Genomic DNA, 72,089 nt, shown 5'->3' with positions numbered 1-72,089 from the left:
TAACTGGCAACATGGAGTCGATAATCGGCCCACGTGCTGTCTTAATGTTTCTTTGCCTTGGGGCCTCGAGGGTTGGAGCTCACTTCCTGAAATCTTCTTGGAGGCAGCAAAGTGCTGGATCATTTCATCGATCTCCAAGCTGTAAATTGCAGGCTCTAACAGTTTCAGAAGCATATTTAAGATGAAAAACAGACGTAAAAGAAGTAAAATAAATAGTTTCGTGGTCTATCCAGAAGATGTCAGCCAGGGGAGTGCTGTACGCAGGCACCATCTCGACCACAAGAAAGCATCCTAATTAATTTTACAGCTAAAAATTAATTTCCTGTAATTTTTATTTAATTAGATTTGTAATCCTCCTTCTGTGAGGGATTGGGATTACTTGCAACCATGGAGTGCCAGAACACTTTTCCCCTGGATGCTCTCCCTCTTCAGGTTTCCTACGTTCCCTCCTGTTTTCCACAACTGTCCCTCTGCCTTCATCTACCATATGTATGCTGTCTCCCATCTCTCTGGCAGTCTGTGGCTAACACAGAGAGATCCCAATACGAGTGCTGACCCACGGTTAGCAACCATTTCTCTAAACTACGAGCTAGGCTTCAATGCCGCCTAAAGGGGAACGAAGTGCAATAACGATTTCTTAAAGTAAGGATGTCCGTATTTTGCTGTGACTTCTGACTTGGTACTAACACCGCGTCAAAGATGGCTAAAGTAACATTTCTGGGCAACTTTGCTTTAAAGCCTTTGTGAAAACATTACAGAAATTAATTGAAAGCATCCAGAAAAGCTGTTGCATTTGTAGTGTTCAAAATCCAACACTGCAAGTGCATTCACACGAGGAATTCTGCAGATGCTGGAAATTCAAGCAACACACATCAAAGTTGCTGGTGAACGCAGCAGGCCAGGCAGCATCTCTAGGAAGAGGTACAGTCGACGTCTCGGGCCGAGATCCTTCGTCAGGACTAACTGAAGGAAGAGCTAGTAAGAGATTTGAAAGTGGGAGGGGGAGGGGGAGATCCAAAATGATAGGAGAAGACAGGAGGGGGAGGGATGGAGCCAAGAGCTGGACAGGTGATTGGCAAAAGGGATATGAGAGGATCATGAGACAGGAGGCCCAGGGAGAAGGAAAGGGGGGAGGGGGGGGAAAACTGCAAATGCATTTTTCATATTGTTAATAGTGAAAAGTTTAAAATCAATACAGCTCTTAAATATTTTGGAGACACAGACAGTTCCCATCAAAGTTACTAAATTTCAGTAGATGTGCTTCGTGGAGCAGAATAGATCTCCAGGACATTTATAAAGTGTTCTGTCTGAGAGCAAAGAATTAATCAGGCTAACCAGTGGAGATGCTTGTATCTCACGTTCAGTGAAGGATTTAGAACTGACATGTGCTCCAATATTTGAAGTAGCCTTGCATATCTTAGAACTCTGGATTGAGTAAAATAAAATGCATACAGAGGAAATTACTGGGATTTCTAAGCCGATTCTTTAGCCCCACGTTGTTGTTGGAGTGAGAGGGAAAGCGGCACAGAATTTGCAAATCAAATCATTCTACATATGCAGTACCCTCAGTGGCCATTTTATTAGGTACATGCGAACACTTGCTCATTAATGCAAATATTTAATTAGCTAATCATGTGACAACAGCTCAATGCATAAAAGCAAGGGTCTCTGTGGCTATTCAGACCAAACATCAGAATGGGGAAGAAATGTGATCTAACTGGTTTTGACTGTGGAATGATTGTTGGTGCAAGACGGGGTGCTAGGCATATCTCAGAAACTGCTGACGTCCTGGGATTTTCACACACAGCAGTCTCTAGATTTTACAGAGAACGGTGCGAAAGCACAAACGAACAAAAAGAATCCAGCGAGTGGCAGATCTGTGGGCAAAAATGTCTGGTTCGTGAGGGTGGTCAGAGGAGAATGGCCAGTCTGGATCGAGATGGCGGGAAGGCGACAGTAACTCAAATCACTACGTGTTACAACAGTGGTGTGCAGAAGATGGGCTACTGCAGCAGGAGAGCATGAACATACAGAAGTACAGCGAGTGGCCACTTTATTCAAAATCTCCTGTACCTAATAAAGTGGCCACAGAGTGCATATTTCTGGCCTTTTGCAAAAAAGAAAACATCCGAAGGCAGGAAAAGTATGTTTATTAATTTTGCAAACACGAGGAATTCTGCAGATGCTGGAAATTCAAGCAACACACATCAAAGTTGCTGGTGAACGCAGCAGGCCAGGAAGCATCTCTAGGAAGAGGTACAGTCAACGTTTTGGGCCGAAACCCTTCGTCAGGATTAACTGAAGGAAGAGTTAGTAAGAGATTTGAAAGTGGGAGGGGGAGGGGGGAGATCTGAAATGATAGGAGAAGACAGGAGGGGGAGGGATGGAGCCAAGAGCTGTCGAAAAGTTGAAGAGCCAAAGAAATTACAGGTGGGGAGCAGTGGGCCTCCTGTCCCATCATCCTCTCATATCCCTTTTGCCAATCACCTGTCCAGTTCTTGGCTCCATCCCTCCCCCTCCTGTCTTCTCCTATCATTTCAGATCTCCCCCTCCCCCTCCCACTTTCAAATCTCTTACTAACTCTTCCTTCAGTTAGTCCTGACGAACGGTCTCGGCCCAAAACGTCGACTGTACCTCTTCCTAGAGATGCTGCCTGGCTTGCTGAGTTCACCAGCAACTTTGATGTGTGTTGTTTATTAATTTGTTGGCATAGTTTAAAGATACTAATATTGTACAATGTAATATTTTCAAATTAACACCTACTTATACTTTCTACATCATTTCAGCTATGAAGAGTATTAACATAATTATCATAGCCCATTTCAGCCATACTTTACTTCTTTTATTAAAATCTTGTCTCAATAAGCATCCACGATTGTGGCTTGAAACAAAAGTCAGAAAACAACATGATATTAATCAAGCGTCAGTCCCACTTTGCTCCCACATTATGCTCACAAGTTATGGTGTGTGAGGTTGTCTTAAAGCTCTAAAACTGTTGTTTGAACTATCGGAATCAGATTCTTCAGGCCAGAAAAAGCTGTTCAAAGTGATGGAAACTCAGCACCGACCTTGACAGAAGACTGAGGGATTAAAATTGGTTGCCTCTTGCCAAAAATAGGCTATGTTACAATGCAAAATAAATATTGTATGTCAAAACCTGGGAGTTACATCTAAAGAGCTAACACTGAGACTGAGGGATTATTAAGATCACTGTCAAACTCAGGAGAATTCTCAAATATTTGACAAGTTATCTGTGAAGATGACATACAAATTTCCCCACTGACTGTGGGCAGTCGCATCCACTAAGAAAGCTTTCTTTGTCTGTGCAGGGAACCCACAGTACTTGCTCTGTTCTGCCTAGGTTAAATATTGTTGTTTTCATATGCTTGACGACAGCTTTAAATCTTTCAGCTTGTAAGTGTGAAACTTTGGCTGAAATGATGGATATTCCTTTTATTTTGTGACATAGATGGCTAAAATGGAATACTAATGATTAGGGTTTATGCTCAATTATTAACTCTCAGCAGAACATAAATGAATACAAATTCATGAACTTGCATGGAAGGAAATATAATATATATAAACACATATGGCTGAGTCAAGAAATCGGTGTTGGATAGGAAAAAGAAGCATAAGAAATTGAAGCAGGAGTAGACCATTTAAACACTAATGCCTTTCAGTACTTAAAAAAGTACTCTGCAAATCTGTTTTCCCTCTGCAAAAATATGTGGCCGCAAATATTTCCACAATATATTCCACCTGCCTTGTTCTTAGCTATTCCCTAATACTGTCTACGTATTCCCTGAAGACTCTGTATTCTCCTCAAGGGCTTTGTATCATCAGAAAATTTTGACATGTTACACCTGATCACCTCATTCCAATCATTGATGTAAGCAGTGAACATATGGGGTGTCCACAACACACAAATGGTCACAGACTGCTAATTTAAGATGACATATTGATTACAGTTTTCTGTCATTAACTAATCTTCAACCCCCATTGGTGTTTCAAGTTCAAATGTTAATTTTGTTTAATAATCCCTTGGGTAGTACATTATTTGATTATGAGGACACACAGTCCTGTTTTATTGTCATTTAGTAATGCATGCATTGAGAAATGATACAATTTGTTCCTCCAGAATGATATCACAGAAACACAAGACAAACCAAGACTAAAAAAACTGACAAAAACCACATTATTATAACATAGTTACAACAGTGCAAGCAATACCGTAATTTGATGAAGAACAGACCATGGGCATGGTAAAAAAGGTCTCAAGGTCTCTTGAAAGTCCCATCATCTCACGCAGACGGTTGAAAGGAGGAACTCTCCCTGCCGTGAGCTTCCAGCGCCGCAAACTTGCCAATGCAGCATCCTGGAAGCACCCCGACCATAGTCCGACTCCGAGTCCGTCTGAGAACTTCGAGCCTTCGACCAGCCCTCCGAGCACCGAGCACCGAGCACCATCTCTGCCAAGCGCTTCAACCCCGCCCCGGCAACAGGCAATAGGCAAAGCTGAGGATTTGGGGCCTTCCCCTCCAGAGATTCTTGATCACACAGTAGCAGCGGCAGCAAAGCGGGCATTTCAGAAGTTTCTCCAGATGTTCCTCCGTGCTTCTTACGGCTGTCTCCATCAAATCAGGATTGTACACGGCATCCTAGTTCACAAATACGATATCATTCGGAGCAGCCACACGTGCTGCGTCGCGCCGCCATCTTCTCCTCCTGGATATTCAAATACACCATATTGACTGGCTCACCCTTATTTATACTGCAAATTACAACTTCAAAAGAATATGTCAAACAGTTAAACATGACCTCCCTTCCATAAATCTATGTTGAGCCTGTCCAATCCTATTAAATTAGCATAATGCTATTTCAGCGCCAGAAACCTGGGTTCAATTAGTTATACTCTCTGTAAAGAGGCCATACATTGCACCTGTGACCGCGTATGTTTCCTCCAGATGTTTTGATTTCCTCCCATATTCCAAGGATGTATGGGTTAAAGCGAATAAGTCATGGGCACACTATGTTGGCACTGGAAATATGGTGCCTGCTCCCAGCATTCCTCGAAATGTGTTGGTTGATGATGCAAAATGATGCATTTCATTGTACATTTTCATGTTTCGATGTATGTGTGACAAATAAAGCTAATGTTTATTTCATTAAATTAGAAATTAATTAGACCCAAACATATTTAGTTCCTCCAAAACCCCAAGGAGTAGTCTTCCGAATTTACCATGTTTTGGTCTAATTAATTTCTCCAATACTAATATTTTATTTATGTTAATTTCTTGTTTCCTGTGTACTCTAGGCCTGCAGCTCTTCATTATTTCTTAGGGGGTTTCTGTATCTTCTTCCATGAGACAAACACAAAATATTTGTTCATTTTTACTTCTATTACCCAAAATAATTTCTCTTGGCTCAGTCTGTGAAGGGGGAGGGGGTGGTTAATTTTAGTTAGTCCTTTCCATTTTACATATCTATAGAAACTTTGGTCTTTATGAACAAGAGAAAATCTACAGATGGTGGAAATCCAAGCAGCACACAACAAAATGCTGGAGGAAGGCGGCATCTATGGAAAAGAGTATGACGTTTCAGCCCGAAGTGTTGACTGTACTCTTTTCTACAGATGCTGCCTGACCTGCTGAGTTCCTGAGTATTGTGTGTGGTGCTTTGTCTTTATGATCCCTGCTAGGCTCTGGCATTCTATTTATTTTCTTATTAGTATCTTGCTCTTCCTTTGCTGAATCGTAAAATTCCCCAGTTCTCAGGCCTTCAGCTTTGTTTATTGCTGCATTGAATCTTTGTTTTTGATCTAATGTCGCCATCAACTTTTGTTAAACATGTCTGGACCACTTACCATTGATTTTTTTTTGGCCTTAAGAACATACATATTTTTTATAAATTATGTATTACTTCTCTAATAGTTAGCCATTGCTTGTTCGCTATCATTCCCTTTAATGTCACTTCGCAATCTAAAATAGGCAACTCACGCCTCAACCAAAAAGAGTAAAAGCTGGAAAAGTCAGACAACATCTGAGGAATCAGAAACAAAATTTTGTGCCTGCAACCCTGCATCAGAATTCGGATCTGAGGATAGGTCACAGGCAGAATATGAGAATAATACAGCATGGAAAAAGGCCCTTCAGCCCAACTAGTCCATGCTTCCCGCAGCATCCTCCCTGCTAGTTCCAGTTGCCTGCATTCGGCCATAATCTTCCAAGCTTTTCCCCTTCATTTACATATCGAAACACCTCTTAAATATTTCAATTGTGCCTGCTCCTTTGAAACATTGACTGTTTCGCTTTCCACAAATGCAGTGTGACCTGCTGAGTTTTCCAGCATTTTCCTTTTTTTGTTTCAGATTTCCATAATCTACTGTACAGTTCACACCTCAAACCTTCGTAGTCTACTTTTTCAGATTTGAAAAATTGTCCCTGTATTTAATGAAGTCACTTTCTATTTATACAAAAAATCCCATCATATTATGATTCCCTTTCTCTAAAAGCTCATTCACTGCTGGATCACCAATTTACATTTTCTCATTTTACAAACCTGTATGTAGACTACCTGTTCTCTTGCTGGCTCTTCAAGATGAGGTTCTATAAATCTATTTCTTGTATCCTTTGATGTATTATATGTCCACTTTATTCCTGGCAATTTGATTTGTCCAATCTATCTGAAGATTAAAGTTCCCCATAAAGATTGTGCATAATATTGGAGCTAGCACAGGATTAACTCAACTATGTAACCATCTGCCACTCCATCAACTGCCTCTTATAATGTTTTCCCTCCATTAACATACTTTTTATATAAAGGTTTTGTTAAATCTTTATAAAGAATCTCTGCATGAACGCAGAAAAGTGAGAGAACGTTATGAGATACAAGTGCATGTCTTTTTCTCACTGTTACCATCAGGTAGGAGGTACAGAAGTCTGAAGGCACACATTCAGTGATTCAGGAACAGCTTTTTCCCCTCTGCCGTCTGGTACCTAAATGGACATTGACCCCCGTGGACACCACCTCACTTTTTAATACATATGTCTTGCCTTCTTTATAGCTGTATCAATTGTTAGGTCCTGAGAGATATTGACACCCAAGAACTTGACAATGCTCACTCTCTTCACTTCTGATCCTTCCATGAGGATTGGTTTGTGTTCCTTGTCTTACCCTTCCTGGTCCACAATCAGCTTTTTGGTCTCGCTGACAATTAGCACAAGGTTGTTGCTGTGACACCACTCAACTAACTGGCATATCTCACTCCTGTACGCCCTTCTGTTACCATCTGAAATTCTGCCAACAATGGTATACCTATATTGAATAGATTAGAAATCATGTGAAAAACAGAAATAATAGATATACTATTTATTTTTTTCTTTCTTCTTCTATATTATGTATTGCATTGAACTGCTGCTGCTAAGTTAACAAATTTCACGACACATGCCGGTGATAATAAACCTAATTCTGATTCTGAGAAATCAGGGTCCTCATTTTCCAGATTGAATCAGCCCCCAAATAACTCAGCAATAGCTTCCTTCATAGACATTAGGTATTAAATTATATTATGAATGAGTTTTCAGAGTTGAAAAGACTCTGGAAGTTTAAGTCCGAATAATTATGGCCAGCACTGCATATTACCAAATTCAAAAGTAGAGCAATTACAATTATCACCAATGAGATATCCCACATATTTATTCAGATTCTTTGTGAATGCACATATCACATAAGTATTGTTGAACAATTGTATCCATATTCGAACAAGGTTTACGTGCAAGCAGGGCCAATGATGTGGAAACCAGGGTCAGACTTGTTTAAATTGGTTTGCTAAAGCCAGCATTTGATGATTTCAGAATTGAGCTGCAGATCCCTTTTGTAAGCAAGTTCAGCAGAAGTTCACAGCTTGAAGGATGGAGCTTAGAAAGAAAACAGAATGTTATAAATCACGTCGCAGCAAACTTTAGCACTTCGACGAGGAGGGTTGATGCTTTTTAAATTGCACTGTTTTTCTTGCATTCATTGTGATGATCTCACACCGAAAAATCTAACAAGCTCTGATGGAATGTTGTCCATTTGTGTGAGGCCTCTAATCACAAAACTGGGTTCTGGAATAGAATTCAAATAGGACATAAAGGGTTTTTTTTTACAAATTTGGCAACTTTTAAATTAGTTGCACCCAAATGTTTGAAACTAAAATTATCCAATTGATGTGACTGACAATATCACTCATTACTCTATGAGTGGAATTGATTCAGAGGTAGGGGTAACCCATATTTCTATGGTTCCACTCAGCACAATGCACTAAGTTCAGAATCAGAATCAGATTTAACATCACTGGCATATGTTGGGAAATTTGTTAACTTTTACTTTAGCAGTATAATGAAATACATGATAAATAAACATAGAGGAAAAAACTGAGTTACATTAAGTATATATATGCCTATTAAATAGTTAAGTTAAAATAAGTCGTGCGAAAAATAGAAATAAAAAAGTAGTGAGGAAGTGTTCATGGGCTCTATAAGGCACTGGTGAGACCTCACTTGGAGTATGTGGGCAGTTTTGGTCTCCTTATTTAAGAAAGAATGTGCTGACATTGGAGAGAGTACAGAGAAGATTCACTAGAATGATTCCGGGAATGAGAGGGTTAACATATGAGGAACGTTTGTCCGCTCTTGGATTGTATTCCTTGGAGTTTAGAAGAATGAGGGGGGACCTCATAGGAACATTTCGAATGTTGAAAGGCATGGACAGAGTGGATGTGGCAAAGTTGTTTCCCATGGTGAGGGAGTCTAGTACGAAAGGGCACGACTTAAGGATTGAAGGGCGACCATTCAGAACAGAGATGAGAGGAAATCTTTTTGGCCAGAGGGTGGCAAATCTATGGAATTTGTTGCCACGGGCGGCAGTGGAGGCCAAGTCATTGGGTGTATTTAAGGCAGAGATTGATAGGTATCTGAGTAGCCAGGGCATCAAAGGTTATGGTGAGAAGATGGGGGAGTGGAACTAAATGGGAGAATGGATCAGCTCATGATAAAATGGTGGAGCAGACTCGATGGGCCAAATGGCCGATCTGCTCCTTTGTCTTATGGTATTATGGTTCAATGTCCATTTAGAAATTGGATGCCTAAGGGGAAGAAGCTGTTCCTGAATCACTGAGCATCTGCCCTCAGACTCCTGTACCTCCTTCCTGATGGTAACGGTGTGGAGAGGACATGCACTGGATGGTGAGGATCCATAATGATGGACGTCACCTTCCTTTCTTTTGGCGTGTGCCTGTGTGCATGTGAGGCTATGCGTCTGCATTTGTGTGTATGTGTGCATCTGCGTGTTCATGCGTGCGTCCGTGATGATGGATTTTTCATGGCTTTTTCCAAGGTGCAGAGTGAGAGAGAGAGAGAGAGAGAGAGAGAGAGAGAGAGAGACTGTATGGAGCGCCACTCCCCACCACAGATATTTTCGCAGCATTTTCCCTTTGTTTCACAAGGTCGAGTTGTGGTCTTGACACTCAACCTGGCACGGATGGAAAGCGTACTCGGGAGCGGACCTGACTAGTTTCGAACCAGGGAATCTCTGCTCCCGGGTCCGGCGCCAATGTTGTTGCGCCACCAGCCGGCCAGGACATCACCTTCCTAAGGCACCAATCCTTGAAGATGTTCTGGATACTACAGAAGCTAGTACCCATGACAGATCTGACTAATTTTATAAGTTTCTGCAACTTATTTCGATCTTGTGCAAAAACCCTCCCACCCCACCATACCAGATGGTGACGCAGCCAGTCAGAATGCTCCCTAAAGTACACTTGTAGAAGTTTTGGAGTGTTTTAGTTGACAAACCAAATCTCCTCAAACTCCAAATGAAATATACCCCTTGTCTTGCCTTCTTTATAGCTGTATCAATTGTTAGGTCCTGAGAGATATTGACACCCAAGAACTTGACAATGCTCACTCTCTTCACTTCTGATCCTTCCATGAGGATTGGTTTGTGTTCCTTGTCTTACTCTTCCTGGTCCACAATCAGCTTTTTGGTCTCGCTGACAATTAGCAAAAGGTTGTTGCTGTGGCACCACTCAACTAACTGGCATATCTCACTCCTGTACGCCCTTCTGTTACCATCTGAAATTCTGCCAACAATGGTTTATCCTCAGCAAATTTATAGATGGTAGTTGAGCCGTACCTAGCCACAATGTCATGGGTGTAGATAGAGTAGAGTAGTGGGCTAAGCACACATCCCTGTGGTGTCTGAGTGTTGATTGTTATTTCCAAATCCAGACAGATTGTGGTCTTCCAGTTAGGAAGTCCAGGATCCAGTTGCAGAGGGAGGTACAGAGGCCCAGGTTCTTTAGCTTTTCGATCAGTTTTTGCTAAAGCATTACCTGTTATGAATGCGTTCTATTGCCTCTGCAATAGCAGTACAAGGATTCCTACTAAGTGACTCAGTCTGAGATCTTCCTTCCAATATATGCAGCCCATTCTGAATGAGATCCATTAAAAATTTTTATATTGAGTTATATCATCCATAACTGAATTCTGTTGCCAAAGGCATTCATCTGCTTTCACTTTTGTTGGTTCAGGGACATACCAGAGCCAGGCAATTGGCTTAAGTTTGGCTGGGTCTCATCCAGCTTTCTTGATGTGAGGCAAAATTAAATCATCTTTATCAAGCAGACAGAATTAGGGAACCTCTTCCTGGACAGATAAACAAAGTCCGCAGCTGCAACTGATTAAGTTTGTGAAATTAATAAAGACCCGTCTTTAAATATAATTTTTAATAACAGTTTCACACCTTCAGAACAAACCAAAAGATCTTACTGCTAAATATGTTATTTTGACATACATAGTTGATATTGTGACGTCAGGATCACAGCGGCATTTCATACATAATAATAGCCTTCAGTCTTTTTTTTTTGAGACAATGACTGAGCATTTTCTTTTCATGGTTATCAGTTAGGGGATGCTGAGGATCCAAGCAGATGCTGTAGAAAAACTAGACATGTTGTAAATCTGAAACATAAAACTGAAAACAACAGGAACATGGAGCAAGTTGGTCAGCGTCTGTAGAGAGAGAAAGAAAGCAAATGTTTCAGTTCACAAACCCTTCGTCAATGCTGGGAAACTCGTGGGTAATCAAATTTTGCAGAGAGGGGAAGAGTGGACAGAACAAAAAGAATGTCTGTGAAAGGTTGGAGACCATATCTGAAAGGGTAACAGGATTCTTTTCGGTGTTTTAAAGTTAATAAATAAAAGAAGGCAATCAGAGAAAGAAAAACAAAAATAAAATGTTGAAACAGTGAGATGAAGAACACTTACAGTTACACGAAACCTAAAGAAATTCTGGAAATACTCAGCAGATCAGGAAAGGCACAAGATCCGCACTATGCCCAAGTGACAGATAAGATGCTGCATCTCAAACTCACTTGGGCATTATTGGCGTCCAGGAGGTCAAATGCAGAGATAGTGCGATTACTGATATCCTCTTTGAAATAATTTTTATTTGTTTCCTTATTTAAAAATACAGTGCTGAACAGGCCCTTCCAGCCCAATGAGGTACACCACCCGGCTACCAGCCTATTTAACCCTAACCTAATCACAGGACAATTTACAATGACCAATTAACCAACTAACCAGTACTTTTTTGGAATGAGGGAGGAAAGTGGAGTGCCTGAAGGAAATCCAGGGGAGGAATGTACAAACTCCTTACAAGTGGCATCTGAATTGAACTCCAAACTATTGATCCCTTTGGAATTAGATTAGATTAGATTCAACTTTATTGTCATTGTACTGAGTGCAGATACAAAGCCAATGAAATGCAGTTTGCATCTGACCAGAATTGCAAAGAATAGTGTTATTTACAAAATAACTGTGAATAAAAAGTAAGTGCTACAGCACACAAATATAAAAGTACTGAGGCAGTACAATATGGGTGCAATACTGCTTAGCGCTGTGATGTGAGGTTCAGCAGGGTCACAGCCTCAGGGAAGAAGCTCTTCCTGTGCCTGCTGGTGCAGGAGCAGAGGCTCCTGTAGTGCCTACCGGATGGGGGGAGAGTAAAAAGTCCATGGTTAGGGTGAGATGCATCCTCGTTAATGCTTTTTGCTCTGCCCAGGCAGTGTTTATGGTAGATGTTCTCAATTGCAGATAGGGCCTTAGTTTATAATTTCATTGTACCACGGTAAACCATTGTGATAGTGCATCAGCTCTTCAGAACTACAATAGAGTAATGGTGCAAGATTCGATGTTAAGATTGTTTTAAAGCATCATGTTCTAATGCTTGTTAGTCTGTATCACCATCAGTTTTATGGCATGTAGACTGAAGATATTTGCTTCAGCTTTCATACTATTCAAATGCTTCTAAAGTTAAAGCAAGAGTAGTTTGTTCAGTCAGAATTAGATTAGATTAGATTATGGGAATACTCAGTCCTCTTTTATTGTCATTTAGAAATGCATACATGCATTAACAAATGATACAGTGTTTCTCCGGAGTGATATCACAGAAAACAGGACAAACCAAAGACTAACACTGACAGAACCACATAATTATAACATATAGTTACAACAGTGCAAAGCAGTGCATAATTTGATGAAGAACAGACTATGGGCACAGTAAAAAAAGTCTCAAAGTCCTGAGTCGATCGACTCCCGAGCCCCCGATAGTAGGCGGCAAAAGGGAGAAACTCCCTGCCATAAACCTCCAGGCACCGTCAACTTGCCGATACCTTGGAAGCAGCCGACCACAGTCGACATTGAATCCATCCGTCCGAAAACTTCGAGCTTCCAACCAGCCTCTCCGGTACAGCCTCCTGAGTGCCATGCTCTGCCGAGCGCCTTCGACCTCTCCCCAGTCACTGAAACACGCAAAGTGGTCTTTAGCTCCGGAGATTCCGGTTACCACACAGTAGCAGCGGCAGCGAAGCGGACATTTCAGAAGTTTTCCAGATGTTCCTCCATGCTCTCACGTCTGTCTCCATCAAATCAGAATTGTGCACAGTCCACTACTTGACAGATAACAGGTATCATCACTGAAGTGGCCGCGCACACTGCCGTCGCGCTGCCATCTGCTCCCCCCTCCCAGGAGGTTTTTATATGATCTTTTTTGAAACAAATACTAAAATAGCTGAATCTTGGTATTGCTCTTCCTGCAAATGCAGAGGTGAGCTCCTTGTAGTGATTCATATCATATCAGCTGCCATGCCTTCAGACATGCTAAGCTCCATGTCTCTCCCACTTCTTTTCCTATACCTGTACAATGACAGCTCTACTTTCCCCTCAACACTCAAACTCACCTCTTTGAACAAGCTGATGGTCACCGCGTCTCATATCAAGAGCTCATTGTTTGACATTATTTGCACCATGAGATGTTTTTCCTACTTTAAAGGCTTTGTATAAATCTAAACTATTGTAAATATGATATTAAAGGCTGGTAATCTCCAGATATCACTCTGCAAGCATTTTCCGCTTCTTATTTTCATCAGGCATTTAATTTTGAATTTCTATTGATACAAAGAAGAAAGAAATCTTGCATGCCTTTCATGATCTCAGGCATTCTTTCCTCAAATAGTAAAAATGTATTTTTGAAGTCTGCTAAAGAAGAAACAAGGCCTTTTTTTAAAGCAGGGATCCTAAACTTTAGGCCAAATGTGTCTCCTTCCAGCTCTTGGTTGTCCTGTTGCACAGGATGTTCTGATATTCTACAGTTTATGAGCTGGAGGGAGGAATGGGCTTACCATGGTGACCTCCCACCATAGGAAAGAGTAGAAATTGCTGATTAAGTAGTCATCATAAGGTCATTCGAGTCGAGTATGTTGACTATTGGTGGGTCCTCAAGTGTCTGTAGAAGTCAATCTGGTATCCACATAACTTGGATATGTTAGGGTGGATTCCTTTGTTGGAGAAAGCCTGTGCGTGACTTTGTTTAACGTGGGGAGGCTGACGCACAGGCAGCCGTCCCACAGTCCTTGACAGGTCGGGCCCAGGGTCCAGTGATATGGCATGCAAAGTGACTGGGGACCCTTCACTGTTGCAGCCTTCCTCTGTCGTCACTGCCATCGAGACGTGTCATCATCTTTTCCCGGATCCACCACTGGGATCTTGGTTGGATCTCTCTTTGTCTGGAACCTTTCCGTTAACCTTATCACCATGATTGATTCAACTAGTGGCTAAACTCCAGCTGGCATCAATTTCTGGATCTCAGGAACTCACAAGCCTCTCTCCTTTGACAAGGTGGTGATTCTCAAAGAGATTAAGTGAGCTGGGGAGCAGATCTCACAGGTAAGGGAATGGGGGTCTGGGGGCTGAAGAAAGATATCATCTGGGGTCTAACAACGATCGGCAGGGTGGATTCCAAGGCAAGGACTGCAGAGGCAGGGTGATCTGGTAGGTAAGATCTGGTGTTTGGGTAGATGGTGTAGGTGGAACAGATATATGCTATGGGGTTGGCACGAAGTAGGGCGTGAGAATGGTCATGCAGATGATGGCATTGGGTTACTACCAACCTGGAAGGCTCAGGTGTGGAGGCCATCGAAAAAATAAAACATTAAAGAGGATAACTCTGGACCTTAGACTCTTGTGTAGTGGCTGAGATGGAACAGGGCTCTCAAAATAATGCTGAAGAAATTTGTGAGCTTCATGGGCTCAGCTGTATAGTAGAAATTTGTAAATGGTTCATTTAAGGCCTGTGAAACTTTTGACACCCCTGCACATACCTGGTGGTATCTATGTATTATTGTATTGTGAAACTGGAAGTAGCAGCAAGTTTTGCTTTTAGTATTTTCTTCTGATCCCAAAAATTTAGAAACAATGTGGTAAACCATATATATGTTGTAACTGGGTTAACTGTCTGGACACGCCCCTCTGCTGACTGCCCCATGGCTCCTTCCACAGATTCCTCTAAAAAGGTGTTTCGCCTTGCCCTCCCCCTCAGTCCGGGGGCAGGCACTCACCATGGAGGTCGTATTGTACAGCAAATAAAATTGAAGCACCTTCAATAACTCCAAAAGACTGAGGTTAGGTAAAATACTGAAAGGCTTTTATTTGCTGTACAATAGGACCTCCATGGTGAGTGTCTGCCCCCGGACTGAGAGGGAGGGGCAAGGCGAAACACCTTTATACAGGACAGTGTGGGAGGAGCCACAGGGGCAGTCAGCAGAGGGGCGTGTCCAGACAGTTAACCCAGTAACAACATATATATGGTTTACCACAAACATCTATTTTGAAACTCATCCTGAAAATAGTATTGTCAGTAATTCTTTAACAGTAAAAGTGCTGGAAGAACTCAGAAAGACAGGCAGCATTTGTGATGTGGAATAAGCTATTCACCTTTTGGGCCAAGACCCTCCATCAGATCTAAGCTTTAAATGTTGACAGTTTGTTCCCCCCCCCCCCCCATAGATGCTGCCTGACTTGCTGAACTCCTCCAGCACTTTGTGTATGTTGCATAAGAATTCGAACATCTGCTGAATCTCTTGTATTTTCATTGTGGTTGTGTATCCTAGCCTAAACCAAATTCTTCAGTTCTAGAGTGGTGTTTGAATGCACAGCCTTCTGACTGAAAGGTAAGAGCATTGTCCCTGAAACAAAGGTGATATTCCATTAACCTCAGAATGATGTCTAAATAAAATAGAATGTGACTATATTGACTGTAAAATGTTAGAAGCATAGAAACATAGAAAACCTACAGCATAATACAGGCCCTTCGGCCCACAATGCTGTGCCGAACATGTACTTACTTTCGAAATTACCTAGGGTTACCCATAGCCCTCTATTTTTCTAAGCTCCATGTTATCTGTGCTTGTATAATTTTTTTTGTAGAAATATTTTCTGGAATGTAAACTATTTTTATTTTCAGAAGTTCTGATGAACATTACTTTGTTCTGATTTATGACTTCAACCATGTTTCTGGAAAGAAAGTTTCATCATTGGCTATTAGGCTTAAAGAAATATTTCAAGTGAACTTAGATAGCTTTTTTAAGAAGTTTAAGCATGCTGTGCTCACTTTTGTGAGAAACTGTAAGGAAATATGCTGAAATTGGAAGTAAATACAGAGGAACTAATAAACGTGGCAGCCGCCGGGTCTGTAATTATATCTCAAAATATATGTCTCATACTTTACTGTGTGTGCTCATTGGCACCAGTTTTAATTAGTGGATCATTGCCCACACTCATAACCTAACATTTCCAGATCGAAAAGACATCCCATCCAAGACAAGATGATTACAGTACAAAGTCTTTGATAGATCAAAAATTATTAAAATCCCCACAGGGGGTTTCACTGGTAATTCAGGGCAGCCCGCATTCTTAAACTGCAGGCACATGTTTTAAACAAATACACCAAATTTCTCATGTCTCCATAGCTCAGTACTTGCATCACACAGCAGGGTGCTCTCTTTAGCGACCTGATGGTCAGGAGTAGGCGTCGTCAGGTGGTGCCCAACTTTCACAGAGTGTTTCAGCCCTTAACCACTACACTCTCCAGTTGGCGGGCCAGCAGTAGTGACCAAGTCACTGCCCATCTGCTCCTGACTTCCAGCTCAAGTCCTCTCGCCTGCTTCATATCAAGTAAGAGGCTCTTTCTGCTTCCTCCCTCACTCTGCGAGCTGCTCGGCTCTTTCTCTTTTCATCAAGGCCGAGTGCAGGCGGCAACCTCCATGCCAACCTTGCTGGGCACCCACTACAGCCGATCTCCGTGGGGAATAGCTACGCCTGCCATCCTGGATAAAGGACTGGCACTTCAGGGCCTTCCTCTTGTGAACCTTCTCGCATCCTTCCTCCCATGGTACTGCGACCTCCATCAGAATGATTTTCTTGTCTTTGGTGGACAATGTCTTTAGCCAGAGGGTGGTGGATTTGTGGAATTTATCACCACTGGTAGCTGAGGAGGCCAGGTCATTGGGTGTATTTAAGGCAGAGCTTGATAGGTTCTTGATTGGATAAGGAATCAAAGGTTCCAGGTAGAAGGCCAGGGAGTGGAGGAATAAAAAAGGATCAGCCATGATTGAATGGCGGAGCAGACTCGTTAGGCCAAATGGCCTAATTCTGCCTCTATGTATTATGGTCTTATGGTCACATCGACCCTCATCTTCCATGATTTGGCTGTTTGCAGCAGATTGGATTTAGCCCTCTTTGATATGACAGGCATAGCCTCTCCTTGATGAAAATGACTGCCTCATTTGCTACTCTGTCAACTGGTCTCTTTTCACACTTCTCCCACTCCAGTGTGTCAGCAAGGGACAGCGGGACCTTGTCGTGCTGCCATCTATACCATTCTTGTGTTAAAGCTGCTGTGCATCCTGATAGTACATTTGCCAGTCAACCCCGCTGACCACAAAGCTTGCAGTTAGGGTCCTCTCTCAGCGTCCATGTGTGCAGCTGTGATGGTGCAGGGAGAGTGTTATACACGGACCACAGGAGGAAAGAAATGTGGAAGGGCTCCAGTCTCCAAAGCTCTACCCAAGTGATCGTCCGCTTGAGAAGATCTCATTTCATCCAGGCACCCTGTGACCCCAACTTCACTGCCTTCGATACCCGCCTTTTATCCTCATAGTTCCATACCTCTGCCTGGACCACGTCCCTTGCACTTGCACTCTCTCATTGTTGGAAGTGTGCAGAGTCGAGGTCTTGATTGCCAATGATGTCTCTCAACTGCAGGGAGTTCACTGCCTGGTGTGTGGCCAAGTTGGCGGCCCACTTTCCGCCCAATCTTGTTGTGTTTCTTGTTGGCAAATGTCACTCTACTCTTTAAGAAAGGAGGAAGGCAGCAGAAAGAAAATTATAGACCAGTTAGCCTGATCTTAGTGGTTGGGAAGATGTTGGAGTCAACTGTTAAGGATGAGGATATGGAGTACTTCATGACACAGGACAAAACCAGCATGGTTTCCTTCAGGAAAAGTCTTGCCTAACGAACCTGTTGGAATTCCTTGAGGAGATTCCAAGTAGGATAGATAAAGGGGATGCAGTAGATGTTGTATATTTGGACTTTCAGAAGGACTTTGACAAGGTGCCACACATGAGGCTGCATACCGAGTTAGAATCTCATGGTATTACAGGAAAGTTACTGGCATGGTTAGATCATTGGCTGATTGGTAGGAGACAGCGAGTAGGAATTAAAGGAAACTTTTCTGGGTGGCTGCCAGTGACTAGTGGTGGTCCGCAGGGGTCGGTGTTGGGACTGCTTCTTTTTACGCTGTACATCAGTGATTTAGATGATGGAATAGTTGGCTTTGTTGCCAAGTTTGCAGATGATACAGAGATTGTTGGATGGGCAGGGAGTGTTGAAGAACAGGTAGGTTGCAGAAGGACTTAGACAGATTAGGAGAATGGGCAAGAAAGTGGCAAATAAAGAACAATGTTGGAAAATATATGATCATGCACTTTGGTAGAAGAAATAAATGTGTGGGCTATTTTCTAAATGGGGAGAAAATCCAAAAATCTGAGATGCAAAGGAACTTGGGGGTCCTTGTGCAGAACACCCTAAAGGTTAACTTGATGGTAGAGTCAGTGGTCAGGAAAGCAGATGCAAAGTTAGCATTCATTTCAAGAGGTCTAGAATACAAGGGCAGGAATGTGGTGCTGAGGCTTTATAAGGCACTGGTGAGGCCTCAACTTGTGTATTGTAAACAGTTTTGGGCTCCTCATCTAAGAAAAGATGTGCTGGCATTGGAGAGATTTCAGAGAAGGTTCACAAGGGAGATTACAGGAATGAAAGGGTTATCATACAAGGAATATTTGATAGTTCTGGGTCTGTACTCACTGGAATTTAGACAGATGAGGGGGGGATCCCATTGAAACCTTTCAAATGTTGAAAGTCCTACACAGTGTAGGTGTGGAAAGGATGTTTCCCATATTGGGGGAGTCTAGGACAAGAGGGCACAGCCTCAGGATAGAGGGGCGCCCTTTCAGAACAGAGATGCAGAGAAATTTCTTTAGCCAGAGGGTGGTGAACTTGTGGAATTTATTACCATAGGCAGCTGTGGGGGCCAGATCATTGGCAGAGCTTGATAGGTTCTTGATTGGACACGGCATCAGAGGTTACAGGAAGAAGGCTGGGGAGTGGAGCTGAGGAGGGGGAAAAAGGAATTAGCCATAATTAAATAGCAGAGCAGACTTGATGGGCCAAATGGCCTAATTCTACTGTTTTATGGTCTTACGATCAAATGAATCTGGATCCAGGAATTCTAGATCATGACTGCCCACTACATAAAAATATTTTCTGTCAAACTTTAAGACCATAAAGTCATAAGATATAAGAGTGGAACTAGGCCATTCAGCCCATCAAGTCTACCCCACATTCTATCATGGCTGTTTTATATACAGTACTGCAAAAAAGGCTTAATCCCTATACACACACACACACACACACACACACACACATATATATATATAGCTAGGGTACCTAAAATTTTTGCACAGTACTGTATTTCTCAACGTGGAGTGGGCAGCGAGTTTGTAAACCTGATGGGAGCAAAGGGTGTTGGAAATGGTAAGATTGGAGCGCTGCAAGAGGGGTGTGGCACTGGTGGCAGAGAAAGAGTGCCAGGGGTGTGGGGGGTAGTGCGGGTGGAGACACACCAGGCAAGGTCATTTGATTCCAATCAATTAGTTTCTTGATCATTAGAGAATATCTCTCTGGTGCTTCCTGCTCTGTCCCCTCACTCTTCCTCTTTTTACTCTCTCCCAGCCCCCTATCCACTATCAGTCCATATCAGAATCAGGTTTATCGTCACCCACATATGTCGTGATTTTTTTTTCTGCAGCAGTACAGTGTAATACATAAAATTACTACCATACTGTGCAAAGGTCTTGGGCATACCACCTATATAAATAAGTGCCTCATTCTTTTGCTCAGTACTTCAGTCCCTCTCAGCCCCACTCTATGCCTTCTCCCTGTAACTTTTGATGCACTGACTAACCAAGAACCTATCAAACTCCACTATATATATATATATATATATATACACACACCCAAATATACCGCACAACTATCTCTGGCAATGAATTCCACAGATTCACCACCCGCTGGCTGAAGAAATTCCTGCTCATTTTTGTTCAGAAGGGACATCCTTGTATTCCGAGGCCCTCTGGTCCAAGACTGACCCACTTTCGGGAGCATACTCTTCACGTCCACTCTGTCTGGGCCTTTCTATATTCATTAGGTTTCAATGAGATCCCCGCTCATTCTTCAAGACCAGTGAGTACAGACCCAGTGGCATCAAGTGCTCCTCATACACTAACCCTTTCAGGCCTGGTATCTTTCTCTTGAACTTCCTCTGGACCCTCTCTAATACCAGCACATTCTTTCTTCAGTATGGGGCCCAGAACTGCTCACAATACTGCAAGTGTAGTCTGACCAATGCCTTATAAAGCCTCAGGAATGCCTTCAAAACATTGTTGCTTTTAAACAGTAGCACTAATGATGCAGGTTTTCTTTTTCCATCCATACCCTGGTTGCCTAATCTCATAGAAAGTTTTTAGAGTGGCTTTCTTTTCATTGGGATGAGGACAGATGATCCATTGAGAAAAGTTGACCCATAATGGGGCATTCTCAGTAAAAGGAAAGGAGGGATCAATACCTCTTGATCCCTAACTAATCTCACTAATTTCATTCTTCTAATCCTTTCCTGCTCCATACCCACAGTGCTAGAGTTAAGTTCACCCATTATATATTTATCCAAATCCCTGCGAAGGGCACGATTGAATCTGGATTCAGGAATTCTAGACCTTGACTGCCCACTACCCTGTGTGAGGGTCTGACCTGATAGATACTGTATTCTCTCAAACTTTAAAACCATAAGACATAAGAGGGGACTTAAGCTAATCAGCCCATCGAGTCTGCTCCACATTCCATCATAAAGCACTGTGCAAAAATCTTGGGGTGCCCAAGACTTTTGCATAGTACTGCATTTGTCAATGTGAAATGGAGAGAGAGTTTGTAAATTTGGTGGGAGCAATGGATGTTAGGAATGGTGAGGATGGAGTACCATGGGAGGGCTGTGGCAAAGGTGGCAGAGAAGGTGTGCCGGGGTCGGGTAGGGGGGTACAAGTGCAGCATCACCCAGCCCTGAGACACCAGGCAAGGTAACTTAACTCCAAACAATTGGTTTATTGATCATTACAGAATGTCTCTCTGGTGCTTCCTGCTCCCTCCCCTCTCCCTTTTCCCAACCATGATTCCTTTCCTCTCTCCCTGCCCCCTTCCCACTCTCAGTCCACAACAGAGACCCGTATCAGTATCAGGTTTATCATCTCTCACGTATGTTATGGAATTTGTTGTTGTATATATATATAGAGGGAGAGAGAGAGAGAGAGAGCACACGCTAGAGTGCCCACGGGTTTTGCACAGTACTGTAATACCTCTCTACCCCACTCTCCTGCCTTCTCCCTGTAACCTTTTGATGCACTGATTAATGAAGAACCACCACTTTAAATACACCCAATCACTTGGCCTCCACAGCCATCTGTGGCAAAACTCCACAGGGTCACCACTCTCTGGATTAATAAACTCCTCCTAGTTTCTATTCTGAAAAAACATCCTTGTATACTGAGGCCCTCTGGTCCCGGACTCCTACTGTAAGAAGCATATCTCTGCGTCTGCTTTAGCTGAACTTTTTAATATTCATTAGGTTTCAGTGAGATCCCTCCTCATTCTTTTAAACTCCAGCCCAGAGTACAGGCCCAGAGCCATCAAATGCTCCTCATATGTTAGTCCTTTCATTCCTGGGACCATTCTCATGAACTTCCACTGGATCCTCTCTAACACTGGCACTTTCTTAGATATGGGGCCCAAAACTGCTCACAATGCTGTAAGCAAGGTCTGACTTATGCCTTATAAAGCCTCAGCAATGCCTTATAAGTCATCCTTGCTTTTAAATAGTAGCTCTGGTGATGTTGCTTTTCTTCATCCACCCATACTTCTGGTTGCCTAATCTCATAGGAGGCTTTCTTTTCATTGGGATGAGGACAGAAGATCTATTGTGAAAAGATGATATTTAATGGGGCACTCCCAGTAGAAGGAAGGGAGGAATTTAACACATAGGAATGTCTGGCCACAATTGACTTGCATTCATTGTTACCAGTCTTGACCCCATTATTATCAGTCAAGTTGAAGCCAGCCTAGTAAATTCAGAGTTTATAGAAAAGGAGCCTGATATACATTGATGCAGTGGTCAAGAGAAGGTAAGTACTTCTCCTTATTTGTTGTTGCTTTCTAGTCAGGTTTCTGAAGAATCCTTGCCAAAATTTGGGGAATTTAAATCACAAGAAGACTGTACTGCAAGCTATGCGTGCAATCTAATTTTTGATACTCTAATTGGTTTGAATCAGCGCTACCCACGTACTTAACGATTCTACTAATAGGGCAGGCTCGTAATCAAGTTAATTTTCTCAGGTGCACAGAAACAATAGACAGTAGGCAATAGACAATAGGTGCAGGAGTAGGCCATTCAGCCCTTCAAGCCTGCATCACCATTCACTGTGATCATGGCTGATCACCCACAATCAGTACCCTTTTCCTGCCTTCTCCCCATATCCCTTGACTCCGCTAGCTTTAAGAACTCTATGTAACTCTTTCTTAAAAGAATCCAGAGAATTGGCCTCCACTGCCTTCTGAGGCAGAGCATTCCACAGAACCACAACTCTCTGGGAGAAAACAGTTTTTCCTCAACTCCTTTCTAAATGGTCTACCCCTTATTCTCAAACTGTGGTGTATGGTTCTGGACTCCCCCAACATCGGAAACATGTTTCCTGCCTGTAGCGTGTCCAATCCCTTAATAATCTTATATGTTTCAATCAGATCCCCTCTCATCCTTCTAAATTCCAGTGTATACAAGCCCAGTCGCTCCAATCTTTCAACATATGACAGTCCCTCCATCCCGGGAATTAACCTCGTGAACCTACGTTGCACTCCCTCAATAGCTAGAATGTCCTTCCTCAAATTTGGAGACCAAAACTGTACACAATATTCCAGGTGTGGTCTCACCAGGGCCCTATACAACTGCAGAAGGACCTCTTTGCTCTTGTACTCAACTCCCCTTGTTATGAAGGCCAACATGCCATTAGCTTTCTTCACTGCCTGCTGTACCTGCATGCTTACTTTCAGTGGCTGATGAACAAGGAACAATGGAGTAATGGAAATTTTTTTACAGCTTGTTTTTTTTTGCCGTTATTAGCTGCACTATTAATCTAAACAAGGTGATCTCACCAAGATCTAAATTCACAGTAAATTTAGTATTAAAGTACATATATGTCACCATATACTACCTTGAAATTCATTTTCTTTTAGGCACATATGGGAAAATAAAAAATACAATGGAAGTTATGAAATAATACACATAAACAAAGGGAGCCAATGTGCAAGAGAAGACAAATCGTGCAAATAAATGAAGAATAAATAAATACTACCGAGAATATGAGTTTAGAGTCAGTGAAAGTGAGTCCATAGGTTGTGGAATCTAATCAAAGCTGAGGGGAGGGAATTTATCCATGGTATTTCAGGAGCCTGATGGATGTGGGTAATAACAGTTCCAGACCTTGGCTGGTGTTGGACCTTTGGCTCCTGTACCTCCTGCCTGATGGTAGTAGCGAGTAGAGAACATGGCCTGGTTGGTAGCATTCCTTAATGATGGATGCTGCCTTCTTGTGTTCTATAAACAAGAACTGAGTCCCAGTAAGTTTACACCTTCATTTAAATAGACATGTATTTTCTGGGCTGCTTCCCCAAACCAAAAGGCAAGTTTGATTTTTCTCCAGGAAATACAGTCTTTCGCTTTATACTATTTTTATAAATAGTAATTAAGAGAGAACAAAATAGAAAGATTGTTTTATTTATTGTGTCAGCCCTAGGTAGTTACTATCTCTAGAAAGGAACTTTAAGTTGTGCCACTATATTGCTGTAACCTAGTAACCTCATACAAGTTTCCATGGATCAAGAATATGCTGGATTAGTCCTGCCACCCAGGCTTTTTCCTAGGCATTGTCTGTTGGACCTATCTTGGTGGCAACCAGAGACATTTAATAGTCATTGAAACTGAAACAAAACCCCCAAATTATCAAACATATATTTATAACATTAATGGAATCACATTAAAGTTCTTAGAAACAAGTAAAATTGCTTAAAAACATTAAAATGAAGCAAAGTTTCTGAAGAATGACATCTCTTTAGAACAGAGATAAAAAGGAATTTTTTTAGCTAGCGGGTGTGGAAGCCAAGTCATTGGGTAGATTTAAAGTGGAGCTTGATAGGTTCTTGATTAGTTAGGTTGTCAATGGTCACAGGGAGAAGGCAGGAGAACGGGGTTGAGAAGGATAATAAATCCGCCGGAATGGAATGGTGGAGTAGAGTCTATGGCCCAACGCTGCTCCTATGTCTTATGGTATTATGGTCTAAAGTAACTCCAATTTTCATCCAAGGCTACACGCCTGGAATTCTCCGAAGTCAATGAGTTCTGTAATTGGCAGAGGTCCACTCCTTATACCTTCCTGAATCTGTAAGTCCCAAACTTTCAGCATGTGCACATCAGTTCAGGTCTTGCTTCAGTTCAAATAGCTGAATACCAGCAGCTCCCTTTCGAAACATAAGCCACGAGCAACACAGTTTGGTCCAATATAGAGCAGCCAGTGCACACCCAGAGAATGGAGGCTGTTCTAACCTTCATTAGTGTTGGATGTTAAAATGAGCTACCTGCAAACCTCAGGAGGAAATTATTGACCACAACTTTATTGAGCCTCTGGACAACTACATGTGATTGGCAGGAATGTACCTCAACATATAACAAATCTTCAGAGGCGACAGAGAGGAGGGTGTCAAGTATTTATACTGTCTTCTCCTTCTCAATAGAGATGACCACCTTCCCCACTTTTTAAAAGTACAGAATGGCCTATTTTATGTGTATACTGTTCACTCGACATCCCTGCCAGACTGGCTGACACACAAACCCAGAACCAAGCGATACCTTTGGTACAGAAGAACGCACACAAAATGCTGAAACAACTCAGCAGGTCAGGCAGCATATATGGAAATGAATAAACGGTTAAAGTTTCAGGCTGAGACCCTTCATCAGATCTCTGGTACTACGTCATGGTCTCTATTGAACAATTCATCAGATCATCTTATTTATCTGGCTTTGATCATGGTTATTACCAATAACTGTCTACAATTCCTCTAATCTATTATTCCTTGTTACTCTGGGGATCGTTTCTGACTATATCATTGCAGTTAGAACCCTAATCTTACCTTGTTTTCACAAAGCTTGCATATCTTCTCAAAAGTTGTTGCTTCTTCATTAGCCATGCCTGGTTTAACAGTAGCCTGTTTCTGTACTAGAGTCCAGGATAATCCTGTTGATTTAGGGGTTTACCTTATCTCGACGATGAGATAAAAGGCAGAAAATGTAATGTTCACAACTAAAAATTGTGTCCAGCTTCTGAGCACTGACTGCTCTGTATTCTCCTTTACACCTAACAAGTCTCTGTGATCAAGCCGTACTTGAGAAAATATTTTCTGATTTTAAGTTTGTTAATTAGCTTGACAGCTAGATGTGTAGTACGAGGGGTGATTGGTAAGTTCGTGGCCTAAGGTAGAGGGAGCAGTGCTGCCAGGATAATTGACACGACCCACCCAGCGAACACACTTTTCGTCCCTCTTCCCTCCGGGAGAAGGCTCAGGTGCTTGAAGACTCATACGACCAGGTTTGGGAACAGCTTCTTTCCAGCTGTGGTAAGACTGCTGAACGGATCCTGACCCAGATCTGTCTGGGCTGTACCCTCCAAATATCCAACCTGCCTCTCAGTTTTTTTGCACTACCTTACTTTCCCTTTTCTATTTTCTACTTAAGATTTATAATTTAAATTTTTAATATTTACTATCGATTTGTACTCCAGGGAGCGTGAAGCGCAGAATCAAATATCGCTGTGATGATTGTACGCTCTAGTATCAATTGTTTGGCGACAATAAAGTAAGGTAAAGTAAAGGAGTCAACTTTAGAAAACCTAGCACATTCATTTTTCAACATAGTCCCCTCCTACATTTACACACTTAGTCCAGCGGTCGTGGAGCATACGGATCCCTTCTTGGTAGAAGTCGGTGTCTTGGACCTCCAGAAAGTGGTCCACAGCAGGGATGATTGATAAGTTCGTGGCCTAAGGTTGAAGGAGCTGAGTTATTAACTTCAAACTTTCTGCATAATCACTCAAAGAGCGACTTGCACGTGCAAGTAACGAAAGCTGTATAACTCATCTCCTTCTACCTTAGGCCACAAACTTATCAATCACCCTGCTGTGGACCACTTTCTGGAGGTCCAAGATGCCAACTTCTACAAAGAAGGGATCCGTATGCTCCACGACCGCTGGACTAAGTGTGCAAATGTAGGAGGGGACTATGTTGAAAAATAAGTGCGCTAGGTTTTCTAAAATTGACTCCTTCTACCTTAGGCCACGAACTTATCAATCACCCCTCGTATGTTAAAATGTGATTTAGCAGTCTGGTCACAACTAAACATCCAGCAGGTTATGTGGTAGTTGCTTCACAAAGTTAAGTAATCATTATTTTACAATTTTTTTATAGTGTTCTCGAATGCTGTCACCTTTCTGGTTTCTGTAAAGTTTAAAATATAAAGAGAGTGTTTAATAAGATGAATCCCCATTTTATCAAGAGCTGGAAATTTGCCACCAAACACATTGGGCTCTACATTTGTCCGAAAGAACTAGTTGTAATTTTGTATCAAATTGATCTGAATAATGGTGCATTTTCTTGATGGGAATGAGATTTAATAACTGAAACAAAGTATGTTGACGTGACATATTGCAAACTGCTTCATATGTTAGAGGACCTCATTGGAAATGACTGCTTAAAAAAGGGTAAAAATTGCAAGTTATAGAGTGTAAAATTCTACATGATAATCCTCAAGTGACAGAGTATCAACTTAATTTACTTTGGGCATGGATAATTTATAGTTTAGTCTCCATGCTGTCAGTTTTTATTACACTGTTGTGTTTAATATTTAGGATCTTGACCCTGTTTCAGATTCTCCAGTGAATAATGGCCCATGAAACCTAAATCCCTCATACAAGACTGGAGGCATTTGTCTACTTGTAGATCAAGGTACAGGAAAGTCTGCAAAGTGGAGCATCACTTCCCTGGCTTCCTTCAATAAAAAGTTTTCAAGAGTTTCCATAGAGAAACCTACTGTCTCAACGTAAAATGCAGCAACTGAAAATAATTCTGTCAGTACAAGACTGAAAGTTACTGCTTCAGAAGAAAACATAGCTAAAGTATTTCTTTTACAAAGGCTCAATAACAGCTTAGTAATCAGAGGACCATGTCAGAAGTGACTGCCAAAAAAATAAGAGCTGCAAATCAGGAAGAGAAAATATTTACAAAATAATCCTGAAGTGATGGAGTATCACCTCAATTTACTTTTGGTATGGGACTTTATAGGTTAGCCAGCCAGTGGTGTAGTAGCATCGAGACGAGTGATCCTGGGATCAAGTCTGGCTGAGTCCTTGCACACTTCCCATTCATGCTGGGCTGAGTGTCAGGCTAGCAATTTGACCTCATAAAAAACAGACAAATGTTAAAGAAATGGCAAAGTTGTTATCCAAAGCGCAACACAAATTTGTTTATTAGTGGGTCGCTTGTATTGATGAAGCCAGATATGGAGCAGAATTAAGGGAGGATGTTAAGGATTGGGGAGCAGTCTGAAGATAACTACTTATGGGATTTCTAACTGGAATGGTGGGGGAAGGGGAAGGCCTTGAGAGATATGGATTGGACAGGCTAGCCGTGTATTCACTGGAGTTTAGTAGAGTGACAGAAGACTTGACTGCAACATATAAGATCCTGAGAAGTAGACATGGAGAGAATTAATTTTCTGCTATATGGGAATCTAGAATTTAAAAATGCAGGTCACCTTTTTAAGACTGAAATGTGGTAAAGTGTTTCCCTCAGAAGGTCATTAGTCTTTGGAATTCTCTTTCTCAAAGGGCGATGCAAAAGTATATTTTTTAGGCAAAGGTAAATAGATAAGCAACAGAATGAAATACATAGTTGGGAAAGGAGAGCTGAGGTAACAAGGCAGAGAAGGTCAGAGGGTCTGAGTGGCCAGCTCCTGCTTCTAGTTCATACTTTCTTGTGTATTCTTCCATGTTACGTGCTGGTCTCCTGGCATCAGTATCTGAGACCCATGCTGCACTCATTTGCATTTACTAATTCAGCTCTCCAGCCAAAAGAATTAATATTCAAAGGGGAGCAATTACCTACCGAGGACAGACCCATACATGTACCTTTGCTCATCAGTATGCGACAGCTGCAAGAGGAGTTTATCAGTTCTTCATCAGACTGATATGTAGATTAATGGCTAGGTTATAAGTCATATCAATATTAGTATCAACTTCATGAGCAAGAATCACTGAATCATTCACCGAGCAATAAAAACCTTCCCCAGATGAAACAAGGATTCTTGTGTGTTGAACTGAATGTGAAATTTAAAATTGGAAGACGTTGGAAACAATCACCAAAGTCAAAGACAAAGTCGAAGTCAAAGTAAAATTTATTATCAGCGTACGTACATGTCACCACATACAACTCTGCAGGCATACTTAGCAGAGAGGGACTGGGAGAGGAGGTTAATATTCTGCTTTGTTTTTTTACCTCTCCATTGATGCTGCCTGACCTGGTGAGTATTTCCAGTATTTCTTAGTTTTGTAATTGACTGCAATATTTGTCATTATTCCTCTCCGTGCCTTGTGGCACATCAGGTGGCAAACTTGCCGGTTTCTTGAGCTCTCAGAAGCACACACACAGAAAAAGAATTGATGTACGTAAGTCTTTATCCTTCTCTTGAAACCAGAGGATGATGCTTTGACTCTACTTTGAATTTTAAAATACTCTCCTCCCATATTCCAAAGCTGTACCGTTACGGTTTGTGTGCTCTGGGGAAGCTATGCTGGTACCAGAAGAGCGGCAACACTTGTGGGCTGCCTAGCACAAACCTTGCTGATTTGATTTGAGGCCAGCACTGCATCTCACTGTATGTTTTGATGCACATGCGATAAATAAAGCTAATCTTAAAAAAAATCTTTTAAAATTTTCTTTTGATTGATAGACTATTAAAAGAAGTAATGAAAAGTTGAAGTGAAGATACTGAAAATGTCTTGGGAAGGATGTCAACGGCCTTCATGTTGGATACACTATTTGGTTGAATGTGACTTTAAGAGCTTAATACATCACTAAGCAGTATCATCAAGTTTAGTTCGAAATGGTGTTTGGGTTAAACCATGTTAAGGAAGCATAAGCTTCCTAATAACTCAGCCATTCAATGATAAATTGAAGAAATCTTTGCTGCTCTACAAATTTTCTCATCATCCGTAGTGCTTCATTTCTCTTTCTGTCTGTCATAGGTCTCATGGGATCTTTTCTGATGTTGTCTGTGCCTTGAATCAGTATCACTCCCTTAATGGAGGTCATTATTTCATTCCATCTACTCTATCGTTGACATCATCTCCAAATGTGTGTATGTGCGTGTTTCACACATGATTGTTCTGCATCTATCTGTCCTTGAACATTTCTGCACAGAAATTGGTTTTCATTTCTAATTTTGCAGCATTAAAATATCCTTATGTTTAAATCTAGGACCAGATCAACCCCCTTCAAAATTTGTGAAACGAGTCAAAAGCCAATATACAAAGGTGATTGTTTTACACACAAATGGATTAACATGACATCTACCTGTGTACACCAGATTAGAACAACTGCCAACACGTTATGAAACAAAGAAGAACAATAGTCTTTAAAGACATATTTCCCTAGGTAGCTAGATAGCAGCAGAACACTTCATAGTTACTGGAGAGGAAAGGGAAGCTGCTGTGGAGAGAGAGAGAAGGCTCTAAGATTCACAGAAAGACCCAGAGAGTGAATTGAAGAGATTTACCTGCTCTACTAATTTCCTCATCATCCATTGTACACAAATGGTGATTCAATGCCCTCATCTCCCCCACTTGGTTTAAAAGGTAGGAATAGGAGGAAGGTTGCTTAACTGGAGAATGCGTCATTCTGCACCTCATGATCAGAAGGGCCTCTGAGTGCAAGACATTTCAGGAGATCTCTGGGTAATTTTCCTCACAATATATCATTGTGACAACTACGTTCTCCTTGAACAGCTCTACAGAACATGTCTTCTTGTCTGCTGTTGCTTTATCCCTGTAACGGTGCTTTTGGTGCATCTTCTAAGTATATTCCTCCCTGTTTAGTTTTGTGGGAGTACAGAAAGAAGTCCCTGTTTAAAATCAAGCAGGTGGAGCAGGGCTTGAAAGAGCTGAGTGGAGGGAGAAGATGCGGACGATGACCAAAGTACATGCATCACTGTACCTCACCATGCATTATCTGAGCCACGTAGCTTGGAAGGAAGTGAGCCATGATGGGAACCTTCAAGCACCAGTGACTTCCAAGGGAAATGACGGCATGGTTAGTGCAAACACTTTACAGTATCAGCGCTCACTGATCGGAGTTCAGTTCCTGGGCATGCTATGCTGGTGCCTGTTAGGGTGCATTCTGGAGTTAGGTTATATAGCAGATATTCATTTCACCAGCAACCAACCTTCAGACACGAACGTGAATTGTAGATTGGATTTAAAATGCAGCCCTGAACAATAGATTTCCTCAAGCTGTGCACTGGAGTTGTTTGCTGACAAGACAATGTTGATTAACATTCATTTTGGGTGTCTGGAGTGTGGGTGCGAAGAAGGGGGTGTGTGAAAATTGTATGTACTTCAAAGGAAGCACTGTAGATACGTTGTACCTGTGGAATTGTCCTGCTGTTACGTTTGATCTTTAGCATATAAAAATGACATGTAATATTGGGTCAAGATGCCCCATCCTCCAAGAGTGTTTCGATATGATTCCTGCTGCTTGTTTTTGTTGAATAAGACACTTCTATATCCACTAGCTTCAGTGTCTCTCCAGTGAGTTTTTTCACATTACAACAGTGCCCAAAATGTGACCACATTTGCAAGCTGCCCCTAAAACTTTGCAAGCAATGACACAAACAAGACGTTTCACTATATATTTCAATGTTTCGACAAATAAAGCTAATTTTTATGTAATGTTATCCTTACAGGACAATTTCCGTAAGGGTTGACTGAGCCGGGGGCCATGGTCGAGTGGTTGGTGACGTGGTCCGGCTCCCCCACCGGACTTAGTCTGGTGAGGAGGGTGTGAGGACACCCAACAGGACTAAAAATAAACAAGACCTGACAAAGGGCGGATGAGCTCCTTGTGAGCCAACGGCCATCTTCTGTGGAAGAGATTAAAGCCTCACCACCTATGCTATGCACTTAGTTGGAAGAGGTATGATGAACTTGGGCGCTGCACCGTGTGCCTGGACCTGCCCAAGGCCTCCGCCTAAGGAAGGGCCGAGCTCGAAGAAGCGGCCGTGGCTGGAGGCCGACACGGCCTTGGGCTCAAGTTCGGCAGGGGCAGCGGCGGGCGGTGCCAAGACAGCCAGTGAGAACAAACTGGAGGAGAGACTGTACTCGGTGCTGTCGCAAGATCGAAGAAGATGGTGGTGCATAGCCGCCAGCCCCGGATTTGGGACAGCTCCCACTGACTGACTGGAGAAATGGTCCCAGCATCTATAGTGTCCCAACGGACTGAGATGAATTATCACAGTTTGAATACTTTCATGGTTAGGGTGACGGTAACGCACAGCAAGATAGACAACGAGTTTACTAAGGAAACTGGCATGAAGTCTATGGAATTAAGGGAAACAAGTAGTGAGATCATGGAAACTATACAGATTGAAAAGGAGGAGGTCCTTGCTGTCTTGAGGAAAATTAAAGTGGATAAATCCCTGGGACCTGACAGAGTGTTCCCTCGGACCTTGAGGGAGACTGGTGCTGAAATTGCAGGGGCCCTGGCAGAAATATTTAAAATGTCGCTGTCTGCAGGTGAGGTGCCGGAGGATTGGAGATTGGCTCATGTTGTTCCGTTGTTTAAAAAAGGATCGAAAAGTAATCGGGGAAATTATAGGCCAGTAAGTTTAACGTCGGTAGTGGGTAAGTTATTGGAGGGAGTACTAAGAGACAGAATCTACAAGCATTTGGATAGACAGGGACTTATTAGGGAGAGTCAACATGGCTTTGTGCATGGTAGGTCATGTTTGACCAATCTGTTGGAGTTTTTCGAGGAGGTTACCAGGAAAGTGGATGAAGGGAAGGCAGTGGATATTGTCTACATGGACTTCAGTAAGGCCTTTGACAAGGTCCTGCATGGGAGGTTAGTTAGGAAAATTCAGTCGCTAGGTATACATGGAGAGGTGGTAAATTGGATTAGACATTGGTTCAATGGAAGAAGCCAAAGAGTGGTAGTAGAGAATTGCTTCTCCGAGTGGAGGCCTGTGACTAGTGGTGTGCCACAGGGATCAGTGCTGGGTCCATTGTTATTTGTCATCTATATCAATGATCTGGATGATAATGTGGTAAATTGGATCAGCAAATTTGCTGATGATACAAAGATTGGAGGTGTAGTAGACACCTCTGAAGGTTTTCAGAGCCTGCAGAGGGATTTGGACCAGCTGGAAAAATGGGCTGAAAAATGGCAGATGGATTTTAATACAGACAAGTGTGAGGTATTGCACGTTGGAAGGACAAACCAAGGTAGAGCACACAGGGTTAATGGTAAGGCACTGAGGAGTGCAGTGGAACAGAGGGATCTGGGAATACAGATACAAAATTCCCTAAAAGTGGCGTCACAGGTAGATAGGGTCGTAAAGCGAGCTTTTGGTACATTGGCCTTTATTAATCAAAGTTTTGAGTATAAGAGCTAGAATGTTATGATGAGGTTGTATAAGGCATTGGTGAGGCCGAATCTGGAGTATTGTGTTCAGTTTTGGTCACCAAATTACAGGAAGGATATAAATAAGGTTGAAAGACTGCAGAGAAGGTTTACAAGGATGTTGCCGGGACTTGAGAAACTCAGTTACAGAGAAAGGTTGAATAGGTTAGGACTTTATTCCCTGGAGCGTAGAAGAATGAGGGGAGATTTGATAGAGGTATATAAAATTATGATAGGTATAGATAGAGTGAATGCAAGCGGGCTTTTTCCACTGAGGCAAGGGGAGAAAAAAACCAGAGGACATGTGTTAAGGGTGAGGGGGGAAAAGTTTAAAGGGAACATTGGGGGGGGGGGGCTTCTTCACACAGAGAGTGGTGGGAGTATGGAATGAGCTGCCAGATGAGGTGGTAAAGACGGGTTCTTTTTTAACATTTAAAAATAAATTGGACAGATACATGGATGGGAGGTGTATGGAGGGATATGGTCCGTTTGCAGGTCAGTGGGACTAGGCAGAAAATGGTTCGGCACAGCCAAGAAGGGCCAAAAGGCCTGTTTCTGTGCTGTAGTTTCTATGGTTTCTATGGCTTCTCTGAATGTAGGAGGTGACAATGGGCATGGAGGTGTCCAACTCCAGGCCCTCACAAAAGATTGTGTAAAGCATAAGGGTCCTCCCTGGATGTCTGTCTGGATTCTTTGCATGACCTTGCTAACCATCCCATTCTGCAGCCCCTATAGTTCAGGTGACAGCTGTCCTAGAAACACAGACAGAGGCCAGCATCTATGGAGTCTTGCTGGAGGTATAGCACAGGCCCTTCCGTCCAACAAGCCCATTTTTACCCTTGTGATCAATTAACCTACTACCCTGTACATCCTTGGAATGGAGGAGGAAACTGGAGCAGCCGGGAAACCTATGCTGGGAGAACATATGAACTTCTTGCAGACAGCGGCGGAACTGAACGATATTGAACACCTGTAATAGCATTGCGCTAACCTCTACACTACTGTGTCGCTCCTTGCCTTGAACCAACTTATCTTGTCTCCAAACCACGGGAATAGCTACAAACAAGAGAAAATCTGCAGATGCTGGAAATCCAAGCAAAGTGCTGGAGGAACTCAGCAGGCCGGGCACCATCTATGGGAATAGCTTGCAGCTTTAAGACCAAGGCCAGCGCATGTGAAGTCGCTTTGTCTTTGTGATGTGATAACCCCTCCTTTGTCTGTAGAGAGACTTGGTAATCTCCCAGATGATACAACTAGCAGCAGACTGCAGCAGCATGGAAAGGTGGAAGTTTCTGGAAATTCAGGCTTGTTGCGTCTTCATCTTCTTGGACAGAGCACTCCATGAATGAGAGCATGGTTTTAATTGTTATTGTTTTAATTGTTATTGTAAATCTGTAATTGCAGATTTATAAATATGTGTACAAATACATTGTTCGAGGGTCTCTTTCAGCTACAGTATGGTGATTCTGAAGACCATCTAGTTTCACCTAGATGGACAAACCTGTGTCCTCTACACAAATTTCTAAATCTTCCTGTGTGTCCTGCTGCAACTTACACAAGGATTCTGGTAATGATGTGCTGGCAGTGGTTTTACTACTGAGGATCATTAAATAGAAACATAGAAATATAGAAAACCTACAGCACAATACAGGCCCTGTGGTCCACAGGCCGAACATGTCTCTACCTTAGAACTACCTAGGCTTTACCCATAGCCATCTATTTTTCTAATCTCCATGTACCTATCCATGAGTCTCTTAAAAGACCCTATCGGTTCCGCCTCTATCGCCACCGCCGGCAGCCCATTCCATGCACTCACAACTCTCTGTGTAAAGAAACTTAAACCCTGACATCTCCTCTGTACCTACTTCCAAGCATCTTAAAACTATGACCTATCGTGCTAGCCATTTCAGCCCTGGGGAAAAGCCTCTGACTATCCACATGATCAATGCCTCTCATTAGCTTGTACACCTCTATCAGGTCACCTCTCATCCTCCGTCGCTCAAGAGGCTGAACAGCTAAATAATGAAAAGTATGCACTCTGTGGATTTTGGAAGATGGCTGTGCACCCTACAGTCCATTCTGAATCTGCCTTTTAGGTCTGCAGATATCAGCAGAACGTCTCTTGAATTTGCAAGTTTAGCAAGAATATAAACTACTGTGATATTACCTTGTTGAGATTGTTCCCCAAATGTCCTTTTCTATAGCCTTGAGCTCAAACTTGTGCTGGTACAAGTTACAACATGCAAACGTGCATTGCATCAAAACCAAAGTCACTACAGCACCTAATTTCAGGAAAATGTCTGGTATGCTCAAATAGATCCCAAATGGAATTACAGACCCTTGTTTATTTTCGCAATCAGAACAAATCCACCCAAAACTGATTGCAAATGTGATTTTTGGCAGGTTACACTGATTTCAAAAAACTCTTTCTGAATCTAAGCACTTTTTCTATAATTAAAGACTTCTGTAATTTCCAGCTGCATTTGCTTTAATATTTCATGCTTTTTCTGTTTTAACTTTTATATTTTGAATTTTTATTCAGTTTTTTTTTTGTTTCTGGTCATACATTGACTCCCTCAGTTTCCCAGTAACTGCTTCTAGTTTCCTTTTGACTTTACCTTACCTTTGTTGTTCTAATTATCTAAAGCCAACTTACAGTTGGTATAAGGGGAGATATGCGTCATATTGCAGAAGGAGAGAATGATCGGGAGGAGGTACCTTAGCACTCAATAGTGTACAAAGTCAATGAGGGAAGGGTTTATGGGCAGAACGGGCTTAAATTTTGACATTTCAAAGAACAAAGAAGGGATTGATGGAATGGGGGGAGCTTAATGCCATAGATCTTGATATCCGGAATAGAGAAGGGATTCATAGCAGCGATAACAGTGTTGCTTGAGACACAATGGACTCCAGATGCAGAACTTGGAGCGAAAAAAAGTAAAACAAGAAAGCTGAAGAGTGATGGATATTCACTTCCTGGGCCAGTGGGTCTCTTGTTTTGTTTTTGCAAGACTCACTTTCTAACCACAGTAGATGCCACCTTTCAAGATCAAACAATTATACGTAAATTTCCAACAATATGCTTTGTTTAGCTTCTGGTCATAAAAGGGAGCTGATCTTAGTTCTTAAGATTCAAATGGAAGCAGTAATCCGCTTGATGTTAAAAGCTTTGCTTTTCAAACAAGCTTTGTTTAGAGCTTCAGAATTACTGGCTCATACCGCGAGCCTAACTGCTCAAAGGGGTGCAGTATAGGATAATGGGTTACTTAACTTGGCTTGTTTCAAAACAGACAACACTAGGCTGCTTAGTTCAAAGAAGCTTGCAGAGTGGATGGATAAAAGTGAAACCAGATGGCATAGGTGACACCAAGGCTTTGCTCCCAGTTGAGCTCAATGCCTGACCTGCTGAGTCCCTCCAGCATTTTGTGCATAAAGCCTTTGATGCTTGCCTTGACTGTCAAATCGTGGAGGGACCTTCACAAGCTGATGAAACTGTGATTTCAGATTCTAAGGCTAGGGTGAGAGCATCTATCAGGAGGGTGAACCCATGGAAAGCATCTGGCCCAGATGAGGTACCTGGCCGAGTATTAAAGACCTGTGCTGATCAACTGTCTGGAGTGTTCACCAATATCTTTTACCTCTTGCTTCAGCAGTCTGAGGTACCAACGTGCTTCAGGCAGGCTCTAATTATACCAGTGCCTGTGAAGAACATGGTGACCTGCCTCAATGACTATTGTCCATTAGCACTAATAACCATTGTGAGGAAGTGCTTTGAGATGTTGGTGATGAAGCATATTAACTCCTGCCTGAGAAACAACTTGGATCTGCTCCAATTTGCCTAGTGTCACAACAGGTCCACAGCAGATGCCTTTTCATTGGCTCTTCGCTCAACCCAAGAACCTCTGGACAGCGAAGATGCAAACATCAGGATGTTCTTCATTGACTACAGCTGGTGTTCAATACTATCATCCTCCCAAAACTAATCAATAAGCTTCCAGACCTTAGCCTCAATACTTCCTTGTGTAAATGGATCCTCAATTACCTCACTTGCAGACGCCAGTCAGTTCAGATTGGCAACAAAATCTCCTCCACAATCTCCATCAGCACACAAGTGCAATTACAAGGAAAACACAGCAGCATTTCTACTTACTTAGATGTTTGCAAAGGTCCAGCATTTCATCTAAAACTTTTACAAACTTCTATAGATGTGTGGTGGAGAGTATAATGACTGGTTACACCATGGCCTGCTATTGAAATACCAATACCCTCGAAAGGAAAATCCTATAAAAAGTAGTGGATGCAGCCCAGACCACTACAGGTAAAGCCCTATCCACCATTGAGCACATCGACAGAGACTGCTGTTGCAGGAAAGCAGCATCCATCATCAAGGACTTCCTGCAACCAGGTTATACTCTTCTCTTGCTGTTGCCATTGGGAAGAAAGTACGGGAGCCTCAGAACTCACACCACCAGGTTCAGGAACAGTTATTAGTGCCTCAACCATCAGGCACTTGAATAAGAGCGTACAGTATAACTTCACTCAACTTCACTTGCTCCAACACTGAACTGGTCTCGCAACCTTTGGATTCAAATTTCAATGATTCTTCATTTCATGTTCTCAATATTTATCACTTCTTTTATTTGTTTAACAAATTATTTATGAGTTTGTATTTAAAAGCAGGATTTTGGTGAATAATATTTGCCATTTGATTGTGCCTATGTAAGTAATCAGATTGTGTTAAATTGCTACAGGATCCTGTAATGTGTTGGATGGTTTCTGGTTCTCCTTGTCATTTTCTACATTTATCATCTTGAATTTGTTGTTATTTTATTATGTATTTTAGATATTTTTGTTTGGTTGATTGTCTGTCTGTCTTTCATTGGTTCTATTGTGTTTCTTGGACTTACTGTGTATGCCTGCAAGAAAATAAATCTCAGGTTTGTATATGGTAACCTATATATATTATTTGAGAATGAATTTACTTTGAACTTTGAAATAACTGATATTTTAATGCTGGAAGTTCTAAGTACTCAAGAATGTTAACTTCACAGCATTAATTATGGAAAGCAGGGAACTGTACCTCCAAATAGCTTTTAGACCTTTTGTGTAAAAAAGGCTATCTGAGGAAGTATCATATGTGTGTGAAGTTAACCAACTGGCAGAAAAAGGGTATAAATGTAGCGAACTTATTAGGAATGGGGCATGGAACATCAAGAAGAATGAAAAAAACACAGGTGAACTAGAATTCATTCCTCTGCTTCAGTTTCTGTGATGGACAATTCATTTCTCTGCATTATTGGAATGTCTTTTTAGTTTATAGATATTGTACTGTATTTTGGAAATCCTTGGTGTTTTTTGAAATGGTTTGTAATTTGGAAATGTTAAAGACAGAAGTCCTCAGTGAGTTTTAAATGTGTTTTAATAATACTTTTTGGATTTAAATGAGTATTACTGAAAATAAACGTACTGTGTTTAAGCTATTTTGTTAGCTTGAATTATCTTCTCCTTGGTAGAAAGAGAAGACCCACTGCTTAAATAGTGGAGAATAAAAAGGCAATTGAACGAGTCTTTGAAGTTTTGGTATTCACAGTAAAATCTCTCTATAGTGAGAGTACTTGTGGCTATTTATATCCAATGGGGCTCAAGGTCTTCATCTGAGTTTACAATTTGGTGGTCAACATGTCCAGTACCATCATAACTTAATGAGACAAGTAGCATCTGTGGAAGGAAATGGACAGTTTGTTAATTAATTTTGGGTGAGGGTGGAAATAAAAATGTTAAAATTACTTGAAAACATGAATATTGTAATAATGAATATAAAAAACATGGCAAAAAATTAGCATGATAAATATGGTGAATTCCTGTTAATTGGGACTCATCGGGACCAGCAGTTTTTGGCCCAATTAAGCAGCTGCTCCAATTACTCAAAGCTTCAAGGAAATAGTTAAAGATGTATAAAGAAGAGAAACTACCATTTAACTAAGAATCTAATTATGTATTTAAATGACAGAACAAATAAGAACACTAACAATACTACTACCATACTATAAAAATGTGTATTAGGTCCCTAGTTATCGATGGATGTATTTACGCTACCATATTCTTTTGATTGGCTGTTAATGGATAAAATCAACGTGTTCACCTAGTGTAGATAAAGGACTGCCATCATACAATTTTCAACAACTGCATCCTCCAGATCTTCATTTTCATTGTAACATTCAAGATGTTTGTCAATATCTTCAAATTCTTCATAGTTTCTAACTTGTTGAAGTAGTGAAATCATTTCATTTTTCACTCTTGACTGTTTCTGGCATCTCCAAGCCCATATGCTTGAAACTGCAGTGAGTAAAACAGTTCCAACTGTCTTACTGCTTATTTCTCACCAACGTTCTGAACACAAACACACACAACTGATGGTATTTAAAAATTGTTTGCTCTAAGCATGGTGTAGTGTATAATGGCTGTCCAGGTGCATGAGATCTGATAAAAGTTGGAAACTGTGCAGCAATAGTTTCTTGCACCATTTAAGCGGCATAGTGCTCCAAATAAACAAAGAGAACCCTGACTGTTCTCTTGATTTGTTTTTGTTCTTTAAGAGTTGCCCCAAATAAGCCACTTCCCCAATTAACAGATGGTCCAATTAACCGGAATCCACTGAATCTGCAGAACAGCTGCTTTTGTTTCTCTGCAATGCATTGAAAGCATTGCAGTTTGGGATAAGGAACAAAAGTATGGTTCTCAACCAGCTAAATCCTGGGCACAAACCTCCCACCACTGAGGACATCTTCAAAGGGCAGTACCTGAAGAAGTCAGCATCCATTATGAAGGGTCATCACCATCTGGGACATACCCTCTTCTCATTGCTACTATCAGGGAGGGTGTAATGGATCCTGAAGATTCACACTCAGTGATTTAGGAACAATTTCTTCCCCTCTGCCTTCAGACTTCTGAATGTTACATGAACACTACCTCTTTTGCACTATTCATTTATTTATTTTTTCCATTGTATTTTTTAGTAAATTTTTATGCCGGCCTCAAATCAAAAATGTCATAACTTATGTCAGTGACAATAAACCTGATTCTGATTCTGAATAACTTTTTTTTTAATATCAACAGGCTTGAATATCTGTACCAAACGAAGGGTTCTGGTAGTATGGAGAGTGAAACAAAAGCTAATCTGACCTCAAAGTAACAAATACAATTTCTTCGAGCCAAGTTCAATTTACGCAGCATAAACATTGAGGATTGCATAATTAGTAGAATTACAAAATGCACCCTTTGCTAAAATACATGGTTAGAATGTTAAGAACTAAAGTTCATTCAATCTGTGAGAGAGAAAAAGTCATTGTAGCCACGGTTTAAAGGAAAATAATTATCACACAACTGCATGCAGCAACATCTGTCACTCTGAACAAAAATAAAATCCTTTTGTAAAAGATTTTCGTTAATCTTTGATCCTTTACCCAGCAAAACAATACTTCGCTTCAGAATATGTGGGTGAATGTTCTTTGTTCCTGAAAACTAATTTTTAACTGGTTGCTTAGAGTCACAGAAGATCAGCCTGCATCACAGAAACTGTGATTTCTTTTCTGTATCTTCAGCTGTAGAAAGTCATCATTTTTCTACATTGTTTATTTTCAATATTTTCAGCTTTCATCCTTTTACTTCTTTCTTCACAGGAGATGAAGGAAAATGAAACACAGGAAGAGCTGAGATGGATTACAAATAAAGCCAGGCTTCATGCATACTCCATCCAGGTTTTGCAAACAAATGGGGACAATTGGAGAGGCTGAGTTCACTAAGAGGTGAAGAGAGGTGTACTAATGTTTGCCAGAAGGCCATAAGATATTGGAGCAGCATTAGGCAATTTGGTCCATCGAGTCTACTCCACTATTTCTTCATGGCTGATTTATTATCCCTCTCAACCCTATTCTTCTGCCTTCTCCCCGTAACCCTATTACTGCTCAAGAGCTGATAGACTTCCACTTTAAATATACCCAATGACTTGGCCGCTACAGACGTCTCTAGTAATGAATTCCCAGATTCACCACCCTCTGACTAAAGTTCGAGTTCAAGTTTAATTTTCATCCAACCATACACTAGAATACCACCAAGCAAAACAGTAATCCTCTGGGGCCAGGGTGCAAACCTGAGCGCCAACAGGCACACGCAGCACATCTAGCACATATAATTATGATAGGAGAAAAAAGTAGTTACAAAAAAAATTTTTAAATAATAATAAAAACATAGCCCAAGTCCAAGAGTGCCATAGCCTGTAGATTGATGGTCCATGGATGTCGCCCTGGAATCAAGTTTCTGCAGGAGCAAACCATAGCAGTTCCTCATTTCACGCAAGCACAGCCGCAGACAGATGCAATCCAGCTAGTCCCCCCCCCCCCAATAAAGAAGTTCCTCCTCATCTCCATCCTAATGGGATGCCCTTTTATTGGAAGGATGTGCATTTAATCTGCAAACTCAGTCCTATCAATTCTCAGCAAAGTTGACTGGGAACATATTTTGAGTAATGTTTGCAGGAGGTGTCAAAAATACTGCAGCCTGTTGACATTTGCCTGCCCTGCCAGCTCCTTTAATTTTCCGTCAGCTTGCCTTGCTCATGGGTTTTCTCACTCTATTCTTTGGCAGCGTGGTCTCCTACTAAAGGGTTGAGTCGGCCACAATGGACGCACTGCCAACTTCATGCCCATTTGAATTCTCCCTCTTGCCTGGAAATCAGCCAACCTACACCATTGACCTCTTCATCCAGATCTGCTTCTGTGTATATAGTAATCTAAAATTTCTTCACCATTCACTGGCTGATAGATGCATTTTGGCCTGATGCTTGAAAAGGATTTCATTTTCTGCTCACTTCAAGGAAACACCGACTAATTTTCTTGAGTAAGAACCTCTGATCAAAAAAGGAGAGCAGAATGTAGCTAGATTGTTTAAAATAAATGGTACAGTTAATATGTAGCCCACAGGAGTCTCAATCTTTGCATGCAGGTAATAAATTTATTGCAGCATTCATTTCCTTGAAACTGTTAAGCTTGTTATTATACCAGACTTGCTCGGAGTATATGAGGAAATATAATTCATATTTGCTCCACTCTTTTGTTCTTTGATTCAAGCTGTCAAATATTTCAGATGTAATAAAGGAACATATCTGAGGTGAAGCTAAAGAAAATGAAGCTCAGTAAAGTATTTGGGGCTTCAGTGAAAGTATTGGAGGTGAGTTTGAAAGGAATGGACATCTCTTCAAAATTTGGCTAAATGTTTGCATTGGTTTAAAGTAGAAAGTAATGTCCTATTGGCTGGTTTCTCTATAAGACCATAAGCCATAAGAGCAGAATTAAGCCATTGGCCTATTGTGTCTGTTCCGCCATTCCACCATGGGTGATTTATTATCCCTCTCAACCGCATTCTCCTGCCTTCTGGCTGTAACCTTTGATGTCCCTACTAATCAAGAGCCTATCAATCTCTGCTTTAAAGATATCCTATTGCTCGGCCTGCACAGCCATATATGGCAATGAATTCCACAGATTCATCACCCTCTGGCTAAAGAAATTCCTCCCATCTCTGTTCTAAAGGGACATTCTTGTATTCTGAGCCTGTGCCCTTTGGATCTGAACGCCCCCACGATAGGAAACATCCTCTCCATGTCCACCCTATATAGGCCTTTCAGTATTCAATAGGTGTCAATGAAATTATCCCCTCATTCTTCTAAACTCCAGCTCCTCGTACATTAACCCTTTCATTCCTGGGATCATTCTCGTGAACCGCCTCTAAACCCTCCCTAATGCCAGCACAACCTTTCTTAAATGAGGGGCCCAAAAGTGCTCACAATACACCGTGCAGTCTGACCAATGCCTTACAAAGCCTCAGCGTTACATCCTTGCATTTATATCCTACAAATTCTATACTCTATTTCCAGCAAAGTCTCTAGTGTGTACATAGTATGGCATTTTGGTTATCTCTGAGATAAAGTATCATCTGTTCAGCTTTGCGTTGGCTGGAAGATGCCAGAAGTTGCTTGATGGGCTGAATAGCCTCCTTTCATGCTGTAACTTTTCAGTGATTCCTTGACTAATGGGCCTGAGTCAACTCACTATTAATTTGATATCTGGACTTCAAGGCAGAATTCGGGGTTAATGGCAGGATTGTTAGCAGTGTGGAGGATCAGAGGGATCTTGGGTTTGTGACCAAAGATCTCTCAAAGTTGTCCCACAATGTGATAGGATGGTTAAGAAGGCTTATGGTATGTTGTCCTTCATTAGACTGGGGATTGAATTCAAGAGACACAAGGTAATGTTGCAGTCTAGTTAGACTACACTTGGAATATTGTGTTCAGTTTTGTTTGCCTCGTTGTAGGAAGGACGTGGAGGCTTCAGAGAGGTTCCAGAGGAGATTTACTAAGATGCTGCCTGAATTGGAGAGTATGTCTTATGAGACTAGGCTGAGTGAGTTACGGCTTTTCTCTTTGGAGCAACAGGGGATCAGAGGTGATTTGATAGAAGTGAACATGATGATAGGATGTAGAGATCACGTGGACAGCTAGAAACTTTTTCCTAGTACAGAACTGTCTAATAAAGGGGATATAGCAGGGCAGGCTTGATGGGCCGGATGGCCTACTCCTGCTTCTAGTTCTTATAATTTCAAAGTGATTGGAGAATATGGGGAAAAGTTGTCAGAGGTCAGCTTTTTACACGGAGAGTAGTAAGTGTGAGGAACACCCTGCCAGAGTCGGTGGTAAGGGCAGATACATTAGAGACATTTAAGAGACTCTTCGATGGACACATGGATGAATGAAAAATGGAGGGCTATGAGGGAGGGAAAGATTAGATTGATCTTAGAGTAGATTACAATGTTGGCATAACATTGTAGACCGAAGCACCTGTAGTACGCTGTACTATGTTCTACGACTACGGCATTAGGAGCATCGTTAATGTTGACACATCTATCTACTATCTGATGGAACCTACAGAGCTGGACACGTCACTGCTACTTAAATTCAACCTGATTTACATCCGGCTAGCTTTGTGAGTCCAAGCTGATGGGCTTTTTTCTGGGTGAAGATCTCGCTGGCTAATAAGCCAGTTTTAACAAGTTTGAAGTATCCAGTTAGCTGAGACTCACTAAATCAATGTCAAGATTTCTAGGTTCAGTAATTGGAGAGGATGTTCTTTGGGGGAGAGAAATGTACTTGTCGTCCGAATGGAAAGTATGGTTGAGAACTTTTCTGTTCCATTTGTAAATTTTTGAACATGATTACATGTTCTGTAGAAGTTGTTCACTGCTGAAAAATATAAACATTGATTTCCACTGGATGAAGCTGATTGAAGTAAGTTATGAGTGTGGCTGAGCACACCTTGGATAACCTCCGTGAACATTTTGCTATTGGATAAGCCAACTATAAACCATAAACCAAGTTCTCTGGTCCCAGATTCTCCCTCTACTGGAATGATTTCTCTATCTCCATTCCATCCAGACTGTTCAATATTAAGTAGATTTCAACAGGATCCCCTCAACCCCACCCCCCTCAACCTCGTCCTTCTAAACTCCAGTGAGCACAGGTCCAGAGACAGCAAGGATCCCTCATATGTTAACCCTTTCATCTCTGAGATCATTCTCATAAACCTCTCTATTATTCCTTAGATATGGGGCCCAAAACAGTTCTCAATACTCCAAATGTGGTCTGACCAAAGGCTTACAAAGCCTCAGCATTACATTTTTGCTTTTATACTTTAGTCCTTTTGAACTGAATGCTAACACTGCAGTTGCATTTCAGTATTTTTCCCCATGGCAGAGAACTAAATTGCTTCTAACTTACTATTCAGAAGCAATTCATTTCTGTCATTGGAAAAACTCCTGATGCATTAATGCAGGCTTACATTCAGACCTGAGTGCTCTGAATGGGTCTTGTGTGCTGCTACCAGACTAAGTGAAACATAATGATTCACTGGCTCCTGATAGAAACCATGGTGTACTGAATAACTCCGAGTAGCAGTTGTCTGGAGCCCATCCGGTCCCCTTTCAGTATCAAAGAATATAAAGCTGAGGGATGGTGCTCATCTTAAAAATGTGAACGTCTCGGGTTAGCTTTAGTCTTTCCACTAAGATGTTCCTACCCCTATCTCTTGAATTTATTCAGCCATTCTTGACTGGAACACCCAACCCAAGGGTCTATCCTGGCACTAAGATATATTTCAAAACTGCCAGGGTCAATGTGAATAACCCAGATCCAACCCAATCCATTACAGGCAAGGCCCTTCCCACCATTGTGCACATCTACAAGCGTGCTGCCATAAGAAAGCATCAAGGACCCCCTTCATCCAGGCCATGCTCTCTTCTCGCTGCTGCCATTGGGTAGGAGGTTCAGGAGCCATAGGTCCCACACCACCAATTTCAGGAACAGTTATTATCCTTCAACCATCAGGCTCCTGAAGCAGTGTGGATAACTTCACTCACCTCGACTCTGAACTGATTCCACAAGCTACGGACTCACATTCAGGGACTCTACAACTCGCATTCTCAAGACTATTTATTTATTATTGATTTGTTTGTTTGTTTCTTTGCACACTTTGCCTATTTTGCACATAGGTTCATCATCAGTCTTTGCATATAGTTTTTCATTGATTCTGCTGTATTTCTTTGTCTTTCTGTGAATGCCTGCAAGAAAATGCATCACAAGGTGGCATATGGTGACATATATGTACTTTGATAATAAGCTTTAATCTTTGATTAATCTTTTATCAGTTAACTTGCAGAAGGTCTCGCGGTGTTCAATTGCCTTTCGTGTTTACTGCATTCTCTGGGTTCTTTCAAAAAAGAGTTAGATAGAGCTCTTAAAGATAGCGGAGTGAAGGGATATGGGGAGAAGGCAGGAAAAGGGTACTGATTGTGGATGATCAGCCATGATCACAGTGAATGGTGGTGCTGGCTCGAAGGGCTGAGTGGCCTACTCCTGCACCTATTGTCTATTGTAACATTGATTACATTGAGTCACATTAGGTCTCCCGTGGGATGAGCTCTGCTCTATTTGCAAGCAATGTTCTCCTCTCCCAAGGTGACTGGGATTTGCCAGCACCAGACAGCACTGGCTGGGCTGCTGAAACTCATGCGGTTTTCTGGAGGCTATTGATAAGTTCGGGCACGGTCAGGTATTGGGCGGCAGCGCTGTTGGCTGGGACTGGAGGCAGTCAGGGAGCAGTTGTGGGGAAGGTGATCCCTGGTGGCTGAGGGTCCTTTCACCCTGGGGGAAAGGGGGCAGCTGCAGAGCGAAGGTGGATGGAGAGGAGAGAAGGTGACGTTATGAGGGAAGGAGAAGGAGGATGAGGGGATGCTTGAAAGGATAGTGTGTCGAGCGGGAAGATTGTGAGGAGGATGGCAGTGAGAGGGAGTAGGTCATTTGAAGTGGAGAAATCTAACAATGAACGTGCTGATCCAAGGAAGCAAGGGATGGTGCTGATGGGGGTGGTTGAAGGGTGGGAGGGTGTAATGAAGGAGAGGGTGCTGAGTGGGAGGGGTGTAAAGGAGCTTAAAGTGAGGGAAAGGGAGAACATCAAGGGTGAATGAAGGGCTTCGGATGGGTGAGTGGGCGCTGGTGACGAGAGGACTGATCAGTGAAGGGAGGGAGGGGTGATTGGAGTAGGAGTAGGCCACAAGGAGAGCTGAGTGAAAGGGGATTGCCCTGGAGGAGAGGGGAATGAAGAGGGAGAGTGAATAAAGGGAGTTTGAATGTGTGGGTGGGTGCTGAGTAGGGAATTCGATCATGAGACATAGGAGAAGAATTAGGTCATTCAGCCCATTGAGTCTGTTCAATGAATCATGGCCAATTCATTTTTCCCTCTTAACCCCATTCTGCTGCCTTCTCCCTATAACCTTCACTAATTAAGAACCCATCAACCTCTGACTCAAATTTACATAATGACTTGAATGTCAGAGCCATCTGTGGCAATGAAATCCACACGTTGAATGCCCTCTTGCCGAAAGAAAATCCTCCTCTTCAGTGTTCTAAAGAGGTGTTCTTCTATTCTTGGGCTGTTCTATTCTGTCCTAGACTCGCTCACTATTTGGAAACATCCTCTCCATAGGCACCTTATCTAGGTCTTTCAATATTCAATAGGTTTCAATGACGTCCTCTCTCATTCTTCTAAGTTCCAGCGAGTCCTGGCCCACAGCCATCAAACGCTTCTCATATATTAACCCTCTCCATCCCGGGATTTTGATGGGGCAGGTGAAGTGGAGGATACTGGGAGATTGAGTGAAGGCGTAGGTCATGAAAGAGGATGGGGAGGAGGGTGGGAGGTTGCTGAGCAAGGGTGGGGATACAAGGGGTGAAGAGAGGAGCGGAGCGAACGGTAAGTGAAGTATACTCTTCGCTCATGCTCCTCGGGAACCACCCCTTTCTCACACTTCCCGCTCCTCCACATCCCTCCTCCTGTGCATTCTTTCTTCCACTCACCTCTCACACACAGCTTCAACCATCCCCATTGCTCCTCAGCACTGCCAACCCCCTCAGTCCTGACGAAGGGTTCCGGCCTGAAAAGACGACCGATCTTTTCCACGGATGCTGCCCGACCTGCTGAGTTCCTCCAGCGCGTTGTGAGTGTTGCTTTGACCCCAGCATCTGCAGATTATTTTGTGTGTGCCAACCACCCTCCCCCGCACCTCTTTGGCTCAGCACCTTCTGTCTCAGGCTTCTAATCCTTCAGGCAATTCCCTCCCTCTCCCTGCCATGCTTTGTTCAGTTACTAATAAAAACTGCTGCACCAAGGATTCGACTCAGCTTTGTCACTAAAGTGTAAAGGCTCAGTGTCTACTTAGTGATTTTCAGATTCTAACGTGATAATGGCACTGTGATTCACTGAAGGCTGAATCATTATTCGTGAGATGTAAATACATTTGTCGGAGGGTTTCTTGTTCCAGTGAAGTACTGGTTCGTTTCCTGTGGCGTAAACTGTAACAGGTGAGAGTGATTTACTGTTTTTTTCATTTGGCTGGCTCACCATACTCCTGTGTTGATGCAATTACAGCTTCATTTGTGAGGGAGTGCATCACGTTGTTAAATTACCCAACAACACTGCTTTGGACATGGGAGGGCATAGGGATTGCAGGGCAGGTTATAATTTATAAACTTTGCACTTTTAGGACTGCCTCAATTTTGTCACCAGTTTAACTGGTCAAAGGGTGGGTAGTGCAGGGTCTATCTAAAAATGACAATCAGAATCTCAAACAAATGTCGGGATAAAAAGGTACCTTGAGATCCTTGTGCCTGAAATGCTTAAAGTTAGCCTTAAATGGAAGGCAAATTTTTACTTTTATTTTTTATTTTTTATTTTATTGAGAAATAGCCTTCCGGCCTTTCGAGCCATACTGCCCAGCGACCCCTGACCTAACGTAGCCTAATCACAGGACAATTTACAGCGATCAATTAACCTAGCAACCAGTACATCTTCGGACTGTGGGAGGGAACCGCAGCATCAGGGGGAAACCCACGCAGTCACGGAGAGAACGAGCAAACTCCTAACAGGCAGTGGCGGGACATGAACCGGGGTGGCTAGTACTGTAAAGCATTGTGCCAACCACTACACTACCGTGCCACCCTGGAATGGTGGTTTCTGTGGCAAAGGACGTGTAGTATGAAATTATAGGTTTTGATGTGGTTTTACAGAGTACCGGTGAAGTTTGTGTTTGGTGAGTAGGGTTGAGTTCAAGGAAGAAAGGAATGATGAATGAAAGAATGCTGAATGGGGTTGGGCCTACTGCAAGGCTTCCCAGGTTAACATTGACCTGACTTATTGAAACCCAACAGTATGCAAACTCCCTCATATACATTGTATATCTAAAGCATTTTTCAGGCTAGTAGCAATAAGACTGAAATATTTCATGGTAGCTATTAATGAATGGAAACAGGATATATTCCATTAGTTTAATTTTGGGTAGCTTTATGGTAATCATTCAATGCAATGAAAGAATTATGGCAAGAGAACACAGAGTGAAGCAATGCCAGTAGCTACAGAAAATCCACATTTCTGACTTACAGAGGAGAAGTGGCTTGTGAACAAATCTCAGGAACCACTAAGTAGCTCAGGAATGTCTATAATTGAAGTAATGAAGTATGATCGACGATTTCATTGAAGATATTGAGGAGACTGGTATGGTGGATGTTTTCTCCTTTTCAGAGTACCTAGAAGCTCAAAGTAATTTTATTACCAAGTTAAGTATACGCTATCTTGAGTTTCATTTTCCTGTGGGCATTCACAGTAGATACAAAGAAACACAATAGAATCAATGAAAAACGAGATAGACAAACAAGAAGGATATGTTTCAGAGAGAAAGGGTGCCCACTTCAAAGGGAGGCGAGGAGAAAATTTTTCTTGTGAACCTTTGGATTTTTTTTTCTTGCAGAGCTAAGAAGGTCAAAGTTGTACATAATAATTCCAGGTGTGATCTCACCGAGCACTATATAATTGTGCCAAGCCATATTTTCTCTTGTACTCAAATTCTCTTGCAAAAGAGGCAAGTATGGCATCTGCCTTCCTCATGCCTGCTTTATCTGCATGCTGGCTTTCAATGTTTCATGAACAAGGACACCAGGTCCCTCTGACAATTAACATTACTCAATTAAAACATACCCATTTGCTACTTTTTTTCTTTCTAAATGGAAAACCTTGCATATTTCTGTATTAGTTTAACACTCGGTGGCCACTGCATTAGGGGCACCTGTACACCAGATCAATAATGCAAATATCTAATCAGCCAATCATGTCGAAGCAACTCAAAATAGATATGGTCAAGGGGTTCTGTTGTTCAAGTCTACAGTTTATCTGGAATGCATTGTATGAAATAAATGTGTCATGGTCCAGTCTGTGAAGTCCGCATTCCGGTTTACGGTCCGGTCCATCAATCCGTATTCCAGGTTTTCCTGTTTTCCCCATTTCTGTTGGGTGCTCTAATTGAGGCACATGATTCTTGTTTGGGCAGACACATAAATACCTCCGGAGACCAGGGCTTGGTGGCTGGATTGTTCCTGTCCAAACCCCCTGTCTGAATCCTTTCTCTGCACCTCCCTCCTTCCTAAAGATTTACCCTGCTACTAGTGTCTGAAGCCTTGAGCCTTGAGCCTTGAGCCTTGAGCCTTGAGCCTTGAGCCTTGAGCCTTGAGCCTTGAGCCTTGAGCCTTGAGCCTTGAGCCTTGAGCCTTGAGCCTGCAACCTTTGCCTGTACTGCTGTCAAGTTCAACTGCTGGAGCAAGATAAGGAACTGTCTATTGTTTTGAACTGTCTCTGTGTCCATGCCTTTGCTAGGTAGGTCTGACTGTTTGCTGCTACCTTGTGTTGGGAACTGTCTCTCTGTGTTCTGTGTATGAGTCCTGGCCCTACATCCTGCTCCCTAGGAGGGGTCCTGACTCTGTGTAGAGCCCCAGCCCCAAGTCCTGTTCTTAAGGAAGGGTCCTGGCTCTGTGTTCCTGTCTCTCCCAAGACCAAGTATCTGTGTTCCTGGTTCCTGCTCGCCAAGAACAAGTCTCTGTGTTCCTGTTCTGCCAAGACCAAGTCAAGGCTTTGGGGTCTCATCCTGTCCTTGTGCCCTGCCCAGCTCAGGAGTACCTCGTCCTGTGCAAGAAAGCCTCAAAGAATCCAAGCCTTGTCCATTCCTGTAGCCATGTCATATCTTTGTCTAGTTCTGCAGTCCAAGCCTGAGTCAAGACCCAGGTTCTTGGTCCTTGCCCAGACTCTGGCTCAGAGTCCATGCCCTCGCCTCGAGGGAAGCCAAGCCCCGTCATGCCCTCGCCTCGAGGGAAGCCAAGCCCCGTCATGCCCTCGCCTCGAGGGAAGCCAAGCCCCGTCATGCCCTCGCCTCGAGGGAAGCCAAGCCCCGTCATGCCCTCGCCTCGAGGGAAGCCAAGCCCCGTCATGCCCTCGCCTCGAGGGAAGCCAAGCCCCGTCATGCCCTGTAGCCACGTCATGCCCTCGCCTAGTTCCGGGGTCCAAGCCTGAATCAAGACCCAGGTTCTGGGTCCTTGTCCAGTCTCTGGCTTGGAGTCCAATCCCAGGCTCCTTGTTTCCAGTTCATTGTCCTAGTCCTGCTTGCCTAGCCAATGTCCTAGCCCAAGTCTGTGTTCTTGTCCCAGATCTCTAGTCAAGTCCTGTTCCTAGTTCCTCAGTGTCTGTGTCTTGCATTTGGGTCCGCTCCCAGCTGCCCTCCTTATGACAAAGTGAACCAGTAATGTTTACCAATTAGGGAAAATGTACATGGTGTCCATAAAAATGAGAAATGCCATGATTCCTGTCACAGATGTAAAGCAGGAGTAAAGCAAATACTGGGTCATGGTGAGAGAAACAGGAAACAGCTGGTATAAAGTCTGATTTTAAGAATATTTAATAGCCCCTTTGGGAGAACAAGGGTAGCAGCTGCCTGATAACACCAACATTAATTTTTTATAAGATACAGTAAAATGGAAGGGATGCAGCAGGGGAGGATGAGATTAATCTTAGAGTAAGTTAAAAGGTCGGCACAATATCGTGGGCCAAAGGGCCTGTGTTGTGCTGTAATGTTCTGTGTTCTAAAATTGTTTCATTGAATGGGCCCTGCCTCTGTCTGTGAGGAGCTTGTGCATTCTTGTAGCCACGTGAGTTTCCTCCTGATGTTCTGGTTCCGACTCACAGTCCAAAGACGTACTAGTTGGTGGGTTAATTGGTGATTGTAAATTGTCCTGTGATTAGGCTATGGTTGCTGGGTGGCAGAAGAGCCTATTCTGTGCTGTATCTGAGCAAATAAAAAAAAAATGAATGTAGGATTTTGATCTAAAATATCAATCGTTCCTCAGCAACACCCATACAATGCTGAAGGAGCTCTTTAGGTCAGGGAGCACCTATAGAAAGGATTAAACATTGACGTTTTGGGCCAAGACCCCCCCTTCAGCAATTCATCCCCCCCCCCCCACCTCCTTTGATGCTGCTCGACTCTCTAAGTCTCTCCAGCATAGGATTTATTTGCATTTTTTATAGTGATATCCAGGTCCTTAAGATATTTCAATACACTCCATAATTAATTAAAGTTACTTTGGGTATCGTCAAGAGAAATGACTCAAATTTATACATGGCAGAATCCTAGAAACAACAAAGAGAATCTGTGTTTCTCAGTAATGCTGTTTGATGTTTAAATAATGGCATAAACACAGGGAAAAATCTGAAGGTTGTTTATGTGCATCAGGAATTTCTTCTTGTGCCTGCCTATTTACTCTCAAGCAATTTTTTTTTATCAGATACTTTAATTCATTACTTGGGACAAATCAAGCTAAAGGCAGCCTGTTCCAGTAGTTGGATATCATTCCTGCTTCTTAATTCACTGCTTCCCTGGAAAGGCAATATCAGTGCTGCTCCAGATGGGCTTCCATACATCTCATACAGTGTGTGGTCATTAACAATCTCGTACTTAATGCAGAACTTTCTGCTGACTTTCACTATACATCTGTAAGCTTGATATTGTCCAAAGATAACATTGCTTAAACTAAACAATGATAATGCCATAAATCAGCAGGCCTCAAATGTTTTCCAGAATTTGGTTGAATTCCAGCCAAAGTCTGATGAAACATTTATGGGGGGAAAAACGCAGTGTTCTTCTTCAGCCACGTTTTATGCTGATCCCAGTAACCTTGCGAGAAGGAGAATCACTCTCTACACCATGGCACTATTCAAAGAGGAGGGCTACTTCACAGCAGACAGGATAATCTTTAACTTCCACTTTTCTGCATTTTGATCTTCTTGCAGTTTGCGCAATCTTACCAGGGTAATTTCTGGGCTAATTTCCAACAACTTCAACACTGACTGTTGGAATTAGTAAACAGATCTTTGGGATGCCTTAAGGAGAGCTCTATTGATGTGTTTGTTTCTGTACTTTGACAATGGGCCACATATTACAGAATGTATCCTTTTAACTGGGCTTCGAGTTTTCCAGTGTTTCAGGGAGACATGTTGCAATAATGCCTGCTAAAGCACTCAGGAAGAAAGAGAGTTCCATGGTTGGGGTTTGACCTTGGGGGGGATTCCAAGGAACAGGATAATTGGTGTTTTTTTTATAGATACAAATTAGGATTAATCTGTTAAATGGGTAGACAGGCACATTATCGGGTACAGAGACAGGAAAACTCCCCTTGGTTGAAGGGATATGTCCTGATTTTTCAATTCAGGAGGTGTACCTTGGGGATGAAACTAGAGCAGAGTGGGTGCCTGCCAGCCCAATAGAAATGAAATGCCCTCCTACTCACACTACAAATAGCTCCAGTGAGGAACTGCACAGCAAAATCCTACAGCAACCAAGATTCTCAAAGGGCCTTATCAACAAGAAAGTCATTCAGTGACTCTCAACAGAAGACTTGGATTAATTGGAAAATGTTTTTTCTTTTATTTAAAAACTATTCTGTAAGTAGTTACCCTAAGATCATTTGTGTGGACACCTATAAATGTAATAGTTTTTGTTAAGGAAAATGACACTAGGTAAACTATAAAGGAATCCATTAGTCTTGCAAGACCATGGATCTGTACCTGGAAAGTCTTCACTCTCCAGGGCGCAGGCCTGGGCTAGGTTGTATGGAAGACCAGTAGTTGCCCATGCTGCAAGTCTCCCCTCTCCACGACACTGATGTTGTCCAAGGGAAGGGCAAGGGCCGATACAGCTTTGTACCGGTGTCGTCACAGAGCAATGTGTGGTTAAGTGCCTTGCTCAAGGACACAACACACTGCCTCGGCTGGGGCTCGAACTCGCGACCTTCAGATCGCTAGTCGAATGCCTTAACTACTTGGCCATGTGCCCACTTAGCTATAGGTAGCTATGGATAATAAATTTATTATCTCAATTCATCAAGTAGAAAGTTAGTTGAAATCCTGTAGTGAAATAAGGAGACCAACCATGGCAACGGGTCCTTTGGCCTACTAGTCAGCACAGGCTATCAACCCACGTTTGCATTAACCCTATATTCTTCTCAACTCCCACCACACTCCACACACTGGGTAGAGACAATTTACAGCGGTCTATTAAACTACCAACCTACATGTCTTGGAGCAGTGAAACCCATACAGTCACAGGGAGAAAATCAAACTCCACGCAAACAGCTCTGAAGGTCAGGATTGAACTTGTACCACGGGAGCTGTGACGGTCAAACTGACTGCACCACTATGCTTTTGTAAATGTCATCACTTACCGTTATAGTGATGTATCTCCACATTATTCAGCAATTTTGGATTTCAGTACAAAAGTACAAGTCCCAAGGACACAATTCATGGCTGTTCTTTTAGGAATGCATTCTGGTTCAAGGCTCCAATGAGGCAACTTAAAGGTGCAGCTTCACAATGATAGTTGAAACCAATAAATGCATCTTCAAATACCATATTCTAGCTTTAGTCACAATTTAGCCACCCATCTTCCAAGCAATTATGTAAACTAGTGCTTTTGCATCACATTCATGTACTCTGTTCAAGGAGAGGGTACAAAAGAGATTAACCAGCGTATTGGCTGGGTTGGAGTGTATAATCTGAATTTGTTTTCCTTGGATTGGAAAAAGTTGGGAATATTTACTTGAGATAAATAAAATTAAGGGCATAGTTGGGGTGTATACTGAGAATTTTTCCATAGTAGAAATGTCTGCAACCAGAGGGCATAGGTTTAGTGTAAAGGATAGGAAATGTTGGAATCCATTAAGGATGAAATTTTGGGCTACTTGGAGGCACATGATAAAATGGGCCCAAGTTAGCATGGTTTCTTTAAGGGGAAATCTTGCGTGACAAATCTGTGGGAATACTTTGAGGAAATAACATGCACGATAGACACAGAGTCAGTGGATGTTGTTTATTTGGATTTTCAGAAGGCCTTTGAAAAGGTACCACACATGAGGCTGCTTATCAAGTTAAGAGCCTATGCTATTATAGGAAAGATACTAGTATGGATAGAAGATTGGCTGACAGGTAGGAGAAAAGCAATGGGAATAAAGGGGGCATTTTCTGAATCAGTGACTAGTGGAGTTCAACAGGGGTCGGTGTTGTGTCCACTTCTTTTCATGTTATTTGTCAATGATTTGGATGATGGAATTGGCTTTCTGGCCAGGTTTGCAGACAAAACGAAGATAGGTGGAGAGGTACGTAGTGTTGAAAAAGCAAGGAGTCTACAGAAGGACAGTTTGGGAGAATGGGCAAAGAAATGGCAGATGGAATATAGAGCAGGGAAGCCTATGGTCATGCACTTTGGTAGAAAGAATGAAGGCATGGACTACTTTCTAAACAGGGAGAAAATTCAAAAATCAGAGGTGCCCACAAAGGGACTTGGGAGTCCTCATGCAGGATTCCCTAAAGGTTTACTTACACATTAAGTAGATGGTAAGGAAGGCAAATGCAATGTGAACATTTATTTTGAGAGGACTAGAATATAAAAGCAAGGATGTAATGCTGAGGCTTTATAAGGCATTGGTTAGACCTCACTTGGAGTATTGTGAGCAGTTTTGGGCCCCTTATCTGTGTATATATATATAAAAAAAAAAAAAAAAAAAAGGATGTGTGGCATTGGAGAGGGTCCAGAGGAGATTTATGAGGATGATTCCAGGACTGAAAGTGTTAATATTTGTTGACCCTGAGCCTGTTCTTGCTGGGTTTAGAATAATAAGGGGAAGGGATCTCATTGAAACTTATTCAATATTGAAAGGCCTAGATAGAATGGATGTGGAAAGGGTGCTTCTTATAGTGGGGGAGTTCAGACCCAAAAGGGGTACAGCCTCAGAATAAAGGGGCATCTAATTAGGACAGAAATGAGGAGGAATTTCTTTAGCCAATTGGTGGTGAATCTGTGGAATTCATTGCCACAGATGACTATGAAGGCCAAGTCATTGGATATAGTTAAAGTGGAGGTTGATACATTTTTGATTAGTCAGGGCATGACAGGTTATGGAGAGAAGGCAGGAGAATGGAGCTGAGAGGGATAACAAATCATCCCTGATGGAAAGCTGGGGCAGACTCGATGGGCCAGATGCCCTAATTATGCACCTGGGCTTATGGTCTTATGGAAATTTAGTGAAGATCTGAGGTTGAACATTTTCATCCCAAGGGTGATTGAAATCTGCAATGCACTCCCTGATGCGGAGGTAGAGACAGGTTCCCCCACAGCATTTAAGCTTTACTGAGGTGAAATCTGAAATGATTGTTGGAGGCCAAGTGCTGAAAAATGGTTTTAGAACAGATTGGTACTTAACAGCTAGCATAGGCACAGTGGGCCAGAGAGTTTGTTTTGAGCTGTACAACTCTGAGTCACTGACTTACTACTGCAAGAAGTTTAATATTCATCGCTCAAACCTTATTCACTCTGACATTTATACCAACATGCCTTTAAGTGGAGATGGTCATGCTGGCTGCCAGCTGATATTGTCCAGCTAATTAACAACATGTTTCACTCTGATCAGCAGCTGACATCATTATTCTGACCTTTCAGGAAGAATGTCCATCCAAGGGATGGAGAATAATCTGTCTGTCTTGGGGGCAAATAATTTTAGCCGTGATGCAGTTTGACATAGGTCACGACCTAATTAACAAATCTCACCAGATATTCTTTCATCTTAATCTGATTAGTGGAACTTTATCTAGTCTGAGAACTCAAATGACGTACTGAGATTATTAGCAAGTTCATTTCACCCTTTCATTACACGTATATAAGTAACTGTTAAAGCACACTCCTGAGCCAACAGCCTTCAAATATAACTCAATCTTATTATCAGCTACATGTTGAATTTTGAAGGTGGTTAGAAGTTTTAAAATAGGCAATATTATTAGACACAGACAGCACAGTATTTCTCTAAAACAATATGCTGTACAGTTCAAATCATTGTATGCTTGTGTAGGTTATTGTGGTAAACATACACCTTTTTCAGAAAGGTGGGCAAAGACATGCTTTATATACAAAGCTGCAGCATACCTGATGTTTAAGATGTTCAATGTGTATGATTTATCTTAATTCTCCTCTGCACATTTAATTCCATTTATAACAATCGCTAATTACCTAAGTAATGCTTCAATAAAACTTAGAATGGATTTTGGAGATTGTCTCAGCCAAGGGCAATAATGTCCACACTTTTTGTAAGTTCCATGTACAGTGCACATAAAAGGCCAGTCATGTTTTCAACACGTTTCTCACTCTACTGTTGATATATTTTGCATCTCTCTGCTACCAATGAGCTTTGATTAATTCAATGTCACTCAGTATTTTTGTTGCAAAAATGAGCCCAAGTACTTGAACGATCATAAGAACGACGCCAAAAACACCAATTGAGCCTGCATTACCAGTAAGCCAGCTGGTGAGACACGGCACACACCCTTGGAGATAGATGTAATTCTGGGCTGTCACTTCCTCCATATGTAAAGTGCCAAAGCCACACTGGGAGTTGATGACTGTGCCATTCTCTTGCGGGTTGATGCAACATGAAGGGGGAGGTCCACATGCATGGATGCCCGGGGAGCTGCAGTTAAAATACCTGCAGAGGAAAACACACATCAGCCGGGTAGCAACCTTTTACAAGGCCCTTTTAAAACAGAAGAAAAAAAGAATTACTTGATTTCCGTTCCAATTTCAACAAAAGGCCATTTATCTCCATCTGTCTCTTTCAATGGAGCACTGCATGAAGATTTATGTGTCAGTGTTCAACAGCCACTGTCAATGATGATGGATTTTCATGAGGAAAGCGTGCTTTGAGGTGACCAACGCCAAGGGAACAATCTGTTCCCATCAAAAAAAAATACCATTGACTTGCTGATAACACAAGTGACGGGAACTATTATGGTGAACATTGTGATGCAAGTAACAGCTAATCAAAGTGAACTTCTGACTGAGTTAGTCAGAGTTTCCATTTGTGTTTTTGTTTCAACTGATAAAACTTAAGCTCCTTTCAAAAGGAGACACATCTATTTCAATGGTTTCATTGCCAGCTTTAATCTGCCAATTTCAAGTCAACCTGTTTATTTTAAAATAGCTTAATACATGATCACAATGAATACAAGTATCTAATTTTGTTAGTAGAACATTGCTTTCCTTCAATTTGCAAACAGGTATTTAAATATATAATCATGCATTTAATTCTGTGACAATTGTGTATTAAAGACAACCCCAAAGCTACAGGTCCCCAGATAACCTCTGCCTGAACCACTCACTGAAATACCAACTTCCTTCACCTGTTGGTTTCAGACTGTTCCACCCAACCCAGGTCAAAGAATATCACTCACAGTGCAGGCTAGGCTGCGTGTATGAGCATAAGGGACATGCGGGAGGGGAGGTGGAGAGTAGTGGAGGTGCACTTCAAAGCAACACACACAAAATGCAGGAGGAACTCAACACATCAGGCAGCATCTATGGAAATGAATAAAGAGTCAATGTTTCGGGCCAAGGCCCCTCATCGTGATTGGAAAGGAAAGGGGAAGATGCCAGAAAAAAGGTTGCAGGAGCAGAAGGAGGACAAGCTAAAAGGTGATAGGGTGACAGGACGGTGGGGAAGGGGTATGAAATAAGGAGCTGGGAGGGGATAGTTGGAAAAGGCAAATGGCTGGAGAAAAAGGAATTTGATAGGAGAGGTGAGTGGATAATGAGAGAAGAGGAAAGAAGAGGGGCAACAGGGCACCAGGGAGCAGTGAGAAGTAAGTGAGGGAGAAGGAAGGTGATTGGAAAAATAGAAAATAATTATTGGAAGGGGAAATTGATGTTCATGCCAACAAAGTGGAGGCTGCCCAGGCAGAATATGAGGTGTTGCTCCTCCACCGAGAGTGGTTTCATCATGGCAGAAGAGGAGTCGATGAGCCAACACGTTGGAATGAGAATGGAGGATAGGAATTAAAATGGTTGTCATGGGGAAATTCTGCTTTTTTAGCAGATGGAACAGAGGTGCTTGGCAAAGTGGACCCCAATGTAAGTTAGGTCTCACCAATGTAGAGATGGCCACATTGGGAGAACTGGGTACAATAGATGACCCCAGAAGATTTGCTGCCTTGCCTGGCAGGTATGTTTGGGGCCCTGAATGGAGGTGAGGGAGGAGTTGAATAGACAGGTTGGCATTTATGACACTTGCAGGGATATGTACTAGGAAGGAGATTAGTGGGGAGGGACCAGTGGAAAGTGAACGGTGAAGGGAGCAATCCCTGCAGAAAGCTGAGACTGGGGGGAAGAGGAAGACATGTTTAGTGGTAGGATCCCACTGAAGATCGTGGAAGTTGCGGAAAGTGTTGTGTTGGATTTGGAGGCCCATGGAGTGGTAGATGAGGACAAGAGGAACGCTATTCCTGTTAAGGCAGTGTGAAGATGCGGTGAACGCGGACGTCCGGGAAATGAAAGAGATACAGGTGAAGACGGCATCAATGGTAGAGGAAGGGAAACCTGTTCTTTGAAGAAGTAGGACATCTTTGATATCCTGCACAGTAAAGCCTCATCCTGGGAACAGATGTGGCAGTGAGAAAAGAGAATAACATTTTTACAGGCGACTGTTTGGGAAGCGGTGTAAAGGAAATACAGTAGCCGTGTGAGTTGGCAGGCTTATCAAAGGTATCGGTAGACAGTTTGTCTCCAGAAATGGAGGCAGACCGATGGAGACAAATAGATCGAGAAAGGGGAGAGAGGTGTCAGAAAAGGACCAAGTCAAATTAAAGCCAGGGTGGACGGTTGAGGCAAAGTTGATGAAACTGACGAGCTCGGCATGGGCGCATGAAGCAGCACCAATGCAGACGTTAATGTAGTGCAGAATATCAATGCTTCAGACAAAGCACAGGAGTTGTTTGAATTCAGTTCCAGATCCCAAACTTCTAACTCCTAACATCTGCGAAGTAAAATTACTAATGAAACGTTCTAATAGGGCAAAAATGTCAAATTGTTAATGGGTTGTTTAAAAAAGCAAATATAAATGACGTCTATAACCAAGCGAGAAAGATATTCTAAATAGAAATGGAGTTGTCTGATTTGGCCTGTTCAAGTCCGAGAGATTATTTTTTATTTTGTTACCAATCGATCTTAAGAGCGTTGTTGGACATTTAGTGGGATTTTGATATAAATAGCGCTGCACGGACCAGATATCTATTGTCGGATTAAATTCACTGTCGATACTTAATAAAACTCATAAAGCGGGTTGGTTTCCTTATAAATTGTAATGCAGATTTAAGAGCCAATTACCTCGAAGCCCAGACTAGTTGCAGTTTCATGATATAAATCAAAAGATTTATTAAGTACTTACAGGTTAAGCTCCCAGTCGTGGTATGAGTGGACCCCGCAACACTTTAACCCTCTTTGAATTTCGTTTATAATAAAACGAAGATCGAGATCATCCTGATATCTCTTAACGCCCAGAATCATTCCATTCTCCAGGTACTGTTCGATCCTATTTCTCAGTGCGTAAACCGCCATCCCGCCGATTATCTGCAAACTCACTATTATCAGGATCCCCGCAGTGAAGAACTTCAGCAAGCATTGGTTCTCTCTCAGTGCCCCGACACATCCCGAGAAGGACATTGTGCCAACCATCAGTCCCACAATCACGAAAGCCAGCATGGGGTCTGTACTGAGATGGTTGATGTTGTCCAAGTCTAGAGATTCCTTGTCAATGAGCCCCCAGATCCCGATCCCCAGTATCAGAGAGCCCATCACCGTGAAGATGAAGTTGAACACTATCATTGTGTACTTGATGCAGATATTGACTTTGTTGACCACATGGTGACGATGATAGAGGTAGGCCAATTCTTGGTGGCGATCGGGCCCCAGGCCGCTCTCTGTTTCAGCACCGTCCGCCAGGGGACAGCGACTAGAACTCGCCTGCGCCATCCTGCCATCTTCAAGCCTACCCTCCTGTTAGAATGGAAATGTGGAGGAAATATCAGGATTGCGACACTGAAAGATCAAACGCGACGCAATTCGAATATTTAGATTGCTTAGACCGGAGACCGTCAGAAAGCCTTGACCCAAGGAGCCCAGACCAGGCGACATTTGTAATTAACCACTCTGCAGTCTCACCGATCGCATTCAACAAGCTAAGTTGCCAAAAAAGCATTTGCTCAATGTGATAATCTAGAAGCAATCCTTTACTCTTCTGGCTTCTATCAAGCAAAAGATTGTAGTAAGCAAAGTGGAATTTTAATTATCTGATTAAGAATGTTGTGCATATAATGTTCAGGTTATACTGAGCGACTCCAGTTGTTGATTGTGAATATCTGTAAAAAGGAAGCAACACATTAAAAACATATTTGGATTATACGTTTGTATGGCGTTATGTTTCAAGTAAATTAGAAAATGTAGCTCAAAATTGACAGGGAGCCAATGGAAACGCACACTGTACAACATCAAATGGACCACATTGTCGTGCCCACTGAATCCAGGGAAGCGAACTCCGGCACTCGCGCACTCAATCCAATTTGGCAAAAAATACTTTCACGCGCCTATATGGTTACCCAACAGTTCAATAGGCTCCATCACACACACACACACACACACACACACACACACACACACACACACACACACACACACACACACACACACACAGGACCACCACAGTTTCGTGAATCACATACTTGCCGCCAGAATGAGACTTGTTTTCATTCTAGCAATGACACAATGTGAGTTAAACGCATTCAAGTACGCTTTGTCTTTTCATTCTAACGCGCTATTAAAACTCGAGTGCTGTTGAAGATAGGCGGGTTTGCAGATAAACTAATTAGACTAATTGAATTTGAAAACCGTAATAAGGATTGGACTGTTCTTGTAGACTTTCATTCTCCAAAAAAAAAAGCAAGTCGGTCTGTTTTTCGAGTGTTCCTGTTTGTCAGCCAGCGGGTGTTTTATCTCCTTCCTTCATTTATCAAAAATAATGGGACAATTAGAACGTCAGGAACACTGTGGCTAGGAAAACGTAATTTCCTTCGTCTCCTCTAACATTTTGAAGCGTTCTGAGTAGGATATAATGTAAGTGTCATCTTAAGATTAGGATGAGTAGATTCAAATATAAATTGGTTTATTTTGTATCAATCAACTACAGCAGATCGCTGCTATTTTCCTAAAAATAGATTTGCATACTTCTTGTGAATATAAAATATAAATATCCCCTTCCTTTAAAATTAAGAGAACAGCCCACTTGACTAAACTATCCAATTAATCAAAAGCAGGTTAAGTCAGTTTCAGGCGTCAGTGTAGGAATTAATGTCAATTCTATAAAGCATAAAAATAGCTCCTTTCTTTGCGAATGCAATCAACAGTAAGCTGCTCAAAAATCAGATTCCATCCGCTACCAATCTCCTTTTTTTATTCAATACAGAATGCACTGAAATTATGTACTGCCCTTTTCCCAAGAGGTGGAGATACAAATAGTTGTACAAACATTGAAAACTCCCTCCTTATGAAAGATCATTTCTAAAGAGTCAATCCCACACAGAGCCATTGAATGAAGTGTTCAGGCTTTGAAAATACCAAATAACAAATAATAAAGGACCACAAGTATTTAGAATGTTCTTTCTAAGAGATTTAAGAATTGGTTTGATTCCATGGAATTCATTCTATCACTAAATACTGGAAAATGCAACCCTGACTGAGCAGATGTGGGAGAGCCATTTTGCGTGCCTTCTGGGTAACTTCAAGCCAAAGTATAAAGCTCTGACTCCAGCCAGCATAGTTCTCTGGGTCATTAAGGCACGCAAGCCTCCAAACCATGACGAAGTTGTATTCCTCTTGGAGGACTCACCTATACACTAAAGGTAACTTACAGTGCAAAATTAACATACCAACCTGAAAGTCTTTGGGATACAGGAGGGAACCCATGCAGTCCCAGGGATGATGTAGACATGCTACACAGATGATGCCTGAGGTCAGGATTGAACTCGGCTCCTCTCATGGTAACTTTTCACTGAAGCTCTCAGTCTTGAAGGAGCAAACACTAAAGAGCACAGTCAACCTGCTCTCTATCCATGGCTTGTCTCTAGGCCTGAAGGCCAATCAAATGCAATCCCCAAGTCATCATATTTTGCATAACTTCACAGCACAGGTCCCATAAAAGGATTATCAGCAATCACGATGAAAAGCAATTGAAGTGAAGCTTTTAACTAAATTCCAAAATAAGTAGGCAGAATAAAAGCAAAAACACAAGAAAGTTCGCAGATTCTGAAAATTCAGAGCAACACACACGAAATACTAGAGGAACTCAGTAGGTCAGGCAGCATCTATGGAAATGAACAAACAGTCAATGTTTCAGGTAAATGTTCACGTGGATGCAAGATCTTTTAATGCATTTGTAAGCAAGTTTTGAGAAAAATACAAGATAGAACATGATCTAAACCTAAGTTTAAAAAGTTACATTTTAAGGCACCTCTTTAGGACTCTCACTTCAGGAGCCTCAGAGAGAAAGTGAAGGGATGGAGAGATAAACAGAAAAAAATATCAGGTTTCCACATCCCAGGAGATCTGCTTAAGTGAGAATATTTGGAGGGACAATCATGTCTAATCCTTAACCTGTTTTGATTGATTGTTGATATTAGTCATCTTGCACAAATCACCTCTCCAGGCTTTGCCAATTATACTTAAATAAATTTGACTAAAGGTCTGATGTTGTGATAAATTATTACTAAATTACTTTCTTCGATTTCTACTGGGTCTTTCTCAAACCTTTTACCAGGCAATTATGAAGGTAGGAACAAGAAGGGATCAATTCACCTTTGGATTTGCTAAGCAATTCATCATGTTCATAGCAGAAGTACTGCTTCATATTGTCTATACCCTAGAAGGAATTTTAGAACTAAGAAATATGGTTGCAGAATGAAACATAGAAACATAGAAAATAGGTGCTGGAGTAGGCCATTTGGCCCTTCGAGCCTGCACCGCCATTTATTATGATCATGGCTGATCATCCAACTCAGAACCCCGCCCCATCCTTCCCCCATACCCCCTGACCCCCGTAGCCACAAGGGCCATATCTAACTCCCTCTTAAATATAGCCAATGAACTGGCCTCAACTGCTTCCTGTGGCAGAGAATTCCACAGATTCACCACTCTCTGTGTGAAGAAGTTTTTCCTAATCTCGGTCCTAAAAGGCTGCCCCTCTATCTTCAAACTGTGGCCCCTCGTTCTGGACTTCCCCAACATCGGGAACAATCTTCCTGCATCTAGCCTGTCCAATCCCTTTAGGATCTTATACGTTTCAATCAGATCCCCCCTCAATCTTCTAAATTCCAACAAGTACAAGCCCAGTTCATCCAGTCTTTCTTCATATGAAAGTCCTGCCATCCCAGGAATCAATCTGGGTAACCTTCTTTGTACTCCCTCTATGGCAAGGATGTCTTTCCTCAGATTAGGGGACCAAAACTGCACACAATACTCCAGGTGTGGTCTCACCAAGGCCTTGTACAACTGCAGTAGTACCTCCCTGCTCCTGTACTCAAATCCTCTTGCTATAAATGCCAGCATACCATTCGCCTTTTTCACCGCCTGCTGTACCTGCATGCCCACTTTCAATGACTGGTGTATAATGACACCCAGGTCTCGTTGCACCTCCCCTTTTCCTAATCGGCCACCATTCAGATAATAATCTGTTTTCCTATTTTTGCCACCAAAGTGGATAACTTCACATTTATCCACATTAAATTGCATCTGCCATGAATTTGCCCACTCACCCAACCTATCCAAGTCACCCTGCATCCTCTTAGCATCCTCCTCACAGCTAACACTGCCCCCCCAGCTTCGTGTCATCTGCCCTTTTTCGGGTGGAGATGAGGTGATTTTATTTTCTCTCAGAGGGCTGTGTATCTTTGGAATTCTCTGCTGAATTGATGACATTGAAGATAATCAAGGTGGACATTTAAAGTAGAAGGGAGAAGGGGTGTGGGGACAGGTGGTGGAGATACAGTACCAGGATTGGATCACCGAGGTTCTTATCAAATGGCAGATCAGATTCAAGGAACTGACTGGCTTAGTCTTTTTCTTTTATTTCACGCTGCCACCATCCTATCCTTAATCAAAAACAGCCATTTTAAAATACGCTCACTGACAGCTTCTTAGATGTTCTAATCCTGAAGAGGATGCTGAATTCATTACAGAATTGTTTGATTATCCCAATTTGAATGTGCTTAATTTCTCCAATGACTCCACTCCACCATTACCTCTACATTTCATCATCTTGCCACTCATATCATGAGACCAGGAGACAACTCCCACGACTATTTTAAGTCCTTTCTTATTCTCTTTAACCACTTCCTGCTTACCATTCATTATCTCTCTCTCATTGTGAAAGCAATTTTATTTTTAATCACTGAGGTTACCTCTCCTACTTTGGCAGATTCTGTGGATGTTGCAATCTACCACCACTGTTGTAAAATCCTTGTACCATACATTGCACATTAATCTGAACTTCGATTTCCTGACTGTGCATTGGGAAAGCTGCCAAGAATGTTAATTATTGCATCAGGTAATTTTTTTTTCCGCAACTGATTTTAAGAGCATAATTTCAGCACTTCTTCAATAATGAATTCCAAGGATCTTTTTTCATTCATTGTGAAACATACTCACAGTTGTCTTGATCATTGCTAAGTCATGGTCAAATGTAGAATGAATGAAAATACTGCCAATTCACCCCACAGCAAAACCCTTCACCATGGACAGCATGGAAAGCTCCAGATGTATGACAACTCTCTCAATGTTTGATTACCAGTAATTGTCTTCAAAAACAAATACTATGGTGCAATAAACCTAAAATCATGCTTACGAATGGAATAAATTTGCATTATGCAGTGGAGAGCATCCTGACAAGCTGCATCACTACTTATAGGGAAATGTCACTACAGTGGACAGGAAGGCCCTGTAAAGATAGTCAAGACTGCCCAACACACCCTCGGCATAAGCCTTACCACCAACAAGGACAGAAATACAGAAATGTGCCGGTAAGGGGCCAGTAACGCCATGAAGGATCCCACCCAGCCAGCTCATGGACTGCTTGTCCCACTTCCATCAGGGAGGGGTCTATGTAGCATCCATGTCAGGACCACCAGACTCAAAAACAGTTACTTTCCCCAAGCAGTAAGGCTGATCAACACCTCTATCCATTAACTCCACCACTTCTTCATAATTTCCTGTGAGTCACCATATGTGCAACCTAGTGACACTTTATGGACAGACAATCAATCTATGTACAGTACTATATATAATCTAGCATAGGTATTGTGTTTTATTATTATTGTGTTCTTTATCTTTTGTGATTTTTGTGCTGCATCAGATCCAGAGTAACCACTATTTTGTCCTCCTTCACACTTGTGTGCAGGAACTTAGATTAAACAATCTTGAATCTATGCAATTGCTATGTCTGTAATGGACAAAGGCAACACACCATTCCCTGCATTAAACACTTACATTTAATACTTTACAGGCAGATCGCAGGCTTCATGGCTCCTTCTATTACAATAATGTTAAATGTCATTTACACAATGGTAAACTGAAAATCTACTGAAGAATAGAACATTCAGAACAATACTTTAAATCACAAAGTTGCAAACACAATCAGGAAGACTTGTCTATTGCCAGCTTTAAATATGCACGCAAGTGTCAGCTGTAGCTTGTACACATCTCTGATGCATTAGCCTCAGTGTAACTGAATGTTTGGAGTGGGTACCATTAGCAACTGTATCTTGGATGCACTGTCCACATTTCATCTCTGGTGGGCCCTGTCATTCTACCTCTCAGGCTTAATGCTCACTTGGAACTATGTTCTGGATCTGAAGAGAAAAACAACCCATGTAATGCTTTATGTGGCCTGCTGATAAGGTGCTTTCTGGGAATTCCTGATGGTGTAAAGGCTGCAGTCATGAAAGGCCTTTTGGGTATCCATTCAATCAAATAAAGTTAATAAATTAAAAACTAAATAATAAGATCATTAAAAAGGTAATCAGCACAATTTAAAATAGTAACAACTAAGTAAAATATGCAACCATAAAGACTTAAAATAGGTCAGTTTTCACTTCTTATTCTAAATCAATGGGGTTATCACGTGAACACCACCTCTCCTAGTGTGAAGCTGAGAGACCAAATCGAACGTGCATGCAACTCCGCTCTTCCTCTTTCCTAATGGGAGGTCCAGCAGTGGAGCAATATCTCAGGTATACTGGCATCTGATCTTCAGGATGCTTTTGACTTAAATGTTTCATTGTGAATGCATGCACATCAATGTGCAGATAGCTGTAAGACCGTAAAACATATGAGAAAAATCAGGCCAATCGGTCCATCGAATCTACGGAATGTCAGTTGTAGATAAACATAATTCATCCCAAATACATCACCATAATTTCTTTGAATTATTTGTTTTGAAATTTCATCTCTTTCTTGTCTCTCCCCATCTTCCAAAAGTTCTCTCCTATTCTTTCTTATGAATGAGGCCTACCTTCTGCTCTAGTACCTGAAATTTATTTATTTAGAGACGCAGCACGGTTACAGGCCCACCACTCACTTGTGACCCATCTTTGGAGTGTGGGAGAAAACCAGAGCACCCAGGGGAAATCCGTCACAGGGAGAATACACGGTTCCTTAGGCAGAAGCAGGAATTGAACTCGGGCCGTTGGTGCTGTAGAGTGTTATGCTCACCGCGATGCTACCGTGCTGCTCCTGCACTACGGCAGTAAGCTATTGTGCCATGTTAAGGGTAATTTGAATTGTGGTTCTCCTTTAGACACTTTCACTCCTCCTTTCAAAATAATGGTCATCAAACATCCATAAAAATTCATGTTTGAGCCTTTTAACCTTGATAACTCCCTCAAACTCCTTGAATATGTAACACACACAAATTGCTGGAGGAACTCAAGAAGTGAGGCAGCATCTATGGAAATGAATAATATGTTGTCATCATCCAGAAGTTGTTTATCATTGCTTGGTTTTCTTATCCTGTCATGCAGTAAATTACCTGTAATCATAGTCACAAAATGTACTTTTTATAACAACATTGGAATATGCTAATAATCCCATCTACAACTTTGACACAATCAGTCTTCATCTTCTTGTGTTATCTACAGTTGCATTTATTGCTACTGAAGCTCTAAAGAAACAACTTTTTTTTCAAGTGGCACTCAAGATTTTTTCTTGATTTTTATCTTTTTCATGTGCACATTACTCCTTTCCCACTTTCGTTCACTTGTTTGTCAAATGTTCAATCCAACGCGCTGAGCTAAACCTTTGCCCTTCTTGAAAATATTTCAATAATAAAAAGAACATTTTCAAGTTTTGAAATTACCACTTCACAGCTAATCTTCAAAGGCTTGTTTCCTGCTCCATGCAGATACAGAATTTCTTAGTATAGTGCCGTAATCAAATTGCAACTCTCTAGACAAATGTACTATGTTGGATTGCAATATTTTGCTTTTGAGACAGGTTTTGTACTTAGGATATGTCAGACTAAGAGATTTAACGTAACATTCAGAACGATGTCACCAGTTATGAATGCACATATTCTGCACACCATTCAAAGGTAAAGGAGATTTAGTACGTCAACAAAGATTTTTGCAATTTTCTATAGATGTACATTGAAGTGCAACCTGTACATCACAACCTGGTATTAAGGCTCCAATGCAGAGGATCGCAAGAGGCTGCAGAGGGTTATACACTCAGCCAGCTCCATCACGGGCACAACCCTCCCCACCTTCGAAGGCATCTTCAAATGGCGGTGCTTCAAGAAGTCAGCATCCATTACTAATGACTCTCATCGTCCGGGACATGCTCTCTTCTCGTTACTACCATCAGTAAGGAGGTACACGGCTGGATGACCTCCTCTCTGTGATTCAGAATCAACTCCTTTCCCTCTCCCTTCAGATTTCAGAACAGTCATTAACTCAATCTCATTATTCCTTTCTCTTTGTTCTATTTTGTAACTTATAGTAATTTGGTCTTTGCACTGTACTGCTGCTGCAAAACAACAAATTTCTTGTCACTTAGGAAAGCGATACTAAAACTGATTCCGATTCTGATAAATAACTGTAGGTTTTCTAGTTGATAATATTAACATTGTACTTTAATTATTTATTTCAATTATTACCAGCAGTTCAGATGTTAATGCAAAGTCTGAATCACAGTGTTATAAATATTTTTTGTAAAAGTAGTTGCTTTATTTATTTGCTGCTTAATAATTTGCTCGTGCATAACCCATGGATACTTCATTCATAAGTCACTAAGACATGACATTAATTTTAGTTCTTGCTACGAACAACTCAGCATGGAAGATTCAGTGGATGAACAGAGCACATTATTCTGAATCTGTTTCCCTTCTTCAGAGATTACTAATTTATCAAATGTTACGTAAACATATTGGTCACACATTTACTAGCGAACTAATGGACATATTTTAAACCAAAGAAAATATACTTATATCTCTGTAAGCTTTGTGTTCATGCATTTTATATAATTGCTGTTAAATGAAAATTTGTTGCTAACTTTGCATAAAATAATACTCTGGAATCACACAGCAATGGGACAAAATTGTTTTGAATTAATGTAGTAATTCTAATTTAAATTAATACCTTGAATATCAAAGGACTGAGCTCATCTGCTTCACTCCTCTCCTTGTAGAAGGTGAAATATTGGGACAGCTTCATTATCTGTTTCCTCCAAGTTTAATTCAAATTGTGAATTTAATCAATTTTAGCAGAAAGTACTCACAACAAGATGTATTCAGTGTTTCTTTTCCTCAAAAAGTGAAAGAAAGAGAAAATGTGTAAACTTACATTTTTTGACCATGTGCTCCTGAATCATATGAGAGTCATCTCTAAAGGATTATAATGGAATCTTTTTTTTTTCCCTGAGAGCTATGCCTACTTTTCTATGGCTTGCATTGTCCTAGCCTGCCACACAGTTCAGCTCCATGGAATGCGATTTCACATGTGGGGTTCTTCTAAAGAACAACTTGCTTCATTTCCAGGCATATTTTGTAAATTTGATCAAAATGTGCCAAGAGTGTGGAAAGAAAGCAGATGGGAAATTACATAGTGCTTTGCATGTTTGCTCTGAAATGCAATTAAAACAATCTAAGATGTCCAAATATTTGTCCGGAAAATATGATCTATTATAATGATCAGTAATAGGATCATTACTGAAGGCATAGGAGGCCAATGTAACTGGAGTATCTACTGCACTGAAAGGACTGAAACAAGAATCATTCTTGCTTGGACATTTGCTGATTTGACTGTTGATAAAAATACACAGTGAGAGAGAAAAGCTGAGGAACAACTTTCGTGGACCAGAACATCCAAATGGTATTTTGTTACTGAGGCTTGCTGCTGAAGGATTAACTTTGAAGCTAACTCACTTATAGTATTGGTTAAGAAAAGCACATCAAGAATAGATTCAGCGATGAATAGTTTCATATAAAGATATAAGGCTAAGCCCATATCATAATATAATGTGATGTTAATTTCTGAAATAATCTTAACTGAATTCCAAAGCCTGAAAAAGCCTGACGAAGGGTCTTGGCCCAAAACATCGACTGTACTTCTTCCTAGAGATGCTGCCTCGCCTGCTGCATTCACCAGCAACTTTTATGTGTGTTGCTTGAAATTCCAGTATCTGCATATTTCCTCGTGTTTGCGCCTGAGAAAGTGGGTTACTCAGGCAGTAGTGCAGGAAAAGGAGACATTCTACTTCATTAAATATTTCTGTAAGATCGAATATAAAAACAAAAACAAATGATGAATTTAACATATTCAAAGAATTGCGCAGTGTTTACTCTTAGATTCTTTCATGACGAACTGAACTTAGCAGCCAATTGCCTCATATGATTTTCAGATGTCAGTTATTAACTAGACAGCAAACAGCATCTAATTAAACTATTAGTTTTTTGTTATAATTTTTTTAATATGTGGCTTTGAGCTTGGTATCAAAATAGTATATGGTGGCAATGTTTTTATAAACTCACATGAAAAATGGGTTAAACCTGGCATTAAACAATGCAGAACGGAAAATCAATGTTTCTTTTTTTGGTATGGTTTATAGAATCTACACATTAAGAGTATTGTTGACACAAATTTTTAATTTCATATTACATTCCCTAGCATGCTTAAAATGTATAAATTATCACAACATACTGCTGATTGGCTGGATGATGTTGAAATGAAGGTCCCTATTACATTGATATTGGAATGGAAATAGAAAATACTCAGGAGGTCAGACAGCACTTGCGGAGAGAAGTATTAATAATCCTGCATGAACATAAACGTATGACCTAAATTGTTAACTTTTCTTTCCCTTCACAGTAACTTGCTGCGTGTTGCCCGTATATTCTGCTTTTATTACCTGCAGAAACTGGCTGGGGATAATCATTTCTCTTAGTTCACCAGCACACCTGACAAACAAAACCTGTTCCATGCTGCATTTTAAATCATAAAAACTTTCCACTGAGCCAGTATTCATTTATTTCAGAAGATGACCCAATTTTTCCCTCCAAATTTAGGACATAGCTATTCGTCTTCTTCCCCCAGGCCATGACTCTACTGAACTCCCTACCACCACCCAGGGTCTCATCACCTATGAGTGCCAATAATGTTATACTGTTTCACTTTTTAACTTTGTGTCATAAGTACACCTTATGCTCGATCTCAATCTTCTAGAATATATTTTATGATTTGTTAATGTATTTGTGGTAGTATTACTTTATGTGTTGTGTGTGAGTTATATGTACCTGTTGTGCACCTTGGCCCAGAGAAATGTTGTTTTGTTTGGCGGTATACATGTATACACTTGAATGACATTCAACTTGAACTTGAAGTTTTTTGGCCTTTATTGGTAGCAGAAAGCAGTGGTCTGGGACCACTTAAATCCCTAATCCTTCTTCTAGTCATTCACATTTCCACCAAGAAGACAAAGAGTTTAGGAGGGGGGAGTGGCGACAGTCCCAATAGCAGTGTATTCTAGGTTTTCAACATGATAGAGTGCATGCTATTTACATTCAGTGGTCACTTTATTAGGTACGCCTGTACACTTGCTCATTAATGCAAATATCTAATCAGCCAATCACACGGCAACAACTCAATGTATAAAAGCATGTAGACACAGTCAAGAGGTTCATTTGTTGTTCAGGCCAAACATCAGAATGGGGAGCAAATGTGATCTAAGTGACCTTGACTGTGGAATGATTGTTGGTGCCAGAAGGGGTGGTTTAAGTATCTCAGGAACTGCTGATCTCCTGGAATTTTTAGGCATAACAGTTTCTAAAGTTTACAGAGAATGCTGCAAAAAAACCCAAAAGCATCAAATAAGCAGTAGCTCTATGAGTGTAGACG

At 41.7% G+C, this 72,089-nt stretch overlaps 1 protein-coding gene across 5 annotated transcripts; it reads right to left on the bottom strand.

Moving 5' to 3' along the window:
• Nucleotides 1-51,754: 51,754 nt before the first annotated feature.
• Nucleotides 51,755-69,666, bottom strand: tspan10 (tetraspanin 10). 5 transcript variants are annotated; one of them, XM_072242215.1, is made up of 3 exons: nt 69,540-69,666; nt 60,047-60,654; nt 51,755-57,313 (listed from the first exon to the last, which is right to left on the bottom strand). In XM_072242215.1, the coding sequence occupies exons 2-3, from the start codon at nt 60,628-60,630 to the stop codon at nt 57,007-57,009; spliced, it is 891 nt and encodes a 296-aa protein (XP_072098316.1). In that variant the 5' UTR covers nt 60,631-60,654; nt 69,540-69,666; the 3' UTR covers nt 51,755-57,006. The 5 variants fall into 5 exon arrangements, with proteins under 5 accessions (XP_072098316.1, XP_072098312.1, XP_072098314.1 ...); XM_072242211.1 differs by lacking the exon at nt 69,540-69,666 and adding an exon at nt 69,336-69,425; XM_072242213.1 differs by lacking the exon at nt 69,540-69,666 and adding an exon at nt 61,135-61,738 and having other exon boundaries at nt 60,047-61,016.
• Nucleotides 69,667-72,089: the final 2,423 nt, after the last annotated feature.

Source organism: Mobula birostris, chromosome 24 (assembly GCF_030028105.1).
Source record: "Mobula birostris isolate sMobBir1 chromosome 24, sMobBir1.hap1, whole genome shotgun sequence".
Classification (NCBI taxonomy): Eukaryota; Metazoa; Chordata; class Chondrichthyes; order Myliobatiformes; family Myliobatidae; genus Mobula; species Mobula birostris.
Note: the sequence above shows the minus strand (reverse complement) of the source record. Positions and strands in the feature narration are given on the sequence as shown.

Coding starts and splice junctions, on each gene's coding strand:
- tspan10 (XM_072242211.1), bottom strand. CDS start 69,410: ATGAAGCTGTCCCAATATTTCACCTTCTACAAGGAGAGGAGTGAAGCA. Junction 60,655..69,335: donor TCAGTCCTTTGATATTCAAG/GTATTAATTTAA, acceptor CCATTCTAACAG/GAGGGTAGGCTTGAAGATGG. Junction 57,314..60,046: donor CACGACTGGGAGCTTAACCT/GTAAGTACTTAA, acceptor TTTCCTCTGCAG/GTATTTTAACTGCAGCTCCC.